The sequence below is a fragment of the Mustelus asterias genome, chromosome 14, assembly GCF_964213995.1.
Source record: "Mustelus asterias chromosome 14, sMusAst1.hap1.1, whole genome shotgun sequence".
Lineage (NCBI taxonomy): Eukaryota > Metazoa > Chordata > Chondrichthyes > Carcharhiniformes > Triakidae > Mustelus > Mustelus asterias.
In genome coordinates, this window is record NC_135814.1 from 19,766,934 (window position 1) to 19,839,022 (window position 72,089).

Here is a 72,089-nt window from a genome sequence, read left to right on the forward strand (position 1 = left end):
AATCCTCAGGTTTGTTGTTTTCTCTGGCCAACTTGCATGCCTCTTCAATGGATCTAATAATATTCTTAAATTCCCTTGTAAGTCACAATTTGACCATCTTTCCCATTTAACTTTTGCGCCAAACAGGAATAAACCATTGTTGCAGATCACACATGCGCTCTCTGAATGTTTGCCATTGCCTATCCACTGTCATCCCTTTAAGTAACATTCTCCAATCCATCGTAGCCAACTTGCACCTCACACCATTGTAGTTTCCTTTATTTAGATTCAGGACCCAAGTCTCAGAATCAGCTATGTCCCTCTTCACCCTGATGAAGAATTCTCTCATACTATGGTCGTTCATTCCCCGGTGGTCTTGCACAACTAGATTGCCAATTATTCCTTTCTCATTACATAATACCCAATCTAGATGGCCTGTTTTTTAGCTGGTTCCTCAATGTAATTGGTCCAGAAATCCATTCTGTAAACCATCCAGGAATTCTTCCTCCATGGTATTGTCACTAATTTAACTTGCCCAATCTGGAGTATTTTGTAGAGAATTGGTCTCCTTATTTCAGGAAAGATGTATATACATTAGATACAGTTCAGGGAAGGTTTGCTGTAGATGGGTTATTTAGACCCAAAATGTTAACTCTGTTTCTCTCCACAGATGCTGCTAGATCTGTTGAGTTTATTCAGCATTTTCCTGTTTTTATTTTCAATTTCTAGCATCCTCGGTATTTTGCTTTCATTATTCTAGGTATAATACCAGGAATGGATGGCTTGCCTTAGGAAAGGTTGGACAGATTAGACTATAAATCTACTGGAGTTTAGAAGAGTAAGGGACAACTTGATCAAAACCTTTAAGATCCTGAGAGGTCTTGACAGAATGGAGAGAATGTTTCCTCTTGTGGGAGAATCTAGAACTAAGTGGTCACTGTTTAAAAATAAGAGGTCGCTAACTTAAGAACAAAATGAAGAGAATTTATTATCTCACCGGGAGTCATGAGTCTTTGGAACTCTCTTGCTCAACAGACAGAGGAAGCAGAGTCTTTAATTATTTTGAACAGGGCTAGATAGATTCTTGATTAACAAAGGGGTGAAAGATTATCAGGAATAGGCAGGAATGTTGAGTTGAGATTACAATCAGATCAACCACGATCTTAGTGAATGGCAGAACAGGCTTGAGGGGCTGAGTGGCCTGTTCCTGCTCTTAATCAGCTGTTCTCCCTTTGACAGTTCACCTTGACACTTTTTACAATTGTTTTTGACTATTCCAACGAGCTTCAAACATCTGATATATTTATTCACCCATTTATGCACATTTGTGCCTACGTTCAGTAATCCCAAAGAGCACCTGACCCAAAGGGATACTTTACCACTTAAAGTGTCCAATGGCTATCCAAACAAATGCACCATGTTCAGACCTGTTCCTGATGTGGAGATGCCGGCATTGGACTGGGGTAAACACAGTAAGGAGTCTAACAACACCAGGTTAAAGTCCAACAGGTTTATTTGGCAGCAAACGCCACTAGCTTTCGGAGCGCTGCTCCTTCGTCAGGTGAGTGGAAGATCTAATCAATGTACATTCGATTTCAAACACCTGTTGAGTTTCTACAACACTATATTTAAACATTTTATCCTTATTGCTATTTTATTTTTAAGACAGAATTTTTTCTATCAAAGAAAATGAAGATGGCTGCTACAAGTCACCTGATCACAGGGTTGACCATCTGTCTTGTTTCAAGGAGAAACAAATTATTTTCTCAGTTTCTTTGATGTGGCACCTTGTCAAATGTCTTCAGAAAATCCAAGTAAACTCCAAGAAAATCCAACCGATGTACAGGTTCCCCTTCATCCGCTTTACTTGTTACTTTCTCAAAGAGCTCTAATAAACTAGTCAAACATGATTTCCCTTTCACAAAATTATGTTGACTCTGTATTAGATTTTCCAAGTGTCCTGCTATAACCTGCTTAATAATAAATTCCAACATTGTGACCAATGTTAGGCTCACTGTCCAGTAGTTTCCGGTTTTCTGTCTTCCTCCTTTCTTGTACAGAGGAATCCCATCCCAACTGAGGGGATCTTTCCAAAATCTAGAGAATTTTGGGAAATTGGAACCAATGCGTCTACTATCTCAGCAACCACTTCCTTAAAGACCCTAAGATGAAGTTCATCAGGTCCTGGGGACTTGTCAACATTGGCTCTTATCTTCTCAGTACCCGTTCCCTGGTGATTGTAATTGTTCTTGGTTCCTTCCTTCCTTTCACCTCCTGATGGGAAGTTATTTATGTCTTCTGCAGTGAAGACAGCCACAAGCTACCTGTTCAGTGCATCTGCCATTTCCTTATCTTGCATTATTAATTCGGCAGACTATCTCTCTGGACTGTCATAGGATCAGTACTCACTGTAGTTACTCTGTTCCTTTTAAAAACCAGTAGAAACTCTTGCTATCTGTTTTTATTGATGTCATTGATGAAACAGCTGAAGGTGATTGGGCCAAGGGCAGGAATTCCTGCAGCAATGTTTTACTTCAGTTTCAGAACTGAAATTAGTAAACTGAATCGATTCTCAAAATCAGACCTAAAGTCCTCAACTTTACACTCTCAGAAATAAATCAATCACAATTCATGTTTTTGCAAACAGATTTTGCTGTGGCACAGAGAATATTGTTTCCACTGTGAGACCAGAGCATTGGGATTCATCAAATATCTACGTGCATTCCAAGAGGTCTTCTGATGGTATAATTTTATACAATGCCAGGTGTCAGCCTTGCCCGAGTGAATAGTGCTATCACCTCAGAATCAATAGGTTGTGGATTTAAGCCCTACCTCCAGATATCCGGGTACCTAATCAAAGCTAACCATTTACTGCTGTACAGAGGGAGTGCTGCATTGTTGTAGACCTTGTGCTTTGGGTAAGATTTAACTTGAGTCTGCCTCTCAGATAAACACAAAAGACCCCCTTGTTAGAATTGTAAAGAGAGCAAAGCTATTTTTCCACTGTTCTCGCCAACGTTTATCTCTTACCGCGATGCAGTCCTACAGGCCTTTAACAGATTGGGAATGTCTGCAATCTGAGGAACTATTTTTAATCTCAGGCACTCAATGGCAATGAACTTAACCCTGAATGCTTAAAAACATTAACAGCATTCTGAGGCAAGGAATGATATCCTTTGTTTTTATGATAGGAAGAAGGGGATAATGAAAACATGGAGGACGTTGGAAGCAAAGACACTAAGGCACCATCAAGGTGTAAGATCTTATTCATTGGTGCTTATTACAGAGGCTATATCAAGCTAGCAGGTACTACTTGAATTATTTTCAATGAGGACAAAATTCCCCACTTCCACCTCACTATCCCGCAAGCTTTTTTTTAGTATTACACCAGTTACTTGTCTTAAGCTTACAACCCAAATGAACAAGGAACATAGTTCTGTCAATGACTTCAACAATGATCACAGCCTTGAATGTTTATATCACCAGATCCTCTCAGGCAGCCTTGGGTAATCTGTTACATATGTCGATCCACTATATATCAGATGAGCATCGCAATTTATAATCTCCTCTATGAGCTTTACCCGGCAAAGAAATTAAGTAGCGAGCCTTCAACAAATAGTCAGGTCCCTCCAGGTATAGGTCAGTCACTGAAACTTACCTGGCCTATCTGAGAATGTCTTCAATTTTCTAAACTGAAAGTAAAGTTTATTTATTAGTGTCACAAGTAGGCTCACATTAACACTGCAATGAAGTTACTGTGAAAATCCCTTAGTTGCCACACTCCAGCACCTGTTCAGGTACACTGAGGGAGAATTTAACACGGCCGCTGCACCTAACCAGTACGTTTTTCGGACTGTGGGAGGAAACCGGAGCACCCGGAGCAAACACACGCAGACACAGGGAGAACATGCAGATTCCGCACACAAAGTGATCCAAGCTGGGATTTGAACTTGTGTCCATGGCACTGTGAGGCAGCAGTGCTAACCACTGTGCCACCATGCCGCCCTAATGTAGTATAATTCTATTAGTGTGCAACCTGTGTGTGATGCTCTTCCCATCACCTTGTATATGAATGTGTACAACACAGGATGCTACCATGCCAAGCAACTGTACCTTCATTGTTCAGCCAGAACACTGCAGCAGATTGAAGGCTGGGGATACCTCCTGCAGCCTTGACTCATGACATCCTCCTGACATCCAAGCTCCGCAGTGGAGAACAGAATCAAATTGTTAAAACAGAAAACAATCCACATATTAAAGTTGCACTGAAATTGCCCAGCTAGGTCTGGAGAATCCCTGCAGCGGACAGGAGAAACAAACTGTCACTGGAGTGTGAGAAACAGTAGCAGATAACCACCTATTATTTCTAATGAATGTCATTCGTGTCCTTCATATCAGACAATGATACACTGACAATGAAATATGGTTAAGCATCCCAGTACTGAGGTGAAACTCATCTCAGTGAAGTTGATGTCCCTTGTGGACCAGTTCACAAGGGTTTATTATCATCAACTCCTTCAACAGTTTTTCCCCCGACTTTGCGATAAAATGGCAGCATTGACACAGCTATTCTGGAAAGAAATCTACCTTGAAGCCACCTGGTTCATTGGGCTACTATCCAGGTGGCATCACCTGGCTTTCGTCGCCCTGACAGGGGAGGCGTTGGGTACTGGCAGCGACTGTGTGGGTGGGGGGGCCGGGAGGAGGTGGGGGGGGATGGAATGTGTTCGATGTTCGGGGGAAAGGGGGGGGGTGGGCAATGACTGTGGCGTCCATCAACAAATCTGAAACGTTAGCAGTCAGTACACTAAGGGGGCATTCTTACCAGAATTTGGCAGAGTGTTGGTTCCGGCAAGAAAAAAACGACAGTTGGAATCTCACCACCGTTCACGCTGGTGGGATTTTCCCACCCTGTCACAGAGAACGGAGATTCAGCTGGCTGCCAAATTCTCCTAACATGGTGTGAACAGCAGATAAGATCACGTGTGGTGGTCAGTTTTTTCCCCAGGTCTTACCCCACTCTGTCAAAAAAAACTGAGCAAGTTTCATGCCATCATGTTGGGGGGTGGGGTGGGGGGGAGGTGGCGGGGGAAGGGGGCATGTAGGGCCTAGACATGCCAACAAAGCCTGGCTGCACTAAGATCGGGTGCCATGTTTAAAAGACACCTCAATCAGAAGATGAATGATCTTACCCACCAGCCCACCATGGAGGTCTCGGAGGCTCTCCCCCTACTGCCACACTGATCAGAATCAGCACTTCTCTACCTCCACTGTCGCCCCATACTAATTGGGGGTCAGCACTTCTCTTCCCTCTTCACCCAACCATCAGTGCCAGCAACCCCCCCAAAACATCAGACCCTTTCCCCCTCAACCCCACATTCACACAGTCATTGCCCACCCCCCTTCCCCCGAACATCAAACACATTCCGTTCTCCCCCCCCCCCCTCCTCCCGGCCCCTCCACCCACACAGTCACTGCCAGCATCCAACGCCTCCCCGCCGCCTCCCCTGTCAGGGGCAACGAAAGCCAGAAATTGTGATCTTGCTGGCGAGACCCGCGACTTCCGGGTTTCGCCACATCTTGAGCCCACGCCGGCAATCTCACGGATGGTGGGAGTGGGCTCAAGATCCAACCCAGCATCTTTGCTGGTTCTGCTGAGAACTCGCCAGAGCTGTCGTCTGAACTTCAACAGAATACGTTGATATAAGCGTGTCCAGCTTTATCTCCCACTTACACAAGCGACGAAATAAGATAGCCTTTCCTTCACTTTGGATTGAAGAATGCAGCTACTTTGACATAAGATGATAAGAATTCCTTTCATTTCAATTTGTAGCGATATCACAAACACATTGCGAAGATGCCCTCATTTTGGTATTTTCGCAAAATAGGAAACAGCTCATATCGAAAAGGACACATCTCTGATTTCATTATAAATACTGAGTAGGAGAGTTCTCCTGAATATGTTAGAGATGTCACTGTGCATGCCAAACACTGGAATCCTTTCCCCATAATGAAATGGAATAGCAAAACTTTCAATGGTGTGCTGAATCCAGGATAAACACTTGCATTAAGTAAATTGTTCCCACACGGTTCTGAGTGTATGTAAGATATATCAAATGTTTAAATTTTAACTATTGCTTGCAATTCTCTTGAATTTACCCCTGACCCAGTGTAATTAACAGTTCATGATTAAATGAAATTCCAAAAACACCAGGGTTTCAATTAGGATTCTTGGCAATCAGGTTCCCTGTATTCTTACCTTAACTAACCGCTGGATTAATTATCAAGTGCACATCCATCTATCTTAAATTACTATAACATGTTACCTTTTACTGCAAATGCTGCCAACCCTCTAATTGCTTCTGCCAGAAAACTGCACATGCCAACATGAGACTCTTAGGAGATGACAGAATCAAATAAAAAATGTAACACTTGTCAATGCGAATTTTTCACTTCTGTTAAGTCACAGAGTTAAAAGCTGCTCAAAACATATCAAATGAATGGACTCCACTTAATTACCATCATGTTAAGCTACCCCTGAGAGACAGATGTATGCCATCTACAGATGTTCACACTGTTTATGCCCCGTGCTAATCGATCGCTACTGGCACTGGTGAGGGACCTGGGCCAGACCTGCAGCTGTCAACCCACGTGCCTGACATGAGCTGGAGTAGAAAACCATTCCTCTGACGGCAAAGCCTATCTAGCCTGCAGACAGCATGCTTTAGTCACATTAGAAAGAAATTACTGAATCCTATGGTCCTCGTATTGGATTTCATTGCAGCCATTCTCAATGTGCAGGGGGACTTGGTGGTTGTAATGTATACACTTCTGTTCTCGCCAGCTAATTAATATAGCTTTACGGAACATTTAATGATTAATATTGCGATATGAAGCTTAAGTTTCAGTCATAAATATCTCCAGTAACTACCTGTAATAAATCCAGTGGAATTTGATATGACTGGAAAAGAACACTAAGTCAAGAACAAGAAATAGATATTCATCCCACAGAGGTTCATCCCTCCAGTACCTTATTATTCTGCCAACTAACCTCATTTGATCTCTACTGGAATAAATAAATTAGAGCAAGTTAACTTGCAAAAGTGTGAGACTGCAGGAAAATTACATTTTGAAATGGGTGGATGTGGTGATTGTCCCTTTCAGGGCAACACAGCAGAGTAAGGGTCACATGGCCCTGTGTGACCAATCGAGACTCAGAGGGCGGGATTTTCTGGCCGCGCTCGCCCCAAGTTGGAAACTCCTGCCCAAGGTCAACCTTTGCATGGTCTACCCCTGCCTGCTACAATTCTCATGGCATGGGATGGGAAAATTCCCCCAGAGCATGCAATCACCAAATGGCAAGAGAGGCTCCAAGGCAAAGACCTTTTGGGAGCTAGCTACAGCCATGAGGCAGTTGTACAGTTCTTACTGATAAATATCTTTTGTGTTATAGAGTCATAGTCATAGAGATTTACAGCATGGAAACAGGCCCTTCAGCCCAACTTGTCCATGCCGCCCTTTTTTTAAAAAACTCCTAAGCTAATCCCAATTGCCCACATTTGGCCCATATCCCTCTATACCCATCGTACCCATGTAACTATCTAAATGCTTTTTAAAAGACAAAATTGTACTCGCCTCTACTACTACCTCTGGTAGCTTGTTCCAGACACTCACCACCCTCTGTGTGAAAAAATTTCCCCTCTGGACACTTTTGTATCTCTCCCCTCTCACCTTAAACCTATGCCCTCTAGTTTTAGACTCCCCTACCTTTGGGAAAAGATATTGACTATCTACCTTGTCTATGCCCCTCATTATTTTATAGACCTCTATAAGATCACCCCTCAGCCTCCTACGCTCCAGAGAAAAAAGTCCCAGTCTATTCAGCCTCTCCTTATGACTCAATCCATCAAGTCCCGGTAGCATCCTAATAAATCCTTTCTGCACTCTTTCTAGTTTAATAATATCTTTTCTATAATAGGGTGACCAGAACTGCACATAGTATTCCAAGTGTGGCCTTACCAATGTCTTGTACAACTTCAACAAGACATCCCAACTCCTGTATTCAATGTTCTGACTGATGAAACCAAGCATGCCGAATGCCTTCTTCACCATTCTGTCCACCTGTGACTCCACTTTCAAGGAGCTATGAACATGTGCCCCTTGATCTCTTTGTTCTGTAACTCTCCCCAATGCCCTACCATTAACTGAGTAAGTCCTGCCCTGGTTCGATCTACCAAAATGCATCACCTCGCATTTGTCTAAATTAAACTCCAAATTAATGAAGTTCATTAATGAAGTTTGCGTAAGTGCACCTTTGCAGTGGATAAGTTAACATTTGACTTCTTTTCCTCAGCATTGCAGTTTTTAATGCACCTCCCATTATAGTCCTCAGGGTGAGTTGATGGATAGAGTGTGATTTTTGACAATTGTGTTAAGAAACAATGAAGTGGAATCTGGTGAAGTACATTTGGTTGATTCAAGTTTCTCACAATCCATTCAGATTTTTTTGGCTGACACACACTCTGGTCCGTATATTAAGGTGAAAATGACTTCTGAGCTGGAAGTGGGTAAGTTACATTGAACAGGCAAAATCCAGAGGTCAGGTCTCTGCATTAGATTCTCTGGTTTCAGCTTGATTGAGGCATGAGATTTTGATTGCTGAGTTTCTTGTTACCAAACTGCGAAACAGGCTTGATGTGTCGCTGCATGATGTGAAATAGATTTCTACTCTATTCGAAGGGACAATGTAGAAAAGGAATATTAAGGAGTCAGGAGATATTAGTGAATGATGCAGAAAGCAAGGACGGGCACTTTGATTTACTGACATATTCCTGGAATTACTGGTGGGTGGAGTAAAGAGCAGGAGGGACATACATTTCTGCACCCCCCCCACCCCCAACCGCCCCCGACGCCCCCCCCCCCCCCCCCCCCCGCAATGGGAGGAAGAAAGACTTGGCTCTCATCAAAATGACTAAAGAGTTACGCAGCAGGAACTTTGTGTCTACATCTTGATGCCGTGCTGGAAGTGGATTAATGACCCAACTTGGTCAGGGAAAAATGAATGGCCAAAACATACCTCAATTAAACACATAAATTTGTGCATTGCATCCTGGGGGTTACCTATGACCAGAAACTAATCCAGACCAGCCAGATAAATACTGTGGCTATAAAAGCAGGCTGAAAATCCTGTGGTGAGTAACTCACTTCCTGACTCCCCAAATCCTGCCCACCATCTACAAGACATAAGTCAGGAGAGTGATGGAATACTATTCACTTGCATGGATGAGTGCAGCTCCAACAACACTCAAAAGGCTCAACATCATCCAGGACAATTGGTATCCCATTCAACATTCACTCCCTCCACCACTGATGCACAGTGGCAGCTGTGTGAACCATCTACAAGGTACACTGCAGGAACTCACCAAGGCTTCTTCCAAATGGATGACCCCTACCACTTAGAAGGTCAAGGGCAGCAGATACCTGGGAACGCCACCACCTGGAAGTTCCCCTCCAAGCCACTCACCATCCTGACTTGGAAATATAGCACCATTACTTCACTGTCGCTGGGTCAAACGCCTGGAATTTCCTCCCTAACAGCACCATGTATGTACCTACACCTCATGGTTTGCAGTTGTTCAAGAAGGCAACTCACAACCACCTTCTCAAGGGCAATTCGAGATGGGCAATAAATGATAGCCCAGCAAGCAAAGCTCACATTCTTTGAAAATAATAAAAAAATGTTGGGTTACATTTACAGTTGCAATTTTTTTCATCAAATGTAACTACTCATCCATTCCCAGCCAATTATTCATGCTGGTAAAATTCTCCCCTTTGTATGTGTCATGAAATGCCGGGAAAGCTCATTCATCATATTTTTAAAAAATTTAACTGCTCAGTGTCATCAACAATTTAAAAAGATTATTTTCAAAGTATCCTTCTCTAATCCCTATGGACAAGTCAAATTTCAATGGATTTACAACAGGCTTAATGCCAATCCCATTGCATCCAGACTAAGCTCCGTCTACATATTGCAATCCCCTGCCTGTTATTGCCAAGTCAGATTCCACCAAACTAGCTATTTGGCATTGAAATCAATAATATTTGACAGTAATGATTTGATTCGACATAGAACCTTAAAGATAACAAAATGTCCCAAAGCACTTCAAATTGGAAAAAAATCAGATGCTGAGTGGGAATAAAAGATCGAGGAGAAAGAAAAGAAAGCATGGTTATTGAAGGCTAGAACCTCGAAGTGAACATATAAACATTCAGGTCAGTAAACACCAGCTCATCCATCAAACATATCCAATCCTCATGTACATGAAAAATATTGCGGATGCTTGAAATCTGAAATGAAAGCAGAAAATGCTGGCAAAAACATCAACAGATCTGGCAGCATCTGTTGGGGGAGAAACAGAGTTAATGGCTGGACTGTTACTGCCGGAATCAGGCCGGGGGGTGGGGGGGGGGAGAGGGGGGGGGGGGGGGGGGGGGTGAGGCTCACAGAACAGCATTCTCCGTTGGCCTTGGTCAGGATCTTATGAGCCTCGGGTGAGCGAGGCGGTAAAACTCCAGCAAATGTTTGCAGTCGAGTATAATTCTTCTTTAGAATTGGAAAAAGGTGGAAATGTGATGGGTTTTATGCTGTTGAAAAAGGTGGGGAGGGGCAGGTGGAACAAAATAGAAGGTCAGTGTTAGGGTAGAGGGCAGGAGAGATTAAAAGACAAATATGTAATAGAACACAAGAGTGGTAATGATAGTACGAAAGACTTAAACTCGATCCAGAGCAAGTGTTAATAGCAGAATAAAGGTCAGCACCATCTGAAAGCAAAATCGTAGAATGTGTTAATAGCAGAGAAAGCAGAAACATGAGAACAAGATCCACACTGATGCACCCAAAACTCATGATGGCTGAAGCATCATGACTGAACATTTAGCAACCCCTTCCTAACTAAGGGCATTACAGATGTAGGGAGAGAAATTCCATTGAAGAATTGGTTAACATGGTGAAGCATTTCAAATGCATTGCATTGTGAAGTCAGGAGCTGAGTGGAGGTTAGTGTGATAATGGTTAGTCATAATATAGGACAGGAAGTGGTGATGGAGTTGTGAAAGTTGAAGTTTCATGGCTGGCAAAAAGGCAGCATTGGAAAAATTAAGTCTTGAGGTTAACAGAAAAGCATGGATTATAATTTACATGGCAGTGAGAGTCAGATGAGGATAGGGGAGAGCTATATGGTCAAAGTGGAATTTAGCAGTCTTAGTGATGGGTAGGATTGGGTTTAAAACTCAATTCAGGGATTAAAGCAACATCACAATTAAATGCCTGAATGAGTAATGAAGGAGAGGAATTGAGTTGGAACAGGGACACATTTTAGTCAAGGCTGCTAAAGGTGTCTTTAATTTTTTCAATATTAAACTAGGCATCTGGATCACAATGTGATGCTAGGTAGACAGCCAAACAACAGAGTTTTTGTGATAGTTGAAGAGTGCAAGGAATTGAAAGTGTAAGTGAAGTGTTAGAGAGGGGGAGTTGTGTGTCACCAGTATACACAAAGAAATTAATCCCCCCGTATGAATAATGCAGACCCCATGCTTGCGGATAATGTTGAGGTTACTATGTATAAATGTTATAATGTAACCAATGATAACATTGGAATCTGTTATAATATAACCAATGGTAACATGCTGTGAGGATCAGCTGACAAGCTGACCTGGTAGACAATGTAACAAATGGCAAAATGATGTGGTGGTCAGCTGACCAGCTGACTCGGTATAAATAGAAAGCAGGTGGGGATTATGAAAAGCATTTGTGGCCCAGGGTGTGGAAGTGCTGGTGTAATATGGCTGAGTCTTTAAATACGTTTTTTGTGTCGGTCTTCACGGTGGAGGACACAAATAGTTTGCCAAATATTAACGATAGAGGGTTGGCAGCAGGAGAAATACTTAATACGATTAATGTTACCAGAGAGGCAGTGCTGGGTAGACTAATGGGACTGAAGGTGGACAAGTCCCCGGGTCCGGATGGAATGCATCCCAGGGTACTGAAAGAAATGTCAGAGGTAATAGTGGATGCGTTAGTGATTATTTATCAAAACTCGTTGCATTCTGGGGTAGTGCCGGTTGATTGGAAAACGGCTAATGTTACGCCGCTGTTTAAAAAAGGAAGGAGACAAAAGGCGGGTAACTATAGGCCGGTCAGCTTAACGTCTGTAGTAGGGAAAATGCTGGAATCCATTATTAAAGAGGAGATAGCAGGGCATCTGGATAGAAATGGTTCGATCAATCAGACGCAGCATGGATTCATGAGGGGAAAGTCGTGCTTGACGAACATGTTGGATTTTTATGAAGATGTGACGAGGGCGGTTGATGGAGGAGAACCGGTGGATGCGGTGTTTTTGGATTTCCAAAAGGCGTTTGATAAGGTGCCCCATAAAAGGCTGCTGAAGAAGATTAGGGCACACGGAGTTGGGGGTAGTGTGTTAAAGTGGATTGGGGACTGGCTATCCGACAGGAAGCAAAGAGTCGGAATAAATGGGTGTTTTTCCGGTTGGAGGAAGGTAACTAGTGGCGTGCCGCAGGGATCGGTACTCGGGCCGCAACTGTTTACCATTTATATAGATGATCTGGAGGAGGGGACGGAGTGTAGGGTAACGAAGTTTGCAGACGACACAAAGATAAGTGGAAAAGTGAATCGTGTGGAGGACGGAGAAGATCTGCAGAGAGATTTGGACAGGCTGAGTGAGTGGGCGAGGATATGGCAAATGGAGTATAACGTTGATAAATGCGAGGTTATACACTTTGGAGGAAATAATAACAAATGGGATTACTATCTCAATGGAAACAAATTAAAACATGCTACCGTGCAAAGGGACCTGGGGGTCCTTGTGCATGAGACGCAAAAGCCCAGTCTGCAGGTACAACAGGTGATCAAGAAGGCAAATGGGATGTTGGCCTATATTGCGAGGGGGATAGAATATAAAAGCAGGGATGTCTTGATGCACCTGTACAGGGCATTGGTGAGGCCGCAGCTGGAACACTGTGTGCAGTATTGGTCCCCTTATATGAGGAAGGATATATTGGCATTGGAGGGAGTGCAGAGAAGGTTCACCAGGTTGATACCGGAGATGAGGGGTTTGGATTATGAGGAGAGGCTGAGGAGATTGGGTTTGTACTCGTTGGAGTTTAGAAGGATGAGGGGGGATCTTATGGAGACTTATAAGATAATGCGGGGGCTGGATAGGGTGGAGGCGGAGAGATTCTTTCCACTTAGTAAGGAAGTTAAAACTAGAGGACACAGCCTCAAAATAAAGGGGGGTCGGTTTAAGACAGAGTTGAGGAGGAACTTCTTCTCCCAGAGGGTGGTGAATCTCTGGAATTCTCTGCCCACTGAGGTGGTGGAGGCTACCTCGCTGAATATGTTTAAAGCGCGGATGGATGGATTCCTGAGCGGTAAGGGAATTAAGGGTTATGGGGATCAGGCGGGTAAGTGGTACTGATCCACGTCAGATCAGCCATGATCTTATTGAATGGCGGGGCAGGCTCGAGGGGCTAGATGGCCTACTCCTGCTCCTATTTCTTATGTTCTTATGTTCTTATGTAATAAAGTTTCTTTATTAGACCTTTTTCTTTGATTTGCTTTGTGACGTTAGTTCTTTTATTGCTTGCAAGTATTCTTACAGCTGGATGAACATGAAAGGGAGAATTCCCCACCCATAGAAATTCATCTCCAAATATATCAAGGACAGTATGTAAATGTGGAAGAGGAAACTACTGCTGTAACTTTGATATCCCAGGGGGAAACTAATCAAGGCTGAGAGAGGAAGTCATGACTACAAATTTTCTAGATGCATTAGAACAGTTAGGACTTGAACAGTGCAAGTTTTATTAATAAAGAAACAACTTGCATTCATAGAGCATTTTATTTTTCCTTCAGGACTTTGTGAAGCACTTCACATCCAATGAAATGCATTGGAAGTACAATCACTGTAGATATATAGGAAAACGTAGGCAAATTGTACATAAGGTCCCTGAAACAGCTACACAAATTAATAACCAAGCAAGGGGCTTTTACGGGAATGGTGATTGAGGGAGGAATATTGTTCAGGATAATATCTTTATTCATCTTCAAGTAGTGTCATGGTATTTTTATATCCACCTAAAGAAGTAGACAAAGCCTTTATTTAACATCCCAGGTAATTTGCAATACAGGCTCAACTAGAACAATAAAGGTTGCAGATTTGTTACCCACTTAACAAATCAGATGTCCATCATTGGAAGAAATTGAGTAGCCAATCTGCTAGTTGTGTCCAAAATGAAAATTACTCCTCCATTTGAAAGACAGCATCTTGAAGCATTCCCTCACTGTTGTACTGTAGAGACAATCTGTATTATGAGCCAGATTTTGTGTTCAACGATGAGTGAAGGTTGTCATTCAATACACTTGCCCAAAGACCTTAGTGGCTCAATTGGCTGGATGGCTCGCTTGTAGTGCAGAATGATGCCAACAGTGTGGGTTCAATTCCTGTGCTGGCTGAGGTGCTGCCTTCCCAACCTTGTCCCTCACCTGAGGTGTGTTGATCCTCGGGTTAAATCACCAACAGTCAGCTCTCCTATTCAAAGCAAAGAGCAGCCTATGGTCTTCTCGGACTATGGACTTTAACAAAGACCTACAATTATTTTTTTGCAGCAAACTGCCTATAAATTAAAGAGAAAAAGTGTATTGCCCCCTACAAAGTATCCCAGGGTCTGTCTGAACAGAGCAAGCAACTTGTTTATTTTCAAATCAAATTACATAATAATTAGCGAGTAGCAAATGTCTGAACAAGGAAACATCCATTAGAGTATTGAATTCACTCTTAAATTAAGTAAGAAAGTAAAATAAACAGTGGGAAAGAGAGATTGGATTGAGAGAGAAAAATAAGAGATGCAAGAAGCAGTAAAAACAAATATTATTTTATTTATTTATTTTTTGAATTTTCCAACCATTATCAAAATCTGAAGGAATTAAACTTTACATTTGTAAAGAGTAATTTTCAATTCCAGAGAGAGTGATTATCAGTAGTTGAGACTTAACATACATTTACCAAGATGGGTGGCATAGTGGTTAGCGCTGCTGCTTCACAGCGCCAGGGACCAGGGTTTGAATCCCAGCTTGGGTCAGTGTCTCCCCGTGTCTGCATGGGTTTCCTTCAGGTGCTCCAGTTTCCTTCCACACTCTGAAAGATGTGCTAGTTAGATGCATTGGCCATGTTAAATTCTCCCTCAGTGTATCCAAACAGGTAGAGTGTGGTCACTCGGGGATTTTCACAGTAACTTCATTGCAGTGTTCATGTAAGCCTACTTGTGACAGCAATAAGTAAAACTTTAACTTTTACACTGTAATGGATAAGCCTTAGCTTTTTCTGCTGAGTTTGATTCCTATCTCTTGAGGCAAACATATCCATGCCAGGCTGTTTAATGTAGTTGAATGGTGAGTCTCTCAGTGAGATTCCACCATTGCACAACTTTTGGAGGAAATGGACTTTTTGGACAACAACTTCCAGATTTCTGCACTTAGCTGTGCGTGTGAGGTTGCCAGAAGTCTCTGACCTAATTTCAAGTAAATAACGGAGAGGTCAGTTAGACTCATTCTTATTTCGACTGCAAAATCTGGCTCTATTGTGACCAGGGCTAACTCTTCAACATTCAAACTTCTGGCTCAGAGGGCTATGTCAGTGAGCAAAGTTGACATTTTAAAATCATAATCGGTGGAAATTTAACAAAGGCTTTCTAAAATTCCATGTAAATTGTATGCATTGTGCAGTGTTTGCTCATTGATTTGCTAACCTTCTTAAAGAATTCCATTAGATTTGTGAGGCATGACCTATTATTTCTAGAAACATTTTAACTAATGTTCTTCTTACTGCATCTAGCCTCTGTAGATGAAAACTGATTGCATTCCATAAAATCCTTTCAAGCATATTCCTTGCTACAAGTTTTCACTTAACTGGTCTATAACTCTTTAATTCACTCTTGTGAGCCAAACAATATCTGAATGTCCAAGTGCAAAATCAAAATGTAATTTTAATCCTCTAAGAAGCAAGGGCAGCACAGTGGCACGGTGATTAGCACAGTGGCCTCACATCGCCAGGAATCTGGGTTCAATTCCGGCCTCGGATGACTGCCTATGTGGAGTTTGCCCATTCTCCCCGTGTCTGCATGGGTTTCCTCCGGGAGCTCCGGTTTCCTCCCACAGTCTGAAGATGTGCAGGTTAGGTTGATTGGCCATATTAAATTGCCCCTTGGTGTCAGGGGGATTAGCAGGGTAAATGTATTCGTTGACTAAGCTAAATTGCATTTAGAGCGACACCTGTCAAGTAAATTATTAGTCAGCTAGGTTGTACATCATTACCATAGCGTTCCTGATTTCCAACACAAGATCCTGTTAGTTAATTTGTAATTTTCCCACTCTCTTTATCTCTATGAACTGACGTATAATTTACAAATAGGTGTTGCCTCACTGGCTTATCTGTTATTATGATGCTGCCTCTACCATCAGTCAACTTTTCAAAAACCAGGTTACCCCAGTTCATAACTGCAACACATTGGCAGTGATTCAGAAAGGAAACAGAAGAGCTACCAAAATATCCTGACATGGTCTAGTGGGAGGTGGAACCTTATTAAACCCTCATTATAGTGAAATCAGTAACAAGCAAGAGCAATGAGGTCATTCCTATCTAGAAGAGATTTCTGAGAGCTTCCAGTTTATTGCTTAGGTTGCAAGATGGCTTCACAATGTGGCTGCTCCTGAAAAATAAAATGGGGGGGGGGGGGTGCTTATTTCTGCTTTTCTGTGAATTTTAAACAAACATTAATAAAGCAGACACTGCCAATGTTTCCTGGGAAACCAGGGATCTTGCAGTGTGAAAGCTGAATTAACACCAGTTGAAATGATCATTAATCCAGGTGGTGAGAACAGTTGTCACTTAAACAGCACAGGTTCATTTATCTCCCTTGCAATATTGGATTTGTTAGTTCTTCCAAGCCAATTCTCTCAATTATGTCACGAGCACACATCTTTTCAACAGAATTATTTTGAATCAGTTGAAACAGATCACGAACAATCTGTCCTGGTCCCTCCATGCCGACGCTATAGTTAAGAAAGCCCACCAATGCCTCTACTTTCTCAGAAAGCTAAGGAAATTTGGCATGTCCACTGCAACTCTCACCAACTTTTACAGATACACCATAGAAAGCATTCTTTCTGGTTGTATCACAGCTTGGTATGGCATCTATTCTGTCCAAGACTGCAAGAAACTATAGAGGGTCATGAATGAAGCCCAGTCCATCACACAAACAAACCTCTCATCCATTGGCTCTGTCTACACTTCCTGCTGCCTTGAAAAAGCAGCCAGCATAATCAAGGACCCCCCCCCCCCCCCCCCCCCCCCCCCGCACCCCGAACCCCGAACATACTCTCTTTCACCTTCTTCCATCGGGAAAAAAATACCAAAGTCTGAGGTCACGTACCAACTGACTCAAGAACAGATTCTTCCCTGCTGCCATCAAACTTTTAAACGGACTTACCATATATTAAGTTGATCTTTCTCTACACCCTAGCTATGAAAAGGGGAGAAAAAGAGTAGAATTTCAAAGGGGTGCAATTGTCCATTGTAACATCAGCGGAAAATACCCGGGGGAAATGGAATACAGTTCATCTACATAATTGGGGAAAACCCTCTAGAAATTAATGGTGATTTAAATTTGTAAAAAATATTTTGCTCTGTGATCCTTATGGTGACACAGCTAGTACTCACTAACTGTAAATGGCATGAAAACTTGTGCTTGACTGCACATAGCACTATGAACAAACAAATGGCATGACAAAAAAGTTCCCAATGTTTATGCTACATGAAGTGTGAGATAATATTTGATTTTTATTCAATAAATTGGATTAATTTCAATTAACAACATCCGGAACTTTTAAGTAAGAAACAGGAAAAATGATGCCCATCTAGATTTCTTTCTACGTTTAGTCAAGAGGTCACAAGGATATTGTACATTGAATTACTTATACACCGGACAATGTTATCAGGGGAAATTACTATCAATCTCATAGCAATTGCAGGTGTGTTTCTGTCTTGGAATGCAACACACCCTGCCTCAGAGAGACATAGGCAGGGCTTGTGGAGTGGTATTATTCCATTCTCAGCATTTACTTTTGCCACTGGTTGATATTTCAAAAAAATTGAATTTGGCAGTCGTCAGGTCACTTGCTCTGACTCTCCTGAAATGCTAATGAAATATAATTACAAGATAACGTAGGAACATGAAACAAGCACACAGGTGATTTATTTGCATTCTCTTTTCTCTGTTTCTTCTTTCTCCCCATTGTCCTCATGGAGCTTTCATGAATTTAAACGACTGAGCTGCCTGCTCACTGCTACCATATAAATAATATCCTTACAGCTGAGATAGCTCAGTTGGTAGATAATGGGGATCTTAATCCCAGGGTCATCGTAATAAATCCTACTTTTAGTAATAATTTAGACGTGAACATCCAGATGTGGCTTAGTCACCTCTGCCGTCACTATCTATAGCTCCAGACTACAACATGCATGCAAAAAGTGCATCTTGAAACAGCAACTGGGACTCCCTGAGTGAATTGTAATAGTACTGCTAACCAAAACCAATTTCTCCATCTTTGAAGGTACATTCACCAATGTTAGGGTATAGGAAAGTAGGGATGCGTAAGAGGCCAGAATTGGAGGAAAGCAGAGTTCTCAGAGAGTAGTAGGGTTGGGAGGATGTTACAAAGATAAAGAGGGCCAGGACTATATAGGGAATGCAAAAAAGGTATGATCATTTTAAATTTGAGGTGTTGCTGGACATTGTAGGTTGGCAGCCACAGCAGTGATGGGAGACAGGTGAACAAAGAACAATACAGCACAGGAACAGGCCCTTTGGCCCTCCAAGCCTGCGCCGCTCATTTGCCCACTAGACCATTCTTTTGTATCCCTCTATTCCCAGTCTGTTCATGTGGTTATCTAGATAAGTCTTAAACGATCCCAGCATGTCCGCCTCAATCACCTTGCTTGGCAGTGCATTCCAGGCCCCCACCACCCTCTGTGTAAAATACGTCCCCCTGACTGGGTGCTGCGAGTTAGGACATTAACAGCAATGTTTTGGCTGAGCCCAGGGATTATACAGGGTGAAGGATGGGAGATGGGCCAGGAGAGCATTCTCCCCGTGTCTGCATGGGTTTCCCCCGGGCGCTCCAGTTTCCTCCCACAGTCCAAAGGTGTGTGGGTTAGGTTGATTGGCCATGCTTAATTGCCCCTCAGTGTCAGGGAAATTAGCAGGGCAAACATGTTGGGTTACAGGATTAGGGCCTGGATGGGATTGTTGTCAGTGAAGGCTCGATGGACCGAATGGCCTCTTTCAGCATTGTCGGTATTCTATGACTCTATGACTTGTCTGTCACCCTAACATGCATTGTCTGGGGAGCAGATCCATATTCAGCTGGATAAGAGGGCGCTATTACGTTCAGCTATTGACAAATTGCATGTGAAAGAGCTCACTAATTTCTACCTGAAATTAATTTATTTTAATTTGTATTTGAAATGAAGGCTGATGGGTAAAGAAGGTTACCATCTAACATTCCTCTCAGCAGATGTTACTATCAGTGCCAGTGCTAAATACTATGTATTCGAATATGAATTACAAGTGAGAACCACAGATGACAAGTGTTTATCAGATTGATGCTATTTTAATTGAAGGTACAAGAGAAACATTAAACAGGGAACATATGCCAAAATAAAAAAAACATCATAAAGATTTATGACCTAAGATGATGCATTAATGTTCTCCCTTTCAAGAAAATCTTTGTTTGGTGAGGTGAATATTCCATCTAATTGTGTTCCAAGTGTTGCATATAAGATCAGATGTACTGTAAGAGTTTCAGCAGATTGCAAGTACAATAGTGAAACTCACTTACTAAAGGCCAAGCTTTCTACAATCCTAAGTGACATTACTTGGCCGTGCAGTACAAAGGGAGCACTGCACTGTCAGAGGTGCTGACCTTAATATGAGACCTTAAGCTGTAGTCTTGACTGACCTCTTAAGTTGGCATAAAAGATCCGATAGCACTATTTCAATAAGGAGCAGAGGAATTAGAAACAAGTAAATATTGATGGCACGTACCACCAGGGATCTGTAGATACACGCACCAAAGCTCTTTTCATCATCTAGATGATGGGCGGCATGGTGGCAAACACTGCTGCCTCACAGCGCCAGGGACCCGGGTTCAATTCCCACTTGGGTCACTGTCTGTGTGGAGTTTGCACATTCTCCTCGTGTCTACGTGGGTTTCCTTCGGGTGCTCCGGGTTCCTCCCACAGTCCAAAGATGTGCGAGTTAGGTGGATTGGCCATGCTAAATTGCCCCTTAGTGTCAGGGGGACTGGCTAAGGTAAATGCATGGAGTTATGGGGATAGGGCCTGGGTGGAATTGAGATCATTGCAGACTCGATGGACCGAATGGCCTCCTTCTGCACTGTATGATTCTATGATCTATTCCTTTAAGAATTCTAGACCTGGATTCTCATAATGACAGAGAGTCCCTCCTTCATTTCAGAAATGGTGGAAGTGCCTGAAAATTGGAAGTCCCAACCCTAAACATGGCACCGAACATTTTTGTGGGTCACGTTTTACGGCATGCATGTTTTGCGGAGGCAGCTGCCTCCAGTCATCATGTTTTGATGTGTGAAATACACCATGCACAGATTAGTTCTGGTTGGAGTAGGTCTGAACTTTGTGGGAGCCCTCTGGAGAGGTAGGGTACCCCTTCCCCCCTTTGGATCTGGTCCCAGGACACATTTGGGGGAGGTCAGGTGCGCTTTGCAACTGTCAATCTCTTTGGAACTGTTGAAAGTGTACAAATGAACTGTCAAAGGCAACTGTCAAGCTGCCAGGGCATGTAAAACTCCTTTCCTTTAAATTTTGAAACAAAAATGTTTGGAGCATTTACAATTCATTGCTTGCAATTTCAGGAATATTAAAATAATAAAAATGGGAAGAAAATGCTGTTTGGCTGACAGTCAATCATCATCCAATTAACTGGGTGAGGCATTTTTTATTTTGCTTTGGAGTTGTGTTGCAATTTGTATTTGTTGATGGACTAATGTCTGGATCATGCTTGCAAGTTGTGTGATGAAATGTCTAGGAATACATTTAATCACAGTTTGCAATCCCAGTGACCATGCTTTCAATATAGTCCATTGGCTGTAGAGGGTTGGGGGTTCATTTTTAAATTTTTAAAAATCCATCCTTGAAGTTACAAAGCCAATGTTCAAGATGGGCCAGACACCCTAGCTATGACTGTAACACTACATTCTGCACTCTCTTGTTTCCTTCTCTATGAATGGTATGCTTTGTCTGTATATCGCACAAGAAACAATACTTTTCACTGTATGTTAATACATGTGACAATAATAAATCAAATCAAACCCAAACCCATTCCTTGCTTGTTCCAAAAACCAAATTCAAAATCGAATTAAATCCAATTCATGGTCCCCACTAGAGGACAGTAAGAAGTTTAACAACACCAGGTTAAAGTCCAACAGGTTTATTTGGTAGCAAAAGCCACACAAGCTTTCGAGGCTCTGAGCCCCTTCTTCAGGTGAGTGGGAATTCTGTTCACAAACAGAACTTATAAGACACAGACTCAATTTACATGAATAATGGTTGGAATGCGAATACTTACAACTAATCCAGTCTTTAAGAAACAAAACAATGGGAGTGGAGAGAGCATCAAGACAGGCTAAAAAGATGTGTATTGTCTCCAGACAAGACAGCCAGTGAAACTCTGCAGGTCCACGCAACTGTGGGAGTTACAAATAGTGTGACATAAATTCTGATTCTAGGATCGCATGATAAAGACTCAGGAGGAAAAAAGCAGAAATATTTATGTGAAATAGTGTGACATAAACCCAATATCCCGGTTGAGGCCGTCCTTGTGTGTGCGGAACCTGGCTATCAGTTTCTGCTCCGCGACTCTGCGCTGTCGTGTGTCGCGAAGGCCGCCTTGGAGAACGCTTACCCGAATATCAGAGGCCGAATGCCCGTGACCGCTGAAGTGCTCCCCAACAGGAAGAGAACAGTCTTGCCTGGTGATTGTCGAGCGGTGTTCATTCATCCGTTGTCGCAGCGTCTGCATAGTTTCCCCAATGTACCATGCCTCGGGACATCCTTTCTTGCAGCGTATCAGGTAGACAACGTTGGCCGAGTTGCAAGAGTATGTACCGTGTACCTGGTGGATGGTGTTCTCACGTGAGATGATGGCATCTGTGTCGATGATCCGGCACGTCTTGCAGAGGTTGCTGTGGCAGGGTTGTGTGGTGTCTTGGTCACTGTTCTCCTGAAGGCTGGGTAGTTTGCTGCGGACAATGGTCTGTTTGAGGTTGTGCGGTTGTTTGAAGGCAAGAAGTGGGGGTGTGGGGATGGGGGACAAACAAGATCCAAGCTGGCAGGATAAACCCATTCTGGGATTAATCTGGTGCTTGATTTTAGTCAAGGGTTCCTGAGGACAAGATGTTCAAATACAAATTTGTCACTTTGTATGAGTTAATGAGCTGAACCAAATACCTGGGTGTCGGGATTTTTAAAAAGAAAATGTACATATCGGGCGCAATTCTCCGATCTCGCCCGCGGCTGGGATTTTTCGGTCCCGCTGCTGTGAATGGCGATTTGACCGAATGCCAAATTCTCCGTTCTCGCCGGCAAACGTGCGTGAGGGATCGGAGAATTCCGGCTATAAAGTTTTTCCACCAATTATAGGATTGAGGGCGGAGTGTTGGAAGAAGCGGGGTGGCTCTCTCTAATGGTGCATATAAATCTCTCCTTTGTCCCTGAGACGGCTGTTACTGTCTGGTGAGCCGTCACTGGGAATGTACCTTCCACCTAAAAATGAGTGCAAAGTCCTGGTCATTTTGCTGATCTGCCTGATGGTTGTCCAAATGTAGTCATGATGTGGAGATGCCGGCGTTGGACTGGGGTAAACACAGTAAGAAGTTTAACAACACCAGGTTAAAGTCCAACAGGTTTATTTGGTAGCAAAAGCCACACAAGCTTTCGAGGCTCTGAGCCCCTTCTTCAGGTGAGTGGGAATTCTGTTCACAAACAGAACTTATAAGACACAGACTCAATTTACATGAATAATGGTACACGGTACATACTCTTGCAACTCGGCCAACGTTGTCTACCTGATACGCTGCAAGAAAGGATGTCCCGAGGCATGGTACATTGGGGAAACTATGCAGACGCTGCGACAACGGATGAATGAACACCGCTCGACAATCACCAGGCAAGACTGTTCTCTTCCTGTTGGGGAGCACTTCAGCGGTCACGGGCATTCGGCCTCTGATATTCGGGTAAGCGTTCTCCAAGGCGGCCTTCGCGACACACGACAGCGCAGAGTCGCGGAGCAGAAACTGATAGCCAGGTTCCGCACACACAAGGACGGCCTCAACCGGGATATTGGGTTTATGTCACACTATTTCACATAAATATTTCTGCTTTTTTCCTCCTGAGTCTTTATCATGCGATCCTAGAATCAGAATTTATGTCACACTATTTGTAACTCCCACAGTTGCGTGGACCTGCAGAGTTTCACTGGCTGTCTTGTCTGGAGACAATACACATCTTTTTAGCCTGTCTTGATGCTCTCCCCACTCCCATTGTTTTGTTTCTTAAAGACTGGATTAGTTGTAAGTATTCGCATTCCAACCATTATTCATGTAAATTGAGTCTGTGTCTTATAAGTTCTGTTTGTGAACAGAATTCCCACTCACCTGAAGAAGGGGCTCAGAGCCTCGAAAGCTTGTGTGGCTTTTGCTACCAAATAAACCTGTTGGACTTTAACCTGGTGTTGTTAAACTTCTTACTGTGTCCAAATGTAGTGAGGGAGCGGCCCAGGGGGCGGAATCCCAAACATCACCTCAGCTGGTCAAACTTTGCATATGTTCGCGTCATGGAAAACAGACCGTTCATGTTCATTTCCTTGAAATAGATAATTGAGGCACTGCAGTCTTTATTGTTCCACACTGGAGTTTATCAGCGGGGAATCTCCCTGGCACTCAGTTTCTGAATTCCCAGAATTTTTTAATATTTGCATAAAATAACCAGCTCTTTTGATCTCACCCTCCCTGACCCTATTTTTAACGCTGTTTTACTGTCCTGTTTCTTTGTTGTGTCTTTCTCAGAGTCACTTCATTTTCCTTCCTCTCCCATGTTTGTGTTGGTATTTTGCTGTATTCCCCAGCCGAATACTACCAGGTCTTTTTTTTACTGGCGTTAATTTTCTTAACAAATGTGCTTACATTGCCTTGCTCTCTCTCTCTCTAGTTAACGGAGCCTCCGATTAGCTGTGTTCACCTGCCTCCCCCGGGCTTTCAGAGCAGACCTTCATCTAGACTGAAGAGGGCGACAGTTAAAGGGGATTTTTACTCATTGTCTGCCGGGAGGAGGGGAAGATTTCTGTTCCGAACATGTCCAGACAGACCCGTCACTTCTGCCAGCCGATCCTTGCCCTCTGCTTTCTAACTCGAAACTGGCACTATGTCAACTTGTCTGGAAAATCTGCCTTTTCAGGATGAAAAGGTCAGACCTGCTGAGATTTTCCAGCATTTTCTGTTTGTGTTAGGCTCTGAACCTGACCTGTTCCCCGTTTCAGACATTGAGGCGTTTAATATGTATCTGCAGCATTTTCTGATTTAAAAAATATATGTACAATTATTTCCTTCAAAATCACGGGACCGGTCGGCAAAACTAGAGGTTTTACACGGACAGACTTATGATTAAAAGCAGCATGACTAGGAGTGAACGAGTATTTCCTATTCGGAGGAAATGACTGCGCACAAGCAGTCTATAACCTGCTCACGTTGGGGCGGGGAAATTACATATAAACACCCTTTTTAAAGGTGGGGATTATGTGAAGGTAAGTACATTAACATTGCAATGCTAACTCGGTGCACAAGCTTCCATAGGTTCTTATAGCTCTGCCCCTTTCCGCATTCAGAGCGCACCTTGCCTTGTTACAAGACAGGCACATTGTTTCAATATTCTGCATGCCCCTATCAGCCCATCCGTGACATTACTAAATTAAGGGCGCAACACTGCGGATGCTGGCTCTGTATGATGCTGGCACTCTAGGAGGGTGATTTGGACTCGAAACGTTGAGTCCGTTCCTCTCCACAGATACTTCCAGCCCTGCTAAGTTTATGCAGCATTTTTATTTTCCGTTTGAACTGTTGAGGTTACTGATGCAGATTGTGAGTTTACCCAAAGCGGTAAGAATTGAATCCTTGTAAGGGGATAAAGAGATGGAAGGGAATATTTGGGATATTAAGCAAAAAAAATGACTACGAAGCTATGCCTAGCGTGAGAGTAGGTCGGAACAACGGGAAAGAAAGGGGATTTTGCAATTGCAACATTGAGCTGTGAACATTTAAGTGCTGCCAGAGCTATGCCCTTCTGCTGTTGCGAAAGGGAAGCCAGTTCCTGAGGACTGAGGAGGGACAACTTTATGCTAAAGAGGCTCCCCAAGCAGCCAATGGGAATGCTCAGCGCCTCCGTCACAATGGACCAAGAAGCCAATCAGAATTCGGGAGGGGCGTGGAGCCAATCAGATTCTCAATGGGGGTTGAGCAAGCGCACCAATCAGTGCGGGGGTAGCGGCTTTCATTGATAGACTGATCAATGGGGGTGGGAGAGCTGTTGTAGTTCTCAGCGTCACTGGCCAGACTGGGGAGACTGAGCCTCAGGACTACACACTCCGGCAGCCTCTTAGCTCAAAGAAAGAAAAGGGGGCAGGCTGCTTGCCTCGCCACCCCAGAACTGCCCCCATCCTCCCTCCCTCAGATGTTATATTAGGAGGTGCGCGAAGCCTGAACAGGAACAGTTGTGGGTAGTAGCATCCAAGTGCAGTGTTCAGGGAGAGAGGCAGATCCAAGACCCTCCCGGAGAAGCCAGCGCATCACCTTCCACTTTTAACCCGGCTGTCTGTCGCTAGCATTTACAATCCGGCGCGATTTGATCATTATCATTGTTCTGAACCCCCTTCCAAAACCACGTCAATGAAGGAAAGAAGGCCAAACCAGAAGCTCACCAAAAACGCAATGGATAATCAAACCGTCAAATGTAAAATAGTTGTGGTGGGAGATAGTCAATGTGGAAAAACCGCTTTACTGCACGTTTTTGCTAAGGATTGTTTCCCAGAGGTATGTTACTGGATTTGATTGAGTGCCTGGTGTGATAATGATTAATGCTCTTAGGATATTTCTAAGAATTACACACGTAATTTTGTCATTTTAACTATGTTTTTCGCATATACTAGCCTAGCGCTGTTAATCTACTTTCACAATGTTTGGTGATTTTTGCAATGAATTAATTTTAAAGTCACTGTCTTATCTTTTTTTGGCCGGGATTGTTACACGTGCGATTGTTTCAAACACTTTTTTTGTTTGAGATTCTTTATTTGCGATTATCCTTATTTTTCTACTGTATAATCTATTATTCCGTTCTTTGTGTCCAGAGCTATGTGCCCACCGTCTTTGAAAACTATACAGCCAGCTTTGAGATTGAGACACAAAGGATAGAATTGAGCCTCTGGGATACTTCAGGTAAGGAAGATCCAGGAATGTTCAATTTTTCTCTTCATCCGAACCAGCACATTTCTCTAGATTTAAGACGGGGAATCCAGCCTTGCTGCATTTAGGTAGCAACTTGGGTGATCCCTCTCTGTAACCCGGTAATTTATAATCCAGTGCATTACTAACTATACACCTCCGGCTGCTGGTTAAGAGGGAGGTTTGGGGGACTGATTATTACTTCAAGTACATTTTAAACACCATTTAAAAAAAAACACACCACAACAGGGGTTGATTTTTTTTTAAAGCCCCATTGTTTGGCAATTGACAGAATGGCTTATTCAGCTAAGAATCGGCGGGATTGCTTCTCTCCCAGGGCAGGTAAATCTCTCTTCCTCCTCCCCCATTGCTTTCTAATAAGGAGAACTTTAAAAGGGAAATCAAGTGCGTCCCGCGGAGAAGTGAGGGCGTTATCCCAGCCGCGGGAGTTGTCTAGGTTTCAAATCAAAGGCTAGGGAAACTGGGGAATGTGCTTTACATTCCTTTCTCGGGTTCAAACACACACTCAAAAAAATATTTAAAGGCTTCAGCAGGAGGGGTGGGCTATATTGGAGAGATACTTTTTTTGACTATTCTTTAAGAGACTTGGGAGTGTTTATATGAATACATTTTGTTCTTGCATATGAACACGAGTAGATTCACTGATGTAAAGATTTAATTGTATCTCATGTCACTGAAAACAGTGGCCCCATGATTCATACATTAAACTTCTTGTGAAGATATGATGTACATGTTAAAATGGCAGTAAATTCCATTCCATGCAATAATTATATTACCTTTTGTAGAATTCTTTTTGACGCTAACAGGACGGTCCAAAAATCTCAACGTGCAGACAACGTTTCTTAAAAAGCCGCACAGTGGCCGGTATCTAGAGGCACATCAAAGACGGGAATGGGGGCGATAACTGCCCTCATTCCTGCCACCCAAGGTGTTTGATTGGCACAAGCCTCTGCAAGCAATCAGCCGTTCTGGAAATGTGAGCTAACGGTGCTGGAATTTTCCCTTTCCAGACTGGTATGTCAGGAATTGCGTTTGACAAGCCATCAAGCATTGTCCGGAGCCCGAATCGGTCTCGCTCTCTCTTGCTACCAAGAGGCAAAGAGAAGAGAATGTCGCCCCCTAGACAAATCAGTTATCATTTCGACCTTCTTTGCTCGCACAAAGGAGATGTGAGCTACAGGAATCACATTTACACCACACTTGGTCCCCATTCCAAGGACAAAAACAGAACTGTGCACCATACAATTTGTTCATTAAGAGGGAGATTATTTTTTTCCCCTCGCCCTCAGCACTGGATGAACACATTTTGTATCTATTCAATTGGATCCGTTTTCAACAAAGTGATAATATTGTTGAAAATATGCCAGCCATTCGACACTGATATTGAAATCCAGACTGTAGTAATAAATTATATTGATTAAAATTGACTTCCTCAAAACAGTCTCTTCTGTAAGTTATGTATAACTAAATAGCTAACTACATATAATATGATGATATGTTTCCTCATGATTAAAATCTTAACAGCTAGCTGCGTGGAGAGAACTCAGAAAGGCACTTGGCTAAAAATAAATCATTTTTTGACTATAATAAGCTGCCTAGGAGACCTCTATCTTGGCACTCTGATGTTCTGAATTTTAGACCAAATAGATGTGCCACATTAAATAGAGTGCTTGGATTTTAGTGTCCTCCCTATTGGAACAGAGAGCACTTATTAAAATAGGGTGGATTTAAAGAGCTGTTCTACTTGTTTAAAGCTGATTGTATAATCACCCTCATCAAAGTGTTATTTTTCTTCAAGGAGTCATGAGCTGGGAATATCAATGCTTTGGGTATCCTTCAACTGCACTCAAAATAATAATAGTTCTTCCAGATGATATTCAGTTGTAATTGGCTGGATTCTGTTGCTTCTTCCATGCAGTTCTCTGTTGGGCCAGTGTTGCCATCATCGGCCAGTTAATTACTTCACCCTCTTAACTGTGCTGGCCTAGTAAATTAGCTATCTAACTCAAAATGCAGTAATTATTCCCCACTGGAGCAAAGCAAAAGCTTTCAAACAGGTTTGGAAACCTCGGGCGGTGGTTACTTTTAGGACACTTGCTTTCTAATACCAAAGCAATGACTTGGTCAGGAGACTGGAATTCGTCAGGATCATGAGATTTCTGCCTAAGTTCACATAAACACCGACAATGGATTGTTACTCCACAGCTGTACCAATACATTTCAGAGGTCCAGCATTGGTAATGAAATTGGTCTGGCTAATGTTTAAATGAATCATTCCTTCATGTAAATACACCTGTACTATGATTCATAGTTGAAAAATAACCCCCTCATAGAACACTACACATTTTTAAATTGCTATTAAGCTCCTAATTAATTTATATTTGTTTAAATGTTTTGAGAATCCAGTATGCAATAACATTCCTCGAGTCTTAGAAATAGTTGAGAAGTTTAATGTCTGTGGTGTGCTAATGAACCCAAAGGTTTAGAAATGAGATTTTTGCCTAACTTGGCATTATAAATGATTCCATTACAAGAATCTTGAGCTGTCATTGCCAAAAAGCTTGGGTAACCGATCTGACTATTTCTTGTCTGCAATTTGTAATCCTTGCATGACCACTTTTTATCCCCCAGAGGAAAAAAATGTTTATAGTGATAGATTTGCTAACAATATTTGTATCTTGGAACATAGAGTTATCATTTTACTCTGGAAATTGTAAGGAAATGCTCATTATGCATATCTAAGATTTCAAATGGTGTGCTCATTAGTCATACTGAATAGAGCATTGGGATTATATTGCAAAACACTCAACTTATCCAGCAACCCATTTTGCCCTGTTTGTTTATGAATATAATGTTGAAAAATGTAGTAATGGTTCCAGAAACAAAAGTTCAACAAGATGGTTGGAAATATGTAATAGGCTATGCATAACATTCTTGATAACTGGTATTAGAGAACAAGAATTGAAACTTGCTTTAAAACCTCGATTGACTTGGTGCAGTTCAGTGACAGCAGCTAATTGCTTTTAGAAAAGAAGTTCAAAGATTCTGTGCATGTCGAGATAAACTTATCTCGCATATAGAGTGCAGTTGTTTGATCACTTATCTTGTTTTAACTAGACCCAATCCAAATCGATATTCTCTTATCCAGCCCTCCGGCAGGAAGATATTTGAAAAACACATGAGCTCTATCCTATCTGATCTCCAATAGGGTGACTGCTCTGTTGATGGTGGGGTCTACTGAAAATTCTTTGATCTTCAATCCTCTCCAGTAATTAGCCAGTGTGTATCATCAGACATTTTAAATTTTGACTGCTTAAATTAATGTTTGTGTGCCTCTGTAAATGGATTGCACTAAAATTGTATGCATAATGCCTGCATGACAGCTAAAGGTAGTTTGGAGACTTTCAATACTGCATCATTTATAGCTGTGCTACCACTTTCATCAATATTGGTCCTAATTCTCCACAGTAATGTTTCTCTCAGTACTTTGCAGGGAACAGATGCTTGAGCTCATTTGCCTCAAAACTACAACTCCTGCACCGATTGAACCCAATTCAAATGAAATACAATGAATTGATTTTGGAAGGCTTGCACACTGATAACTAGCCACTCTTGGTTAATGATTGGGGCACGATTCAATAAACAGCCTAATGGAACGTTGCATTTTCCTAACCAAGGTTGAGAGGGGCAGTTACCTAAATATGCTAGCATGAATTTCATAAGTTGTAGCTGAAGCTCTGGGCAGAGGAGAAGTTGAGCAAGAAATGAATTTCTATCATGGACTATGAGACCCTAATGGCGTGGTATGGGCTGATTTCAGTGTGACTGTAATCTTGCGTAAACCTAGAGTGAAGGTGACCTATTGATAACAAAGCTTGTGTGGAATGCTAGACCATAGGCATTACCCTCCACACTCTCACTCTCTTTAATTTGTAGTTGCATAGAACTTCAAATCACAATTATAAATTTATGCTTGATTTTCTTCAACTTATTGCTTAGCCATTTTGTAGGCATAATTGCTACATTATGGTTCATGAGTTGTGAGCTAAAAATGCTCCTTGTGTCTTAAAATATATGTGGGAGGAGATGCTTTTGAACTATTTTCACTGAAGTCCCAGGTGAGCGAAACTTTAAGCTTCCATTAGCTGAACTGCTGCAGTGCATTTTAAATGCTCATGTTTACACAATAACAAGAGTTCCCTGAATCCCAATTCTTCTTTTGATCATCAGTGGATTTTTTTCGCCTCTACCCCAACTCCTGGTATAGCCTGAAGAAGTAAATAAGCATTATTTTGTTCCTCCTGACCTGTAATTTGATTAAACACAACACAGTAGGTTCCTTGCTTCTGTAAATAAATTGCCTTTTGCTAGTTTGAACCTCGCTAGAGTCCTTTCATCAGGCTGCAAGAATTCAGCTTGAAGCTTGGAAGATGACAAAAGAGGCAGTGAGAGATTATAAAGTATGAGTGCAGTCCAATGTTCCTTGGATTATTGAGTCCCTATTTTATTTTCTTGCTAAAGGCATTTGCAGCAGCCATGTGCAACCGTGTTAAATGCAATTCTCAGGTGATTAGTCTGAAAGAGCAGGCAATATTTTCATTGTATCGTTTAATTTCACACTGGAACATCTGTGAAGCTTCGGAGTAAATTAGCTTTTGCTTCACTGGGGAAATTCAAACAATGCTGTATATCCAGCTGGAAGGATTGGATTAATTAACGAAGGGGGCAAAAAAAGATCTGTGAAATATATTTAAATGATGAACTAGGTAAAATAATGGAAGTATTACACCGAAATGAAGAGCTTGAGATATCTCTCTGGAACATATTTTGCCCAGCCTTTGAAAATGGAGTGTTGCTTTTTCTAGAATGTGTCACATCGTTTTAATGCAGTTGGTTGATACCCAAGCACTTGTGCAGATTATATCAGGACTAATCAGTAGCAAGAATTGTCTGATCTGGAGGGAAACCAGTGAGAAGCCCACTGGTAGTGACGTCTCTACAGTAATGCCTAGTCCCTTAAAACTGGGCATTTGACTGGATTCACAGACCTGAGAGACTCCTCCTGATCGGTGGTACTCTTCTTTATTTGAATGAACTGAGCACTTGGCCAAATTCACTTCAGTGTAGAGGATGATTCTCATGGCTTGTGACCGTTTAATTCCCAGTGGTTGGCATTCACAAGTTTATCTTTACTGCTCATGCTCTAGTATACCAATGCAACAGAAGCTCCATTCTGTCTGTCACTGATCCAGTGAAGACTACAGGAGGACCAGACTGAATTAGAAAATAAAATATGTAATTGAAACAGTGCATTGAAATAAACTGTCAGCCAACTGGATGAGGGAGGAGATACCTTTTCATCTGCCAGTGTGCATTTCAGATGCTCAGTTCAATTGATTTGATGGATATTGCAAATGTAAACTGCAGTGCAAGGAGCCAGCAGTATTTATCAGGAAGCATATGGGGGGGTGGGGGGGGAGAATGGGGAAGAATCCTGGTAAAATGGAAAGGCAGATCAGTCAGACACACCTGTAACTAGCCTCATTTTAATGTGCTTTCTAAGCCAAATAAATTAAGCTGATCCTTTATGCGAAAGTGATACTAGTCTTTTAGAGCTTGACTTCATCGTGATTGCAGTCTTTCATCCTTCACCCATCCAGTGCTTCAGCAAATACTACACTCAATTCCTCCAGTAAATTAACCCATATCAAATTTAATAAAGCCACTTTATTGGGAGAAGGTTAAAATACCGTTCACATATTATGTAAGTACAGTTTTGACCATTCAGGCATAGAATTCCAAGAAGTCCACAAAATTCCAAGCTGAAATCATTTGGGGAGGCGATGGCCTTGTGGTATAATTAATTAACCTATTAATCCAGAAACTCAGCTAATGTCCTGGGGACCCGGGTTTGAATCCTGCCATGGCAGATGGTGGAATTTGAATTCAATAAAATAAAATCTGGAATTAAGAATCTACTGATGGAACCATTGTTGATTGTCGGAAGCATCCATCTGGTTCACTAATGTCCTTTTAGAGAAGGAAATCTGCTGTCCTTATCTGGTCTGGCCTACATGTGACTCCAGAGCCACAACAATGTGGTTGGCTCTCAGCTGCCCTCTGAACAAGGGGAACTAGGGATGGGCAATAAATGTTGGCCAGCCAGTGACGCCCATGTCCCATGGATGAATTTTTTTTAAAAAACTCAATAGGAATAATGGCAGGGCCAATTTTCACAATTCAGTCTCATGAAAAACCCAACCAATATTTATTTAACCGAAGTGGCTGAGTTGGATTGGAGAACAAATTCTTGAGCTGTTGGGTTTCATTGGGGTTGTAATTACTGAGGGCAGTGAGTTAGACCAGCTTCATTGATTTGTCAGACCACGTAGTAAACTTGTGTCAGCCGTTGTAAGGCAGTGACTCTGAACAAAGAAAATTATAGCACAGGAACAGGCCCTTCCTTCGGCCCTCCAAGCCTGCACCAACCATGCTGCCCGACTTGACTAAAACCCCCTACCTTTCCGGGGACCATATCCTTCTATTCCCATCCTATTCATGTATTTGTTAAGATGCTCCTTAAAAGTCACTACCGTATCTGCTTCCACTACCTCCCCCAGCAACAAGTTCCAGGCACCTACCACCCTCTGTGTTTTTAAAAAAAAATCTGCCTCGCACATCTCCTTTAAACGTTGCCCCTCTCACCTTAAAGCTGTGCCCCCTAGTAATTGACTTTTCCACCCTGGGAAAAAGCTTCTGAGTATCCACTCTGTCCATGCCTCACATAATCTTGTAGACTTCTATCAGATCTCCCCTCAACCTCCGTCATTCCAGTGAGAACAAACCAAGTTTCTCCAACCCCTCCTTATAGCTAATGCCCTCCATACCAGGCAACATTCTGGTAAATCTTTTCTGTGCCCTCTCTCTAAAGCCTCCACATCCTTCTGGTAGGGTGGTGCTTGGCTCAATGCAGCATTCAGAGCGTTTTTTAAAAAATATTCTTTATTGTTTGAATAGTCAATAACTGTGCAAGGACTGGATCAAGCTAGCTGCAAATCAGAGGGTTGCCAGCAAGGTTTTGGCCAATGAACCTGTTTTCCTCCAGTTCCTTAGGCTACCAACAGTATTTAGAGCAAGATAAAACCACCATGATTGCATAATGTCCATATTATGGGAGTTGGGGTGGGGGGGCATAGCTTTTAATTGTTTTTAAAAATGTACTTTGAATGTGATTTGCTTTTTTTAGTTACTACATAGCACTTTTGCTTTCAGCCATTTTAAAGGTTCAGTGATAATATTCTTGACTCTGAAACAAACTCCACCCCAGAAAATTTGACAATCTAGGCTGACATTCCAGTGCTGGATTGAGTAAGTGTTCATACTCTGAGGTGAAGGAAGAGTTGTTATACCAATAATTCAGTGATGTAACACCTTTAACAGAGTAAAAATTTCCCAGAGCTTAGTGGCTAGTGGCTAAATGCTTAGGTGTCAATGGTGAAGTGACTTTTAAAATCTGCAATGCACAGGAGGCCAGATTTGGAGGAGCGCAAGAGATCTAGGGGTTTGTGGAGGGGAGTTGTAGGGCTGGAAGAGGTTACACAAATGGCTGTGTAGAGGGATTTGAAAATAAGGATAAGAGTTTTAAAACTCAAAATGGGAATCATTGGGTGAATGAGACACGATGCATATTAAAGATATGGATAGCAGAGATTTGGAGGTTATGAAAGATGAGAGGCCAACCAGGAGAGTTGGGGTAATCAAATCTTTAGGTAACAAAGGAGTGAGTAGATGTAGCTAGTCTGTGAAGAGAAAGAGAGTCCTTCGAGTGCCCTGCTCAACATTCATCCCTCAGCTAATACCACTAATGCAGATGGCCTATTTATCTTGGCTTTGATCAGATCATGCTGTGCTCAAATTAGTTGCCGTCTCTGCCTGCATTAAAACTAGCTTGTCCACCCTGGAGGTATCCTTCAAGGTTTGATCATGTGACGTGTGCAAACATCACTCTTTTATAAAGCTTGGCCCTTACTGCTGTTTGCCTTAACTCGGCCTTGCTCAATGCAGCTGCTGTATGAGAAGCTCTTGAGAATCAGGAAGTGGGGGGAGGGTGTGGGGTGGGGCATGACGATGTCACTGAGCTAGGAGGCTTCTTGTGCAGTGTTGGCCTGCAGTGAGAAATCTAAAGGTGACCATTCTTCCGGGCTGGGAGCAGCAGTGTCCATTGATTCATGCCTTGTTTCAGAAGTACTTCATTACCTTTTAAGGGATTTTGGAAGGTTGTGATGCATGTGGTAACAAAGTAGAGTTCTCATTCTTTAAGTGGCATGAATTTGAAGGGCTGTTTTCAGCATAATTTGAAGATGGTGCAGGTTAAATATTTTGAAAGCTCACATTCTCTATTGTTTAACACAATTTTGACACATCTGTTTATGATGATAAATGTCCTGCATTGAGAATCCAACTTGCATTATTCACTTGAGCTGTCTACATGTTACTACTTTAAATTATGGTGCTTAAAATGAGTTGCCAGGGGAATTCTATAGTTACTTTCATGAGGGATGGTGAAACAAAGAATACCAAAAATGAGACTTGACTTGTTATGTCATGCTTTTGCATGAGGTTGATTGTACAACTGACAGTTTGGATTTCTTTTGTGCACAGGATCCCCCTACTACGATAACGTCCGACCACTTTCCTACCCAGATTCTGACGCCGTTTTGATTTGTTTCGATATAAGTCGCCCAGAGACCCTTGACAGTGTGCTTAAGAAGGTAGGTGCACCAAAGATCATGTTCCATTTTAACACAAAACATTTTAATTTTGATCCAAGGGGTTGCGGGAAAGATTAATTCTTGAGTTTTTTTAATTCCATAAAGTAGTTGTCCATAGAATCCCTACAGTGCAGAAGGAGGCCATTCAGCCCATCGAGTCTGCACCGACCCAGGCCCTGTAACCCCACACATTTACCCTACTAATCCCCCTGACACTAGGGTCAATTTAGCATGGCCAATCAACCTAACATCCACATCTTTGGTCATATTGTGTAGAGGCACCACATGCTCACTCCTTCATGCCTCATTTCCGAAGTGGAATTATATCCCAGACTGGAGCACCTCAACCACTTTCACCTCAAAATTCTTCGTTCACCAACTCATTTTCTCTTTATTTTTGTTCAGCAAGTCAGTTGTGTGGGAAACATACCTTTTCGGTATCCTGCTTGCTATTGTTTATTGACTATCTCAGGGGCAAGTTGGAACAGTTTCTGAAAACATATTGAGAATGTACAGTGCAGCCTTTTTGGTGAACACATTTGCTTTCAGCATCAAAGAAAGTTCTTGTTAAATAATTCCTGCCCTGATATCCTGACTTGCCAATGATGTCATAGATTGGATGGCACTCCCTGGAAATTAGTCCACCACCGAGGAACGTCGTGACATAACTATAATTTCAACACAACACTTCTGCTCTCAAGCTATAGTAGCTAATATTTGGCAGCACAAAACAATGGGATCAAAAATATTAGAGTTCTGAAGGCAGATGAACACCTATAAGATTGTGTGGGAATTCTTCACAATGAGTACTGTGCCCAAAGACATTTTTACTCATTTTTAACAACTTAAATGCTGGTGGTATGTAGGTGTTGACTTCGCTATAATTATTTTGGTGTCGTATTACAGTCAATCATAAATCATTAACTGCCCTTTTAAGATACAATCAATAGTAATAGCAGATGCAAGCGGAAATTAATGAATTTAAAGTTGGTTTTCTTCCAATAATGCGGATTAAATTTGTGCAAGGAACTGAGTGATAATTGCAGTAGAAGTCATGGTGAATACAACAACCTTCCGTTCAGGTTATTGTGCAAAGGCGGCAGCTGAACCACTTTTAATAAACCTTTGAATAATAGCTTTGTGTACATTGCTTCGCATTCCTGCTGCCAGAGGGGCTCCCGTTTGTTTGCAGTCTTGAGTACAGCTGTGGACTTTGACTCGTTGCAGCACGAGATCAGTGGCTGAGTCACTCGGACAGTGCGTGCTCTGCCAAGTCTGCCTGTCAATCTCCAGTATTGCTGCAAAGGGAAATTAGTGTCAGGGAGGTAGTCAAAATCTGAAGGACATCCAGCATTAAACTGAATGGTAGCTGGCACATATTTCCAGAGTTGTTAAAACCCCTTGGCTGTTTACTCGGCCTTTCAATTTTAATTTGCTGTGTCATACTTCTGCGCATTTTGAATAATAGAGATATGGAAAGTGAAGTTCTAAAATTACAACCATTTAGGGAAAAATATCCAATGATGAGGAAATTAAAGGCCATATAAGATGTTGCAACACTTGTCCTTTTTTCCTTTGTAAAAGGGTGGCGAGTGACCTGTCTTTCCATGGATCTGTCTGTTCTGAACATGTTTTCAGAAGCTGTACTTTGTCATTATTGTTCTCTTTTTGAATAATCATCAATGGAATTCAAAAGGATATGTTCTCACAAGCTGATGTGCAGCCTCCACTCCTTCTTCTCGCATGTGTCATTTTGTTCTTTTATCAATCCAAATGGCACAGAAACTAATGAAACAAACATTTATTTTCCCCTCAGTTTGTCTTTCACCTGCCCTTCACGTGAATTTCTGAGAGAGTTTGGCAACTGTTTCTTTTTTACCAACCAAATCCAATTTCACGCAGCTTGTCTGAGATAAAGGCCCTGTTTTGTGTTTTTAGATTGATATGTGGGGACAGGCAGTAACACAGACTAGAATTATTAGCACACTGTGAAAGCCTGAACTAGATGAGGGTTTGAGCCAAGTTTCTGAGTGCATTGCTTTAACTTGTTAACCCATTACTTTGTCAGCAGAGTACCTTCAGGAACACAGCACATGCATATCCACCACTGAGCTGAAAATAGCACACACAGATGTTAACTGCTCAGTGATTTGTTTTAAACCCTTTTCTCTTGATAAACAGTCCAATTCCAATGTGGAAAGTACTAACACAGTTGAATGTAGTGAGTGGGATTTTACATTCCCCCTCCCTGCAAAGTTTGTTTATTTATTTGTCTCAAGTAAGGCTTACATTAACGCTGCAATGAAGTTGCTGTGAAATTCCCCTAGTCGCCACTCTCCGGCGCCTGTTCGGATCAACACACCTAACCAGCACGTCTTTCAGATTGAGAGGAAACCGGAGCACCCGGAGGAAAACCACACAGACACAGGGGCGAATGTGTACATTCCACACAGACAGTGACCCAAACCAGGAATCGAACCTAGGTCCCTGGCGCTGTGAGGCAGCAGTGCTAACCACTGTGCCACCGTGCTGCAGTGTGTTTTGCGGAAGTGGTCCATCATTGGTTGGCAGTGGGATCTTCTGGTCCCATTGCTGTCAACAGGGTTCCCATTGTTGGAGCCCGCAGTGGGGAGATCACCATCACCAGGGCCAGAAGATCCCACTGGCAGCAATGGGAAGAAAATGCTGCCCAATTTAACTGTGCTACTGGATTTAATTAATTACTCTGGTCGTTAGCACATATCATTTGTGGTAGAAAATCACATTTTGACCTTTCTAATGGGGACTATAATACTGATTGTATAAAGATTGTGGTTTTTTTGTACTCCGAAATTTCTTCTTCCACCCCATTCCACAGTCTACATCTCTGGCTGAACCAGACATTGCAACCAGTGTCCAATTTGATCCTTGGCTGTGGTTCTGACTGCCACCCCCCCCCCCCCCCCCAATATGCTCCCTATCTCACAAACTGCCTGCTTCCACCTCTTTAATATCTACTCCTGCTTCAGCTCATCTTCTGTTGAAACCCACGTCTGTGCTTTAATTATGACCAAATTCGACTATTTCAATGCTCTTCTCCCAAATTCCATTCCCAAATACAATTCACCAGTGCCTCGTATTTTTAAATTCCCATTCTCAAAGCCATTCATGGTCACATCCCTCAGATTCTGTAACTTTCTCCAATACTAAACCCTCTGAACTCTCTCAAACAATTCCATTCCTCTCCACAATTCGCCACCAACACCTACACTACATTTTTACATCTCCTTGTACAACCCTTAATGCCTTCACCTTAGAATCACAGGGGTGAATCTTTCCATTCCGTCCATCACAGGAATCGTAGCGTGCGAGGGACGGATAATGGAAAGGTTCATTGACCTCGAGTAGGATTTTCCAGTTTCAGGGTGAGCGTGGCCAGAAAATCCAGTCCATAGAATCCCTACAGTATTGAAAGAGGCCATTTGGCTCATCGAGCCTGCACTGACAACAGTCCCACCCACATCCTATCCCCATAACCCCATGGATTTATCTCGCTAATCCCTATGACACTAAGGGGCAATTTAGCATGGCCAGCCAAGCTAGTTTGCACATTTTAGTGTGTGGGGGGGAAACCAGAGGAGACTCACGTAGACACGGGGAGAACATGCAAACTCCACACAGACCTTAACATTGAAAAACTTGTCTTCAGTGATCTTGGCTTTGGATTTTCAAATTACCTCCATTACTTTTTCTCTTTCTCTTTCCTGTTAAGATGTTCCTTTTTAAAAACTTCAACCAAGCTTTTAGTCACCTAATTTCTCCTTGGTTTTGTGTCCATTTTGTTTCATTCCATTGGTCCATTTACGTTAAGCTGTAAGGGAAATTTGCCCAGTTGAATGGTGCTGTTTAAATACAAATTACTCTTGTCATAGAATCCCTGCAGTGCAGCAGGAGGCCGTTCGACCCATTGAGTTTGCTTCGACTCTCCAACAGAGCATCTCACCCAAGTCCTATCCCTCACCCTATCCCTGTAACTCCACACACTTACCATGGCTAATCGATCTAATCTACATATCTCATCAAATACATGGTTTTGAACGGTCTGCTTGATGGAATTCCATTTCATTAACAACAGAAAAGCGCAATTGGTCGTGACTCATCTGTAACAATTATCTTTCCATAATTTGCAAATAGCAATTTAAATATATATGTCACTAAAGTTCATTCAACCAGCTGTGCATTGTTCACATTGAGGGTAAATGATTCAATGAAAATTGACTTAAACTGACTTGCTCGTGAGGCATATTTGGCACTTGGGCCTGCGTTGTCGTCTTGTCTGCCCTCGGGTGATTTACAGCACAACAGCTCATTGTTGTATTCTGGTAATGAATACCAAGCCGGACTCTTAATATCACGCATAATTAACTACTTTTTTAAACAGTCTTCTACTCGGAGAGTATGCCCTTAAGTGTTAATGTGCAGGCTGTTGCCTTCTCTTGTTAAATTATGCTTTAATAGCTTTGTTTACCATGTCCCTTAAATAGATGCTGTGACCATGAGCCGAAGCTTTGAAAAGAACTGGACTTTAGTTTCGCACAAAGCCTCATTATCTTTTGTTTCCTGTTTTTTTTTCCTTAGTGGAAAGGTGAGATCCAGGAGTTCTGCCCAAACACAAAAACCTTGTTAGTCGGCTGCAAATCTGATCTGCGCACAGACCTGACAACCTTAGTGGAACTGTCCAATCACCGCCAGAATCCTGTGTCTTACGATCAGGTAGCTATTGATTTCCATTACTCAATGACAGCCATTGTGCTGGTACAAAGGAATGAGAGTCGCTGGTCTGCTTCTCAATTAAAGCGTGCATTCGACGCAATGGAAGAATGAACCCAGAATCCTTGTTGCACTCAACTGAAGGTCAATCAACAATGAGATTTGATTTATTATTGTCACATGTATTGGGATACAGTGAAAAGTATTGTTTCTTATGCACTATACAGATAAAACATACTGTTCATAGAGTACATAATGGGAGAAGGAAAGGAGAGGGTGCAGAATATAGTGTTGCAGTCATATCTATGGTGTAGAGAAAGATCAACTTAATATATGGTGGGTCCATTCAAAAGTCTGGCAGCAGGGAAGAAGCTGCTCTTGAGTTTGGTACGTGTTGTCAGACTTCTGTATCTTTTTCCTGATGGAAGAGATAATGTCCAGGGTGCGTGAAGTAACGGAGTTGCATCTACTCTTAATTGTTCAGGACAGAGCGACACAGTGATTAGCGCTGCTGCCTCACAGTGCCAGGGACCTGGGTTCAATTCTGGCCTTGGGTGACTGTTTGTGTGCAGTTTGCACATTCTCCCCATGTCTGCCTGGGTTTCCTCTTGGTTCTTCGGTTTCCTCCCACAGTTAAGTGGCTGTGCAAGTTGGGTGGATTGGCCATGCTAAATTGTCCCTTAGTATCTCAAGATGTGTAAGCTAGGGGAATTATTGGAGTAAATAAGTTACGGGGATAGGGTCTGGGTAAGATGCTCTTTCGGAGAGTTGGTGCAGACTCAATGGACTGAATGGCATTGTAAGGAAAATGGAGTAACTGCTGAGGAATCCAACAATCCACCTCCCACCCTCATGCTGCCCACCAAATGTACATGTAGCTCAAAGACAATAGCTGTGCGAATGCTACCTTTGGTTGTGTAGCTACCACTTTTTCTGCCCCTTTTGTGGGGGTTTTGCGGTAATAGTAAAATGCATGGGCACGATCTTATCGGCCATTCACGCCCTGCTGCCGCTACTAGTGAGGACGGAGAATTTGGCGCTCAGCCAAATCTCCATTCACTGCAACGGGACCAGAAAATCCCGCCAGTGTGGACGACTGTAAGATTCCTCCCCATGTGTTTCAAGATAGAGACATCAAGGTCCACATCCCCACAAAGAATAAAACCCAGCCTGAAGAGTAAATTATTATTTTCCTGACCAAGTTCCAGCTCAGGAATTCTGTGGCAGTAATTTCTTTGCATGACAGTCAGCTTAAAATCTTGGCGAAAATCCTCATGACAGACCATCCATAATGTGATGAATCTTGGAAGTTGCAAATCACACTCAGTACTGAACAGGGTTCATTAATGCCCTTGTCTTAGGGAGGGCTCCGGTGTGAATGAAGTATATCAAAGAGCAACACCAGTTCTATCTCTCAAAGCTATTTCAAACAGGGGATCCCATTGTGGATGTGAAGGCTCATGTGGCCAATGCATGGTGCCACATGCCTAATGATGCTTCTGAGAAACTTGCCCAAGTACAGGTTTAACCAAATAATCTGAAACTATTGAATCGTAGCAAAGTCATGACTATGACAACTTCCCTTTCCTGGCTCCCATGTTTGTTGATATTGTTAATGGTTCTCTCTCCTCGGATACCATCCCCCTCTCCTTCACATCTGCTGAGAACAGCCCTCTCTTCAGGAAAAAAAACCTTGATTGTTCCAAACTCATCTCATTCCAAATGAACTGTCAGTAAGTTACAGACAACATGTTTTTGACACCAGCACTTCCATTGATAAGTTTGGCAATGCAACCTATGTATGATTATTCAAGATTTTTAAATTAACATTGAGTTCCCAACCCATCCTTTCAGTGTTATGATGTCTTTGTGACAGTACCATTGATTCATTATTAATCGACTGTGTTGTCTATTCAGGGTACCAACATGGCCAAGCAGATTGGAGCAGCGACATATATAGAATGCTCATCGTTGTCATCAGAGAACAGCGTGAGGGACATTTTTCACGTGGCAACGCTGGCTTGCGTGAACAAGCCGAACAAAAACGTCAAACGCAACCAATCAAAGCGAGCCACAAAAAGGATTTCACATGTGCCCAGCAGACCAGAACTGTCTACAGTGTCCCCGGACTTGCGGAAGGACAAGGCTCGAAGTTGCACTGTGATGTGAGGATGGTGGGGTTTGGGGGAAACAGATGGAGACAGTCAGATGAAGTTACAATGATGTGGAATGAAAGGCTTTCTTGACAGAAAACGAAAGGACCACGTACAGTGCACAGCATCATTTACATACCAACGTGTCTCAAATAGCCTTTGAAAAGATATCCTCCACCATTTATGTGCGGGCGCCTTGGGGGTTCAGCAAGCGGAATGATTTGGCCTGAAAAAGCTGGATGTAGATGCGGTCATCGGAATCTGAGAGAAAGATAATCTTATGAACCCCTGGAACTCCTAAAAGGGATGCCAGGTCAAAAGACTAGAGAGGGCCTCGGACCAGTAATGGGCACCAGAGCTTGTTAGGTGGGGAAGAAAGAAATTTAAAAAAAACAAACCAGCAAGCAAAATAACAATTGTACTTCATTCTTGGGAAGTTTTTTTTCAGGGATGCTGTATTTACAAGGACTTGTGGTGGGGGCAATATTGTCCAGATAATACTGAACATATAATGAGCGCTGTAGTTGCACTTTGTCCATCATCATTGCAAAAGGTCATTCCATTGAACACCACTAAACAATTGGTTTCTTCACTAAACAATGCTTTATGATTGGTGCATCATGATGCTTTAGGGTGGTATTATATAATGGCTGGCAACGTTTCTCTGTATTAGGTATTGTAAACTTAAATTATAAAACGTTTTCAAAAACTGTAGAGCGTCTTACAATTTTTTTTTGAATGTTGAAACTTGTAAGTCCATTCTAATGTTTTGGCAGTATTTATTGAAGTATAGTATTTTTTTCTTGGAAAATGTAATCCAGTATTGATGTAAATTATTGCAATAATTCTTTGTTTTAAAAGCCACCAGTTAGAATTATTCGAGCTGTTTATAATAAGCAGACTGTTCTGTACCTGATCACTAAACTGTATTTTTAATCTGAGCTTATTAAAGCTTATGATCTATTACAAAGGATACGTATTTCTTTGCCAAATAAAAACAAAACCCCTCTCATCACAGTTATGATTGTTATTTCTGCACATGCAGGTACAAATTGTTATTGTACATTTTTCTTTTGCTGATCAGACAAGTTTAAGTAAAACAGGCCTCGTTATGGAGAGAGACTAGACAAAGCTGGGTTTGTTCTCCTGAAAGCGGAGTCAGAGAATCTGACAGTGCAGAAGAAGGCCATTTGGCCCATCGAGTCTGCACCGACCACAATCCTACCCAGGCCCTATCCACATAACCCCATGTATTTACCCTAGCTAGTCCCCTTAACGGACAATTTAGTTTTGTCAATATACCTAACCCGCACACCTTTGGACTGTAGGAGGAAACCAGAGCACCAGGAGGAAACCCGCACAGACACGGGGAGACTCTGCATGGAGACCCAAGCTGGGAATTGAACCTGGGTCCCTGGTGCTGTGAGGCAGCAGTGCTAACCACTGTGCCACAGAGAAGGTTCTGAGGAGATTGCGGAATGGTGTTCAAAATGATGAAGGGTTTTGACAAAGTAAGGAGATGTCATTTCCAGTGACAGAATGTCTCGTAACCGGAAGATGAAGATTTAAGGAATCACTGATTTGTAATGGTGCAGAAACATTGAAAATAGGAGTACGCCATTGAGCCCGTTCTGCCATTCAGTAAGATCATGGCTGATATTCTATCTGAATGCCATGTTCCCTGCAATCTCCCCATGCCCTTTGGTGCCTTTTGAATCTACATGAAGCCTTTAGAGTCCATTTGGCCCATTGTGCCTACACCGGCTCTCGGGAAGAGCAACTCGCCTGGATCCATTCCCCTGCCCTCCCCCTGTAATCAGACAACAGTCTAATTCCCTTTTAAATGCTTCATTTGTAGCTGCCTCTACCACACACTCGTGGTGCATTCCAAAACCTGAAGTGAAATTGGAATTTTTTTCACAATGGTTTAGGATCTGAAATGTGGTGCCTGCAAGATCGAACAGTGACTTTTCAAAAGGGAGCTGGATATATACTTGTTTAAGAAAAAAATCACAGGGCTAAGGGGCAGGTAGGCAGTGGGACAACTCTTTCAAAATGTCTGCACTGACATAATGGGTAGAATGGCCTTCAAATCTATTCTGAGTCTAGTCTGCTCAATCTCATCCTGTCAAAATATGAACCCCTACTATCTCTTCTGCCTCGGTGGGTGGGGACTAATGATTAGATGAGGGAGCTCAATGAACGTATTCTGACAATTCAGCATTCCCTCTGGGTCTGTTTAAACTGTCAAGTTCAACTCCTGCACTGAAGAAAAATTCTTGTCCACAACTTTCTAAATCAAGGATACGAGTGCTGCCATTGAGTGCCATTTGGTAGCACGGTGGCACAGTGGTTAGCACTGCTGCCTCACAGCACCAGGGACCCGGGTTCAATTCTGGCCTCGGGTCATTGTGTGGAGTTTGCACATTCTCCCTGTGTCGGTGTGGGTTTCCTCCCACAGTCTAAAGACATGTGGGTTAGGTTTATTGGCCATGGTAAATTGATCCTAGTGTCCGGGAATTAACAGTAAATATGTAGGGTTATGGGAACAGGGCCTGGGTGGGATTGTGGTTGGTGCAGACTTGAGCTGGATGACCACCTCTTGCACTGTAGGGATTCTGAGTCAAGCTAAATAGCAGAACAGATTTTAACCCCCACCCCACCACTCTCCCATGTCGGAATTGGTTGAGCAGTTTTTAAGTGCCCTCATGCAAGTTACCACCTCTGATCCGGATAGGATAAAAATCTTGCATTTGAATGGCACCTTTCACAACCTTAGGATATTCCAATCCACTTTATGACCAATTGAATATTTTTAAAGTGCAGTATTTGCTGTCAGAAAATTGGCAGTCGATTGCCAATCACAAACTACCACAACCAATAATGTGATCATGACCAGGTGATACTTTTTAGTGATGTTACTCAAGGGATAAATATTAGCCAGGACACTGAGGTAACTCCCCTATTCTTCTTTGAAATAATATGTCCACCCGAGAATGTAAATGAAGCCTTGCTTTAATGTCTCATATGAACGACATTATCACCAACAGCGCAGCACTCCCTCGGCACTTCACTGCACTGAAAGTCAGCCCGAGTTGTTCTACTCAAATATCTGGAGTGGGATTATGCAGGAGTCAAACAGGAGATTCTTTGGAAGGCAGTGGGATCGGACTATTCCATCAATGTCTGACGGCTATCTTATCCCCAGACCTTAAACCAGGCCAAATGTGTTGAGGACAAGGAGTTGGCTTCAGAAGAGGTTCAATAAGGAACGTCTTCCTAATTTGTTTTGTGTCCCTGTGGTTCCAAAGGCGTAGAGCTATCCTTTGAAGGAAATGTCAGGCCTCTCCTCCCCCAACTTTTCCCCCGCCCACCCTCCCCCACCGACTTTCCATGGGGTCAGGGATCATATGACCAAGCCTGATGTCCCCCAAAACCTTTCCAGCCACTGGGTTCAACGCAGGGGACCAACTCTGATCAGGCAACTGAGTCTAAAATCTTCCAGGCTTCATGCAATGTTGGCTTGGGTGCCTTCCCATTCATTCTGATCCCCTCAGTCACACTGATCTCACTCCTTTAAATCAAGAACCCCACTCCATCACATCTTTAACTTCATATCTTGAATCACTCTGCCATTTTTTTCCAACATGCTTGTGAAATATGAACACCCAAGAATATATATCTAGATCACTGCATACTCCTATCACAAAGATAGAATTAATGAATTTAATAGCCTGCGATTAACTGGGGGGTTGAGGTAAAGGGAACTGCTGGATTATAGAATCCCTACAGTACTGAAAGAGGCCATTCAGCCCATTGAGTCTGTACCGGCAACAATCCCATCCAGGCCCTATTCCCGTAAGCCCACACATTTACCCTGCTAATCCCCCTGACACTAAGGTCAATTTAGCATAGCCAGTCAACTTAACCTGCACATCTTTGGAGTGTAGGAGGAAACAGGAGCATCCGAGGAAACCCACGCAGACACAGGGAGAAAGTGCAATCTCCACACAGACTGTGACCCGAGGCCAGAATTGAACGTGGGTCCCTGGCGCTGTGAGGCAGCAGTGCTAACCACTGTGCCACCGTGCCACCCATAAACTTCTCCCCATCGGGGAATTGAACCCTGGTCTCCCGCGTGACAGGTGGGGATACTAACCTCGATACTAACGAGGAATCGTTGAAAGAAAATGCAGGAGGTACAGAAATTTACCTCAGTCAGGGTTGTGGAGAGACATTAGAGAGACAAGAACAGTGAGTTGAGTTGAGTTGAGTTGAATGTAAGAGAAAGCAAGAGGAGATGGGGCAGCTGAGATCTGCAAATCAGAATTTTGAGATCTGCAATGTGCTCTAACAGCAGTCGGAGTGTTTACCTGGATTTTGCACTGAACTAGTTTACCGCGGCATTAGAAAAGCTGGATTAAGACTTTTATATCTGAATGTATTTATCAGGGGAGCTGTTCACAGATGACAGGGAGATATGTGTGCGCGGCACGGTGGCACAGTGGTTAGCACTGCTGCCTCACAGCGTCAGGGACCCAGGTTCGATTCCCAACTTGGACCACTGTCTGTACGGAGTCCGTACGTTCTCCCCGTGTCTGTGTGAGTTTCCTCCGGATGCTCTGGTTTCTTCCCACAGTCCGAAAGACATGCTGGTTAGGTGCATTGGCCATGCTAAATTCTGCCTCAGTGTATCCGAACAGGCACCAGAGTGTGGCGACTAGGGGATTTTCATAGCAACTTCGAGAAGTAATATTTTTTGTCTTGAGATGCGTAGGTTAGAGGGGTTAGCGGGTAAATATGTAGGGATATGGGGGTAGGGCCTGGGTGGGATTGTGGTCGGTGTAGACCCGATGGGCCGAATGGCCTCTTTCTACACTGTAGGGTTTCTATGATTCTATGATTGCAGTGTTAATGTAAGATGACTTACGACAATAATAAAAATTAACTTTAAACTTTATAGATGAGAGTACAAAACATAGGAAGATCTTTCTGTAATGAGGGAAATGAATCCGTATCTGACAGCATTTATTTAACGAAGATAGATGTGGTGTAATACACATGGGTACGGAGAACAAAAATCTGCAGGGTTGTAAGTTTAAGGCTATTGAGCAGGAGAAAGACCCTGGAACTAGACTCTATGGATCTCTGAAGGTCATTGTCAAGATGCTACTGGAAAGCAATAGAAAACCTTAATGTATCGCCAAGATAAGTAAATACAAAAGAAAAATACTATTCTTTTGCTTTAGTCTCACTAGAATAATTTGTTCAAATTTAGTGCCCTCATGGTGAGGAGGTATTGGGGGCGGATGGGGGGGAGCATGGTGGTTAGAGGGCAGTGGGTGGGGAGGTGAGGTGGGGGCCACTTGTTGCAGTGTGCTATTAAAGTTTCGGAGGCGGGATGCTATATGGATACTGATACCTAGTTTGAAGGCCCTTAATTGTTAGGATTAACTTAGAGAAGTGGGGATTTTTACTCTAGGAAAATATCAACTTCAAGAATGACTGAGATCATTAAAATTAAGGGGAGGCGAAGGGCTAGTGGTATTATCGCGAGACTATTCGTCCAGAAACTCATAATGTTCTGGGGACCCGGGTTCGAATCCCGCCATGACAGATGGTGGAATTTGAATTCAATGGAGAATATCTGGAATTATGAATCTACTAATGACCATGAGACTATTGTTGATTGTTGGAAAAGCCCATCTGATTCACTTTAGGAATCAAATCTGCTTTCCTCACCTGGTCTAGCCTACGTGTGACTCCAGATCCACAGCAGCGTGGTTGACTCTCAATTGCCCTCTGAAGGGCAACTGGGAATGGGCATTAAATGCTGGCCAGCCAGCGACGCCATGTCCCATGACTGAATAAAAGAATATAATGAAAGCATTAGATTTTGTCCACTTGGATGATAGATAAAGGAGCGTAGTGAGTAAAAGTTATACAACCGGGTTAGAGAAGGTATCCCTTTCACTAAGTTAGTGACATATGTGTCATGGGCAGGTTGGGTTTTAATTTAGAATAGTCTTGATTTTTTTCACTCACTATCCATCCATAAACAAAAAGGCATTTTTGATTTTCCACTTTATCAATGGTGGCGTATAGTCCCCAACCCTTCAGATTTGGAATCATTCAATCTTCTTATTGATAATCTCACAGCAAACTCAAGATGAGGTAAAATCAGAGGGTTAGTTTATTTTACACACACTTAAAAAAAAGGGAAGTAGATTCACAACATCCCCCGCTTTTGCATTCATAAAATATAACAACAATAAGGAAAGAAAAAGGTTCAGGGCAACCCCGAAAGCTGTATAATTAAAGTAATTCAAATAGCTCAAGTCTCAGTCATGTGGCAGAGTGGTTTCAGGTCGAGTTATTGAGCTGGTGAGGTCTTCATTTGAGCAGGTAACTGTAGATCCATTAGCACAACATTGGAGATGAGGAGGTTCTAATAGCATTTCCCATAGCTGGTTGGTACAGATGTCGCACCTATTATTGACTTGGTGGCACTGTGGCACAGTGGTTAACACTGCTGCCTCACAGCGCCAGGGACCCGGGTTTGATTCCTGGCCTAGGTCACTGTCTGTGCGGAGTCTGCATGTTCTTCCTATGTCTGCATGGGCTTCCTCCGGGTGCTCCAGTTTCCTCCCACAATCCAAAAGACATGCTGGTTAGGTGTATTCAATGTACCTGAATAGATGTTGGAATGTGGCAACTAGGGGATTTTCACAGCAATTTCATTAATGTAAGTCTATTTGTGACAATAATAAATAAACTTTAAAAAAACATTATTATACAATGCAAGGAATGCAACATTCCAGGGTCCTGATGTTATAGAACATAGAATCCCCATCGTGCAGAAGGAGGCCACCCGGCCCATCAAGTCTGCATGACTCTCTGACAGAGATGTGTTAGCCTTTGTCCATCTTTAAACTGCTCAGCAACTTCCAAATCTACCATGATGTGGCCGTTGGCGGCCAGTTTAGCATCCGGTCCATTCAAAAGAAACAGAATTTAAACACGAGAATATGGAAGAAAAACTAATTTCTTTTAAATGTATTTCTTCTTCTTCGTGCCATCTTAGCAGGACACATAGAACAGGATTAAGTATGGGGATATGCTGGTTAGTGGAGTATAAAAGGGTGTGTCCCCCAGTCACGTGACCTCTTGGTATTTGCTGACCCATTTTAAAAGGATGGAGATGGTGTGGCGAAGATCAAGTGTAGTTTTTGATCCTGCACTTGGTTGAAGTCAATGTGGTTACACTGAGGCTTCATCTGAAGCAATTGTTTAAAGCCATCTCGGCCTTTTGGCTAAGAAGAAGTGTCAGATCAAGCCCGGGGGGGGGGGGGGGGTGGGGGGAGTAATGCCTCATCCTGTCAGTTTGGATCTTGTTTGATTGAGCCCAAGATGGGATGCAAAGTCTTGTCTTGTCAGCTTTGTCTCTTTTGTAGGGATTCTGATTGGGCCAAATTGGATTTTTAATTGGAAATAAAGGCTGGTATTTTACGACCTTGCTCAGGCAAAGCTCGTAAAATCCCACCTGAGGCCAATGGAGAATTCCGTTCTGTGAGCCAGTAAACATCCAGCCAAAGTACCAAAAGGTACAAAAAAAAATTGTTTCCTAAAATGGTCAAGAGTTTTTGTTTAGTTTTTCTGCTTTTCCCAGCATGTCTGGTTAATAATGGGGGAAAGGGGACATAGCAGATAGAGGTCGTGTGTGGTTACATTGCAAGGGCCTGACTGACCAGATGAGCCAGATTCTTTTTCCCTTTATGTCGACATGCTCCAGAACCCTCGGTGTCAAGGTTTTTCTCTGCTCACTGTTTTAGCGATGCTTTTAATTTGATACTCTCCCGTCTCTACCCCACTGGCCCGAGGAAAATAGCATCTCTTGATTAACAATATCAAAGTTCTTTGCAATATTCAAAATATCCATTCATTTTCTCCCACTTTCTCAGCTCCAGTGGAGGAGTGGGATTTTCAACTCCCTCCTATGGTGTGTTTTGTGGTGGTGGAGGAGCTCCGCCATTGGCCGTCAGCAGGACTGGAAGATCCCGCCAGCGAGAATGGCCAGAAATTCTCACACCTTGTGTATAATGTCTTTCTTTGTAGATATTAGGGGTGATTCTCCCAGCCTGCTGTGCTGATGGGGTAGCGCAGCGGGCTGGGAGACATCAGCAGGAGCCATTTTGCGGGCTTCCTGCTGGACACCACGACCCCCGTGCATCTCCAGAACCAAGTTTTTCAGCGTAATCAGCTCCGTGCCAGAAATCGGTGTGGAGCTGATTACAATAAGGAAACAGCATTTCAATCTGATTAACGGGCCTGGGACTGAAGTCTCCGGGCCTGCTAATGTCCCACACCCCCATCCGTGCTGGGAGTGGTTCACTCCAGCGGGACTTACTCCTGCTCCCCACTAGCGGGGAACGGGCGGCGGGACCCAACTGAAGGGAACAGAGACCATTGAGGGCCCCCCAGAAGGTCGGGGTAAGGGTGAGTGCTCCTGGCAGTGTCAGCCTGGCAGTGCCAGCCTGGCACTATGGCACTGCCCAAGGGGCAAACTGACACTGCCCAAGGGGCACTTTGGCACTGCCCACTAGACATCGGGTAGTGCCAAGGGGGTGGGGCCTATGTGAGGGCCGTTGGTAGGGAAGGGCAGACCTTCTGCCACTCTGCATTGAAATCACTGGGAGAGGAAGGGAAGAGGGCGATCAGGGCTAGCCATCTGGGTGGGGGGGGGAGGGGGTTGGGTTATCTTTGGTGGGTGGCAGGTTGAGACTGGCACCTGGAGAGAATGGCCAGCTGGGGGGGACATCGGAGCTGGCCCAGGAAGTCTGGGAGGCTAGCAATCAGGGAGGTGGCTGGGGGGGGGGGGCGGGGGGCGGGGGGGGGGGGGGGGGGGGGGTGGGTTGGAAGGTCAATGATAGGGGGTTGTGGGGTTGGCCAGCGATTGGGAAGGCCATCAATCCGGAGGCCAGCAATGCGGGGCCACTGCACACGGGCCGATCTCCGTGCTGACAGATTGGCACGTGCACCGTGGCCCACTCGGCGCCATGCTGCTAGCCTCTCGGGCGGGAATAGCTCCCTGATTTTCAGAGTGAATCCCGCTCAGGTACTCTGTGATGCACAGAGTGTCGGAGATTCATTCTGGAAATCACGCTGAAACAAACAGCAGGATTTACTCCCATTTTCCCGCACATTGGGAACTTAGAATCTTTTTGGGAGAATCCCAGCCATTGTTTCCCATCCTGTTGAATCAATGCTGCCTTTAATGACCTTCTGTAGTGAACCACCCAAAACTGTCCGTGTTACTCTTAACTGTAGCCTAACGTATTTACGTATAAATTCATCATGATTTTTGACTATTTTTAGTTGTTGTGAAGTTGCATATGTAAGGTTACAAATGTGGTGTTTGACAAATGTAAATAGTGAAAAGAAGTGCTAAAGCCAAAAGAAAAAATCATATCGTATTGTCTCTTTAAAAAGCAGCTGTCTTTCTGCGTGAATTTTAAATTACAGAGTACAGGCCTGCAGAAGCAGATTTTTTGCAACATTTGCAACAAAGCCTAGTAGTCAGTGTTCCAACATAACAAAACAGGCTTTTGAATTGGACCAATGAGTTTAAAGCAAGCACACAGAGACACAGAATCAATGGAATTCAAATATAAGGGTTGTTGACAGTCTCTAGCCATTGCAGGAATATTGTGAGGTAATTCCAGGTATACAAACCCAGACAAGGTGGGGGGGTAACTATCAGAATATGCTTGCCACCTCTTGAGTCAGAAGGAGGGAAGGCAGTTTCATGTGTGTCTTTATAAAATCACCAACTAAATAGAGAGAGATACCAACTCAGAAATTGTTCCAGATGAGAGCATCACCGGAGAAAATTTATACTTCCAAGAGACTCCTGTTTTGTATATTAGTTGAGAGTGACTGAATTCTGTAATGATTTATTTCATTATTCCTGAAGGAGTCTTGTAATATTTGAACAGCATTCTACTGGGATTTTATTCCGTTTGTTAATTGTTTTAACAAGGTTGTCACCAGTTTAAAAAAATAAAGATCTGTTAATTGTTCATGATAGAGAGTGTCAGATCCTGCTTTAATCTACCCAAAGCCAGCAACTTCCTACTACCTCACACACATACTCATATAAGCTTACGAGGCAAGGTATATTCCTTTGGGTGGTTCCAAAATCGATCAGAGGGAAAATCACCTCCATGTCGTAACATGGGCAACAGTGATTGTGAAGCATCAGCTTGGCTTGGTTGATAGCTCTCTTGCCTTTGATTCAGAAGGTTTAACCTCTGCTCCAGAGTCTTCGGATGTACTCTAGATCAATGCTGAGCATACAGACATACAACATATGAATTAGGAGCAGAGTCAGCCATTCAAGCTTGCTCTGCCATTCAATAAGTTTAATTTTTACGTTTAAGTTTACTTATTAGTGTCACAAGTAGTCATACATTAACACTGCAATGAAGTTACTGTGAAAATCCCCTAGTCGCCACACTCCGGCACCTGTTCGGGTACACTGAGGGAGAATTTGCAAATAGAATTGAACACTGAAAACATCAGTGAACATCTCACTTCTGACTTCACAATGAAAGGAAGATCATTCATGAAACAGTTGAATATGGTTGAGGTTAGGACAACTACCCTGAGGAATTCCTGCAGTGATATACCGGGAATGAGACGATTGACCTCCAACAACCACCACCATCTTCTTTGTGCTCGGTATGATTGCAGTCAGGTCTGAATTTTCCCCAGTTCTCATCGACATCAATTTTATGACGGGTTTTTGAAGCTACGCTCAGTATAACGCTGCCTTGATGTTAAAAGCAGTCACTCCAGCCTCACCTTTGGGACTGAGCTTCATTATCCATGTTTGAAGCAAGACTGTGTTAAAGCTTGGAGGCAAGCCATGCTGACAGAATCCAAACTGAGCAGGTTAAAGGTGAGTAAATGCTGCTTGATAATGCTGCTGGCAACACCTATCAGTTTGCTGATGAATGCAAGTAGACTGATGGGCTAGTAATTAGCTGATTGGATTCTTTTGTGGATGGGGCATAACTGGGCAATTTTGCACCCGGTCAGGTTGTGGCTGAAATGGGACAGTGTAGCTGGGGCCGCGAATCTTTGCCTTTTGAAAATGAATGGGTGAAGATCTGGCCCTCTTTCTTGTATTATATTGTATCTAGGATTTACCAGGCAAGATTCGACATGAGAAAAAACTGAATAACTAAACACATTTTGATTCCATTTTCATTCTGACTTTTTTTTAAGTAGATAATGATCTCACCTTGAGTTTAAAGTACAGAAAGAAATTGTTTTAAAAGGAACACAATGAAGTAGTGATTATATTGTTAAGACCTAATAATTATTGAGAAGCTTTCAGCATCACATCATCAAAATAATAAATAATAGCTTGAATGTACAGAATAAGAAAACAATGATAGATTATGTTCAGCTTACTACCTGCATCAGCATTCTATCTGTAATATATCTATTGCCCAAATTTGACTTCATACTAGTTCGCCGGTCGATGCAAGAAATGTCTGCTACTGAAGGTGCTGCAGCCTTTATTTTGTTAAGGTTTTTGTTGGGTCCATTCATTTGTTTGAAGAGACGAGGGGACAGCACTAGCATGAGTTTTAAAATGGTTTTCTTTTATTGAAAAGAACTTTAAAAAATTAATATGACAGAAGCAAAGAAAAGCGAACTTGGAGACTGGCTTCTCAGTCAGGCCCTTGAACTGTACTGAACTGAACTGAACATGAGCACACAACTGAAGAACTCACACTGTAAAACCAAAATATATCTCAATACTTATTTTGTTATTGGAAGTGTCCTTCACATACGGTCTCCGTCTAAAAAAACAACCCTCGCAGCTGCTGTTATTGAACTGTTGTTTGCCTGCATTGTGTACCCTTCAGGAATGCAGTCAATTTTTAGCTAACCCATCATGCCTTCTGATCCTACATGTAGTCAAGCCAGCTACAATCGTTAAGCTTAGCAGAATTAGTTAACCCCTACAGTCTAGCATTTAACTGTAATTGTGCATAATCAGAAATATCTTTAAATGAAGTCTTTGCATAGACTGAAGCAAACAGGGCTACACATACACGGGATCCCTTAGTTTTCATGCAATGCAGCTAGCCTGCTGAAAAATCACATATTTAAGATGTTTTTTAATATATTTTTTTATTTGTGGGACATGGGCATCGCTGGCTGGCCAGCATTTATTGCCCATCCCTAATTGCTCTTGAAACTGAGTGGCTTGCTCAGCCATTTCAGACAGCAGTTAAGAGACAACCAAATTGCTGTGGCTCTGGAGTCACATGTAGGCCAGACCAGTTAAGGACGGCAGATTTTCCTCACCCTAAAGAACATTAGTGAACCAGATGGGTTTTTCTGACAGTCAACAATGGCTTCATGATCACTGGTAGATTATTAATTCCAGATTTTTTTTAGCTGAATTCAAATTCCACGGTGGTGGGATTTGAACCTGGGTCCCAAGAACATTAGCTGAGTTTCTGGATAAATAGTCTAGCGATAATACGACTAGGCCATCACCAGCCCCCTCCCCTCCTCCCCCATTTGTTCTTAAACTTGGCATTTCTTCAGTTTATGCCTATGAAAACTGACCTCTGACCTTTATTCCTGACCCATTGAGGGTTGCAGAACAAGAGATCAGCACTGTGTATGGGCAAAACATGCATTTCCAAATCTCAGCCCTTGTGAAAAGAAATGAAACACCTTCGGACTTGTACAGTATGATTTCATCTCCCTTTAGTTAAAGCCTTTATGCAGAAAACCTTGCGAGATCTCTTGAGACTGATATTTTGAAAACACGGATAAATGTGATCGCAAGCTCTACGATGTCATGGGTAGATGTTTGTAATTCAATCCAAACCTACCTGGGATAATAATGTGCTAATTGTATACAGTTTTCCTATGTCAGCATATTTGTATAATTATTTACATAACTCCAGGTGGAGCTTAAACCTGCTGTAGGGAACCTGCTTAAAAGGGATTCAAAACATGATTGGATAAATACAGCTTAAAACATGTGATTGTTCAAAGGGAAATCACAATATTGACTGGCCGTAATACTTGCACGCAAGACCTGGGACGGAGGTCCAACCTGATGAAATCCTCCAGTGAAGCTCAAGGGGAAAAGAATTGACAGACAAAATGGAGATCACGGTAGATAGTCAGAAGAACTCACATGGAGGTAACCGATAAATGGGGCTGGATAGACTCACATCATTCGATTGAGACCAACAACATTCCACAGATTAATCAAGCTGCTTTAATGTATGTCTACCTACTGCCACCACCCCATCTCCCCGCCACCCCATCTCCCCGCCACCCCCCCCCCCCCCCACCCCCCCGCACCAAACACGACTAAACACTACTATCTTTATGCTGGAAGTTGGCATTTTACAACTGAATGAGCTTTTCATTACATTTTATATTTTAATAAAAATTTATATTAAGTCTTCCATGACAATCATAGAATCCCTACAATGCAGAAGGTGGCCATTTGGCCAATCAAGTCTGCACCGACCACAATTCCACCCAGGCCCCATCCACATAACTCCACCTATTTACCCTACTAATCCCCCTAACACTAAGGGGCAATTTACTATGGCCAATCAATCTAACCAGCACATCTTTGGACTGTGGGAGGAAACCGGAGTACCCGGAGGAAACACTTGCACAGACAGTGACCCAAGGCTGGAATTGAACCTGGGAGTCTGGCGCTGTGAGGCAGCAGTGCTAACCACTGTGCCGCCCCATTTTGCAATTGTGAGACCCTCACCCCCGGCCCCAAATTGCACTTATCTGTGTCCCCCCCTGTCCTCTCTGGTGCCCCCTGAGCAGTGAACACACTGGAGGTTAATGGCTGCCTGAGTCAAAATGGGGGAACATCCTGTCATGATCCACCGGCCAATAATTTGAAAGCCAATAATGGCAATTAATTGCATGTGAACTTCAGTACTTCTGGGAGTAAGGTTAAGCCATTGGCCAGGATTCTCTGATCTTGTTCACCCTGCCATCGCTGCCAGTGGGAATGGAGAATTTGGTGCTCAGCCAAAACTCCATTCACTGCAGTGGGGCCTGAGAAACCCAACTGCTGGTGAGATCGGAGAATCTGGCCATTGAGTAACGAAATTTTGGCAATCATTTCCTTAAGCAATTTGATAAAGTTAATATATCAGCTCGTTCTCCCCTCATGATGTCCATTGAATGCAACATGGCATAAACATAATTGAATGAACATTCACTTAAGAGGACAATGGAAATTGGATGGTCAGCACGCCAAACCAGCGGATAGAGCATGTCACACAGATAAATGGGGAAAATTGGATAAGAATCAGGTACAGGGATCAGGATAATTAGCCTGTGCATATTTTGATTTGATTTTATTTATATTATTGTCACATGTATTAGTATACAGTGAAAAGTATTGTTTCTTGTGTGCTATACAGACAAAGCGTACCGTTCATAGAGAAGGAAAGGTGAGAGAACAGAATGTAGTGTTACAGTCATAGCTCGGGTGTAGAGAAAAATCAACTTAGTGCGAGATGGTTCCATTCAAAAGTCTGATGGCAGCAGGGAAGAAGCTGTTCTTGAGTCGGTGGTAAGTGACCTCAGACTTTTGTATCTTTTTCCCGATGGAAGAAGGTGGAAGAGAGAATGTCTGGGATGCGCGGGGTCCTTAATTACGCTGGCTGCTTTTCCGAGGCAGTGGGAAGTGTAGACGGAGTCAATGGATGGGAGGCTGGTTTGCGTGAAGGACTGGGCTTCCTTCACAACCTTTTGTAGCTTCTTGCAGTCTTGGGCAGAGCAGGAGCCATACCAAGCTGTGATACAACCAAAATCAAATCAAATCAATATACCTAACCAGCACGTCTTTTGAACGGTGGGAGGAAACTGGAGCACCCAGTGGAACCCACGCAGACACAGGGAGCACATACAGTCTCCATGCAGACAGTGACCTAAGCCGGGAATCGAACCCGGATCCCGGGCGCTGTGAGACAGCAGTGCCCGCTTGAAGCTGCTTCCCAATTTAATTGGTGGTAGCTTTTTACCTTGTAAAAGGATTGTTTGTACTGAGGTGGCCAATTCTGTGTGAAGTATCACTTGGTGTGGCTCAGGAGTTCCACTCTGACATCACGGTCTCTGCCGCAACATTGACGGTCTCTGCCGCAACACTGACAGTCTCTGCCGCAACATTGACGGTCTCTGCCGCAACATTGACGGTCTCTGCCGCAACACTGACAGTCTCTGCCACAACATTGAGTGATGCCCTGGCCTCTGTTTGCTCCAGATTCTCTTCCTTTTGGTGTTTCTCATTTCTGCTCACCTCTTCCAAAGTCCTTCCAAACAGTTAGCCTGAAGCGGTCACTGCTATCATCAGTAACTGCCTCCCAGTTATCGATTGGGAAATAGGTTAAAAAGTTGGGAAATAGGTTAAAAAGTAGGGTCACTAGGGTGGCCATCTCTGGGCTGCTCCCAATGCCTCGTGCCAGTGAGGCTAAGAATAGGGAGTTGGTTCAAATGAATGCCTGGCTAAAGGACTGGTCCAGGAGGGAGGGCTTTATTTTCATAGACCAATGGGAGGTTTTCAGGAGAGGATGGCACCTGTACAAGAGGGAGGGGTCACAACTAAGTTGGAAGGGCACAAATATCCTGGCTGGGAGCTTTGCTAGTGCAGTTCGGGGGGGTTTAAACTAGTATGGCAGGGGGGTGGGGATCAAAATATTAGGTCTATAAGTGTGGTGGCTGGGGACGAGCTTGGGGCTGGGACAAGGCTGGCAAAGAAGAAGAGCACTCTGGGGGAGGACGACCTCACTGAGCCTGGGGGTTTGGAGTGCTTATACTTCAATGCAAGGAGCGTAGCAGGTAAAACAGACGAACTTGGGGCCTTAATGCGCACGAGGAATTTGGATGTGGTTGCGGTGACAGAGACTTGGTTGAAAGAGGGACAGGACTGGCAGCTGAATATTCCAGGGTACAAGTGTTTTAGGCGAGACAGAGGAGGGGCCAAAAGAGGTGGGGGAGTAGCGGTATTGGTTGGAGAGCATATTACAGCGGTGCAGAGGGAGGACAATTCGGAGGAGTCGTGTAGCGAGTCACTCTGGGTGGAGCTTAGAAACAGGAAAGGCGCAGTCACTATGTTGGGGGTGTACTACAGGCCCCCCAACAGCCCAAGGGAAGTGGAAGAATGGATATGTCAGGAGATACTGGATAGGTGCAGGAAATATAGGGTTGTTGTAGTGGGAGACTTCAATTTCCCTGGTATAGACTTGAAATCGCTGAGGGCAGGGACTCTGGATGGGGAGGAATTTGTAACATGTGTACAGGAGGGTTCGTTGGAACAATATGTGGACAGCCCAACTAGAGAGGGGGCTATACTGGACCTGGTACTGGGGAATGAGCCCGGTCAGGTCTTCAAAGTTTTGGTTGGGGAACATGTGGCAAATAGTGACCACAATTCTGTTAGCTTTAGGATAGTGATGGAAAAGGATGAGTGGTGTCCCAAGGGTAAGGTGTTGGATTGGGGGAAGGCTAACTTTATTGGGATCAGGCAGAAATTGGCAGCTCTTGATTGGGGAGAGGCTGTTTGAGGGTAAATCCACATCTGGTATGTGGCAGTCTTTTAAGGAACGGTTGTTAGGGCTACAGGACAAGCATGTGCCTGTAAAAAAGAAGAATAGGAAGGGTAGGATTAGAGAACCGTGGATAACCAGGGAAATTGAGGGACTGGTCAAAAGGAAAAGAGAGGCGTATGTTAGGTCCAAGCAGCTAAAAACGGAGGGAGCTCTGGAGGAGTACAATGAAAGTAGGAAAATACTCAAACGGGGAATTAGAAGAGCAAAAAGGGGTCACGAAATGTTCTTGGCAGACAGGATTAAGGAGAATCCCAAGGCATTTTATTCATACGTTAGGAACAAAAGGGTTGTTAGGGAAAAAATCGGACCTCTCAGGGACAAAAGTGGGGACTTATGCTTGGAGCCCAAAGAAGTAGGGGAGATCCTAAATGAATACTTTGCGTCGGTATTCACAAAGGAGAGGGATGTGTTGACTGGGAGTGTCTCGGAGGGGATTGTTGAACCGTTGGAGAAAATCTCCATTACAAAGGAGGAAGTGTTAGGTTTGTTAGAGAATATAAAGACTGACAAATCCCCAGGGCCTGATCGAATCTATCCAAGGCTGCTCAGGGAGACGAGAGGTGAAATCGTTGGGCCTCTGACGCAAATCTTTGTCTCGTCACTGGACGCAGGTGAGGTCCCAGAGGATTGGAGGATAGCCAATGTGGTCCCGTTATTTAAGAAGGGTAGGAAGGATAACCCGGGTAATTATAGGCCGGTGAGCTTGACGTCCGTGGTGGGGAAGTTGTTGGAGAAGATTCTTAGAGATAGGATGTATGCGCATTTAGAAAGGAATAAACTCATTAACGATAGTCAACATGGTTTTGTGAGAGGGAGGTCATGCCTCACTAACCTGGTGGTGTATTTTGAAGAAGTGACCAAAATGGTTGACGAAGGAAGGGCCGTGGATGTTGTCTATATGGACTTTAGTAAAGCGTTTGACAAAGTCCCTCATGGTAGGGTAGTGAAAAAGGTTGGATCCCATGGGATAAAGGGGGAGGTGGCTAGATGGGTGGAGAACTGGCTTGGTCATAGAAGACAGAGGTGGTAGTGGAAGGGTCTTTTTCCGGCTGGAGGCCTGTGACTAGTGGTGTATCGCAGGGCTCTGTATTGGGACCTCTGCTGTTTGTGATTTATATAAATGATCTGGAAGAAGGAGTAACTGGGGTGATCAGTAAGTTTGCGGACGACACAAAACTGGCAGGACTTGCAGATAGTGAGGAACATTGTCAGAGGCTACAGAAGGATATAGATAGGCTGGAAATTTGGGCAAGGAAATGGCAGATGGAGTTCAATCCTGATAAATGCGAAGTGATGCATTTTGGTGGGAATAATGTAGGGAGGAGCTACACGATAAATGGAAGAACCATAAAGGGTGTAGAGACGCAGAGGGACCTGGGTGTGCAAGTCCACAGATCTTTGAAGGTGACGTCACAGGTGGAGAAGGTGGTGAAGAAGGCATATGGCATGCTTGCCTTTATAGGACGGGGCATAGAGTATAAGAGTTGGGGTCTGATGTTGCAGATGTATAGAACGTTGGTTCGGCCGCATTTGGAATACTGCGTCCAGTTCTGGTCGCCACACTACCAGAAGGACGTGGAGGCTTTGGAGAGAGTACAGAGGAGGTTTACCAGGATGTTGCCTGGTATGGAGGGGCTTGGTTATGAGGAGAGATTGGGGAAACTGGGGTTGTTCTCCTTGGAAAGACGGAGGATGAGGGGGGCCTTAATAGAGGTGTATAAAATTATGAAAGGCATAGATAGGGTGAACGGTGGGAAGCTTTTCCCCGGGTCGGGGGTGACGTTCACGAGGGGTCATAGGTTCAAGGTGAAGGGGGGGAGGTTTAACACAGATATCAGAAGGACATATTTCACACAGAGGGTCGTGGGGGCCTGGAATCTGTTGCCGGGCAAGGTGGTGGAGGCGGACACACTGGGAACGTTTAAGACTTATCTAGACAGCTATATGAACGGAGTGGGAATGGAGGGATACAAAAGAGTGGTCTAGTCTGGACCAGGGAGCGGCGCGGGCTAATTGTTCCTTGTTTCTCGTTTCAAGGCTTCATTCTATGATCATCTTGCTGGTGCCAGTACAGAGCGAGACTGCGGATAGTTGGGAACCTGTCTCGGGGGCAGGGAATTCATATGGTGTTCGTGGAAGTGGAAATGACTAGGGTTGGGAAGCATTTTCCGATCAGGGCCATTGTGATCTCCTGGACTCGTTTCGATCGCCTCAGGGGGTCGGAGAGGAATTTCCCAGATTTTTTTTCCCCATATTGGCCCTGGGGTTTTTCACTCTGGGTTTTCGCCTCTCCCTGGAGATCACATGGTCTGGAATGGGGGGGTTGGGGGGGGGTTAATAGGTTGTAATGAACAAAGCATCGTAGCTGTGAGGGACAGCTCGGTGGATAGGATATTGGTATGTAGATAGGCTGGAAAATTGGGCGGGGATCCTGGATTCAGGATTCAATCCTGGACCGGGGAGCGGCGCAGGCTTGGAGGGCCGAAGGGCCTGTTCCTGTGCTGTATTGTTCTTTGTTCTTTGATGTCAGTGTCTGCTATGTTCATTTCTTGCTTGCAGGTCTCCTTGTCGTGGAATATTGGATACTGAGGAGGTTGGATGTTTTGACCCAGAGACCAGCACAGGAGAACAATGCCTTTAACCACAACAGAGAGACTCTTAGTTTCCCAGTCCCATCCCCAAACTGAGCATTTCCCATCTTCATGGGGTTAGGATGGAATTAAGCTGGGGGTTGTGCATGTATAAATCACAGAGGCATTTGGCCATTTAAATCGCCAACTACCTCCACTGAAGTGAGATCTTGGAATGCCAGGAATGTACAGATTAGAACAGATAAGAGCTGCTCTGAACTTGGATTCATTTGGATAACCAGTGCACCCCTTTTTGAGGGGGCGGGGGGTGGGGGGGTAAGATACCCTTTTCGACAGGGGCCCTGATCACCTTTCAGGGAACACGATTATGCACCTTTTATGCACAAACACATTGTCCAGCTGTCACGAAAGTGTCAAAGCTATCAAAGCTGTTAAGGAAGTGTCAAAGGGTGCCCTGTGTGTTGGCATGAAGGGGAAAAGGGCAAGGAGTGATGGGTTGTGTGCATGGAACGGCATGTGTTGACACTATGTCGGCTTGGAAGCTCTGAGGGGCCATGGGGGTGGAGGGCATATGTTGGCATGGATGGGGCATAGAAATTAGGTGGGGGTTGAGGAGTGTGAGGGGAAAGGCTGGAGGGTTGATTTTAGTTATGTATTTATACTGAGTTTAAGTAGCTGCAGGAAGCACTGTTATTGATGTGCGCATGTGATCAACGGATGTGACGTCACAGGTCACTAGCGCAGGAAACTGCCAGAGTGAAGAAGCAGCCTGGAGTGAAAACATCTTGTAAATAAAACTCCATGGCCAGAATTTTACTGGCCCGCCCGCCATGGGAATCAGAGTAGGCAAGGGGTGGAGCATGGGAAGGTCCGTTGACGTCGGGCAGGATTTAACGGTTTCAGGACATGGCAAGGCCATAAAATCCCACCCCATTAGTTTTTAAACCCTCTGTGCTTCCTCGCATCAATACCACCATACGCCACAATTTTCATTTTATTATTTTTAATATTTATTTAAGGACAGAGCCGAAACACAGAGGCAAGCCTTCTCCCCAGCCCTTCTCTGCACCCAGCAGTTTCCACACTCATTCCTATTTTAGCCACCTCCCCCCCCGACCACCCCCCAACAACCCTCCCTCCCCACATCCCGACTGAAAATCTGATATGTGGATAGACATTTTAAAGGTCGGTTTCACTGAGCCAGGACATCTACCGACTGTGTGCACCGATCCCGGGTACAAAGCTCTGGGTCAAAGTCTTTGGGTATACTGCCGCCATCCCGAACCACTGCAGGTATTGTTGGCTTAGCAATGAGCGTATTCTGATTTAGTTAATTTAAACAGTAGTTGCTGCTAAGCACATCATTGAGTGGCTGCATTTGACATCAGTGGCCCAAGTAGATGAGAGGCAACACCGTTTAAAGCTTTCTTGGGTTATTTACGGCCAGCCTGCACCGCTGGAGGCAACGTGCATTCAGGCTGTGTACTCCTGCCATATGCTCTGAACACCCACATTAGTGCCCTCATTAAGATGGTGTTCAGACTGGGCTATGCCAAATTTTGGACACATAGCACAGATGCCATTGTGGTAACCTAACCCATAGGCACCTATAGCGCCAAAACTATCAGTATTACAGAGTTCAATTTTGCAAGAAAAACCAGTTAAATAAACACTGTAGGATTTTCTATTTTGACAAATATATTAAAGCTATCCAGCCCAAAAAAACATGAAGATTGTTCATACATTTTTCATATTGATTGCATTGCATTTTGAATTTTGGAACAGTTTAGCTGTTTGAAGCTAAGATGGTCTTAAAAAGAAACACTCTTTCTAAGAAAAGTTATCTACAAAATTGCTGTAAACTCACCCTGAAGCCTTATTGTATGATTGTTGAAGTTGCTGGCTTTAGCTATAGGTAATATAATTACAAATGGCAGAGTTTGAGGATGTAGCAACCAATGGATTATCATTTTAACTGAGCCGCAACTTAATGCAAACACTGCTGTTGGTTAAACCCAAAATAGTTGATTGTTTGCCAGTAAAATTTTCCAGGGATGGGCAATAAATGCTGGCCCAGCCAGCGACGCCCTCATTCCATGAATAAAAGAAAATAATTTCTGAAGTTTTCTAGGCAGCAATGGCTCCAACTCTTGCGGCATCATTTTCAATATTCTTACGGTTGAATCTTTTTTTTTTGCTTTGCTTTGTGTTGGATATGTTTCAGGGACAATGTAGCGACACTGAAGTGATCGCCTCATGCCCAGCGAGGGCTCTGTTTTACATACAAGTTTTATGTGTAATTAATGCTCAGAGCCAGCTGCTTAGTGAGAAGGAACCACAGATACTGCCCTGACTTGGCAGCCTTTTAAGGGAGGGTTCTCACCCTCCCTCCATCTGGCCGACCTACAGTCTATACGACCATGGGACGGCTGGGGGGTCTTTGAGGCACTGCAGGCTGTGACTCAGGCTGTAATGATGCTGGGGCATTGAAATTCATATTTTTCACATACATATTACCGTCAGTAATGATTGAAAGGTCTCATGCTGATAAAGTTGTGCGGACTCAGGGCTTAAATATTTTGGGATTGCACGGCTATTGGTAACATAAAAGCTGGTCGTGTAGTTGAATATTCTCCCTGACAACACTGAGGGATTCAAAATTCAAAAGCATTTTAACAACAGGATGAAATATTGTGATAAATTCCCAGGCAAAGCATCAGACCCTTTTCAATATACAGTTTGACTCAAATCCATTCTGTTTGATTTAACTTTGCTCCTCATTAAATGGTGGTGAGCAGAGGACAAGAGAGTTAATGTATAGATGAAAGGATAATAAAGATCATAGTACCATAAAATGGAAGTATGCAGTGCCAGATGACTGAACTAATAATAAATCCAGCAGTATGGCAAGAACATATGTCATACATGTGTTCATTAATGAAAAGCGTCGACTCAAAAAATGTTTTTTGCCGTAGTGGTATCATTAAAACTAATATACTGTTCCTGCTCAAAGTAGTAAAAATTGATACTCTATTTGCCAAATTCCGCAGCCCTGTTACTGTCACTGACTTTGAAGTAGACCAATTGTGATTATTGGTATTATGGTGAATGTCCGGGCATGGAGTTGAAACTTGCGCAAGTGGATATATTTTTTCAGAGACAATGCTTTGTGTGCTCGCTCAGATCATAAATATGTGTTATTTCCTCCTGCACATTTTTTCCTTCGCTTAACAAGCTGCTCATTACCACGGAATTAACTTTCAATTGGAAAGCTGAATAGCTCGAGTCAGACAAGTTTGAAAGACTGCGTCAGCGGTGCTCTGGGATCAACCAGCAGGCGTGGCAGTTTTTCCTCCCATCTCCTCATTAAGGTGCACTTTTCCTGTCTATCACATGAGGCCATCGTCCAACTAGCTGGGTGAGAACTGCTCAGCTAAGCAAAACAAGTAGGTCTGTGCGTCTAGCAGACCCGCCCCCCCTTCCTTGCTATTGTGAACTTCTGAGTGATAATAAAAGGCAGGGCTACATGAGCTACTTGGCCAACCTTAACTTTCCTTTCTTAATTGTAGTGTTTCTCATTAGCGGCGAGCAGTGGTAGATTTGTCAAACACAAAACCCATAACTCACTAAATTGTTAACAGCCGAGGGAATAATTCAAATACCGCCCTGATGGCCTGCGCAATGGCACAATTTTATTAGTTTATTGCACAAGCATCAAGCCCAAGAGTTACTTTTGTTCAATAGACTTCACTGAAGGTCCTGTATATTTGTTATCTGTTATTACAACAGTGCCAAAAGTCCTTTGAATCCTTATTCCTTTGAAATATTAAAGCTGATTTCCTGATTTGTCTGCCAGAAGATAACACTCATTAAGAGCTCTGGTTGGGAAACTGCCAGCTCTGACGAAGGGTCATCCAGACTCGCATCCGCAATATTTTGCCTTTATATTTATGCCAATTTGTAGTGTTTGATTTTCTCTCTTTGCAGCCCTCAAGTTTCGGGGTGCTCTTGTAGCTATAGCACCATGGGATGCAGCGAGTATGGAAAAGCAGCCAGCATAATCAATGACCCCACGCACCTTGGACATTCTCTCTTCCACCTTCTTCCTTCAGGAAAAGGATATAAAAATCTGAAGTCACGTACCAAACAACTCAGCTTCTTCCCTGCTGCCATCAGACTTTTGAGTGGGCCTATCTCATATTAAGTTGACCTTTCTCTACACTCTAGCTATGACTGTAACACTACATTCTGCACCCTTTCGTTCTCTATGTACGGTATGCTTTGTCTGTACAGCGTGCAAGAAACAATACTTTTCACTGTATACCAATACATATGACAAAAATAAATCAAATCAAATGTTTTTCACACAGAGGGTGGTGGGCGAGTGGAATTGGCTGCCGTCAGTGGTGGTGGAGGCAAACTCAATAGGGACTTTTAAGAGACTCCTGGATGAGTACATGGGACTTAATAGGATGGAGGGTTATAGGTAGGCCTAGAAGGTAGGGATATGTTTGGCACAACTTGTGGGGCTGAAGGGCCTGTTTGTGCTGTAATTTTTCTATGTTTCTATATTTCTAAATCACTGAGATCTAGCAGGGATGAGGAATCAAAATAAATTACTGAAGTTATTGGTATCTTACTGGATTGAGGGCCAAGAAAAGAGAATTGGAAGGTAGAGAGGATGTTGATGTGGGAGGTAGAGGATAATGGGCAGTATTCTCCAACCTTGTTCACCCTGCCCCAGCTGCCAGCGAGAATGGAGAATTCTCCATTCACTGCAGCAGCACTGGAAAATCCCAGCCACGGACGAGGTCGGAGGTTTCTGGTGAATATCTTTTAGGGGCAGGCGAGTAAAAGAGCTGGAAGCAGACAGAAAGGTGTGGAGGTTGAAGGAGATGAGAAAATAGACAGTTCGTCACCCTAGATTAGGACCAGGAGGAGCCAAGGATGGGTCCGGATCAATGTGGGAGGGTGCGACCTGGATATCTTGACTTCCTTCCAACGAGCATGAGATAGGCAGGGAACAGAAGGTAAATTTTTACTAGCCCCTGTGGAGATGGTTTTGGAAGTGGTGGCAGTGGGGGAGTGGCTCTGGGAAAATCAGAAAAGAAACATTGTTGGACAGGCTCCCAGACATGTCTCCCCCTCCTCACACTTTGCCCAGAGATGGATTCTAGAGATCGCCCAGAAGCAAAGAACAAAGAACAAAGAAAATTACAGCACAGGAACAGGCCCTTCGGCCCTCCAAGCCTGCACCGACCATGCTGCCTGTCTGAACTAAAACCCCCTACCCATCCGGGGACCATATCCTTCTATTCCCATCCCATTCAAGTATTTGTCCAGATGCCTCTTATAACTCACTATCGTATCTGCTTCCACTACCTTCCCCGGCACCCACCACCCACTGTGTAAAAAACTTGCCTCGTACATCTCCTTTAAACCTTGCCCCTCGCAAGCAGCAGAGTCAATTAAGCTGATAATGGTGGCAATTTTCAGATATTACTGGGAGGCCATGGATTACTGGGAGGTCACAGCAAACAGTCTCCACCAGCCCCCTCCCCTCCCCCACACTATGTCCACACTCATCTACTCACAGGATGCGAGATCAGTTTGGGAGGTCAGAATGCAATGGGATTCATGTTGTCACTTTAAAGGACAAAGTTGACAATTCCCAGGATGTCCTCAGGCAAATTGTTGAAATTGTTAGCTTGTTACCTGCGGATGGATCCATCAGACAATGCTAGGAGAAGGAGGGACTGACTCCTGGGGTCACCAGCAGTCTATGGCCTCTACCTTGTGCCCACTCTCCTGCATTCACAGAATTCACCGCGGCTCTGCTGGCTGTCTTTCATTTCAGATTCTCTGATTGGCCCTCTCTCCATCCTCAGGCGACCCGCCACCCCTAAGTGAGTGGGACTGTCAAAGGCAGTTTCTTAATTCCCTCCTGCGCACGTCTGGATTTGCAACCTGGGAATCAGCCCGCCATCAGACTCACTACTCAAACAGGAAAGTTCATCCCATACTCTCTGCCCAGTTTGAGAATCCCTCTGATTGCACACAGGAAGAGGTGGCCAATATCTAGTAAGCACTCCCTTCCTAACAGCACGGTGGATGGATCTACACTACACGGACTGCAGCGGTTCAAGAAGGCAGCTCAGCACCACTATCTCAAGGCAATCAGCGATGGGCAATAAGTGTTGGCTGAACCAACGATGTCCACATCCTGTAAACGAATACATTTTAAAAAGCACACCCATATCTGGCTTGATGTATTGTAAGCTTAGACATAATAATAGGACAACCGCCAATGTGTTTTTGATCAGTTACACCAGAGTAACACTAAAAACCAAAGAATTCTGTTTGCCCTGGTGTCCAGTGTTGCTATGGTGACAGAGAGATGATTCACTTTTTAAAATTCCAAATGGGCAATCAGTCAATATGACATTAGACAGATTAGCTGCGGTCAACTTATTACCTCATTCCTGATACTCTGCCACATTTACTGTAGCTCCTTTTTAACTTCATTCTCAGGATGTGGGTGCCAATGGTAAGGCTGGCATGTACTGCTCATGCCGAGTTGCCCTGAGAAGTTGGGGTTGACATTTCACCTTGAGCCACTCATTTCTCTGCAGTAATTTGATAACGCTGGACTACTTCAGAGGGAAGTTCTGAATCAATCACATTGATGTGGAGACACAGAAGTCAGACCAGAGGACAAGAGGTTTTGTTCCCTCATAGGTATTAATGAATCACTTGGGTTTTTAATGACAAATTGGGAGTTTTGTGGTTTTCTCTTACTGAAGGAGCTTAACGTTTCTAGCTTCTTAGCAGGGGAATGTTATCTCACGCAGTCTGGATTACTAGTCCAGCAAATTGACCATACTGCTACAGTACCTAAATCGGGTAGTGCACACTCTGCACAGTTGTAGTGGGTGCTGTATAGGAAGAGGGCCCAAAAGGGTGATTGAAAAATTGCTTTCATAAGGCCAGCTGGAGCAAGAGTATTTCTTTGGGCCGCACAATGAGAATGTGGGTGATCTGGAATTCTCCTCCCCGCCCCCTCCCCTCCCCCAACCCCCAACTCCACCCCTCTGCGGTTGATTCCCCAGCCCAAATTCCAGCAACATGTGTCACCTTTTAGCCTTGCAGGTCTTCACTGACGGAAACCATGGGCAGGATTCTCCGACCCGGCTCGTTCCTGCCCCGCTGCCAATGAGAATGGAGAATTTGATGTTCAGCCAAACCTCCATTCACTGCATAAGCACCAGACAATCCCAACCGTAGATGAGGTCGGAGGTTTCTGGCACTGAGGTCCTGCCTGCAGTGGACCAAGCCTCCTGCCAGCAAGATTAGATACGTGCACTGCACCATCTGGCTGACCATGCCAAGAGTTAAAATCCACCACACTACATTCGGAAACTTTCACCAATATTTTTTTTTTTAATTGTCTGCTTCTTCCTTAAAATTTTAAAGGCCACAAAATTCAGTATAATTTCAATTACTCACTTCTTTAAGTAAACTGCAAGTCTCACTTATTGCAGACAAAAAGACAATCAAACTATAGCATAGCAATACCTCTGTATTAGATCTGACAAATAGACCAGGAGGAGTTCAGAACATCTTAGCTCACTGTAGTTTTCAGTGAAAAAAACAATGTATCTATGCACATTATTTAACAGCAGTGCATCAACTTTCCCTTTTCTATGTGGGGCCATATTTGAGCACCATTCACACACATTGCTTCCATCATTTATGGTACAGAAAATGGACTCCAATAAACCATGACTCAAGTTAAGGTTAAAACCAACACAATCTGAATCAACAGAGACTAAAGCAGGCCAGATTTAATTATGTGTTTATATGAAATGTAAGAACAAAGAACAAAGAACAAAGAACAGTACAGCACAGGAAACAGGCCCTTCGGCCCTCCAAGCCTGTGCCGCTCCTTGGTCCAACTAGACCAATCGTTTGTATCCCTCCATTCCCAGGCTGCTCATGTGACTATCCAGGTAAGTCTTAAACGATGTCAGCGTGCCTGCCTCCACCACCATACTTGGCAGCGCATTCCAGGCCCCCACCACCCTGTGTAAAAAACGTCCCTCTGATATCTGAGTTATACTTCGCCCCTCTCAGCTTGAGCCCGTGACCCCTCGTGATCGTCACCTCCGACCTGGGAAAAAGCTTCCCACTGTTCACCCTATCTATACCCTTCATAATCTTGTATACCTCTATTAGATCTCCCCTCATTCTCCGTCTTTCCAAGGAGAACAACCCCAGTCTACCCAATCTCTCCTCATAGCTAAGACCCTCCATACCAGGCAACATCCTGGTAAACCTTCTCTGCACTCTCTCTAAAGCCTCCACGTCCTTCTGGTAGTGCGGCGACCAGAACTGGACGCAGTACTCCAAATGTGGCCTAACCAGCGTTCTATACAGCTGCATCATCAGACTCCAGCTTTTATACTCTATACCCCGTCCTATAAAGGCAAGCATACCATATGCCTTCTTCACCACCTTCTCCACCTGTGTTGCCACCTTCAAGGATTTGTGGACTTGCACACCTAGGTCCCTCTGTGTTTCTATACTCCTGATGACTCTGCCATTTATTGTATAACTCCTCCCTACATTATTTCTTCCAAAATGCATCACTTCGCATTTATCCGGATTAAATTCCATCTGCCACCTCTCCGCCCAATTTTCCAGCCTATCTATATCCTGCTGTATTGCCCGACAATGCTCTTCGCTATCCGCAATTCCAGCCATCTTCGTGTCATCCGCAAACTTGCTGATTTCACCAGTTACACCTTCTTCCAAATCATTTATATATATCACAAAGTGGCCAAAATACCCATAATCTTTTTTATATCACAAATATATCACTAAGTGGCCAAAATACCCATAATCTTTTTTTTATTATTCATTCGTGGGACAGGGCACCACTGGTTGGCCAGCATTTATTGCCCATCCCTAGTTGACCTTGGAGAGCAGGTGAGAGACAACCACATTGCTGTGGGTCTGGAACCACATGCAGGCCAGACCAAATAAGGATGGCAGATTTCCATCCCTAAAGGGCATTTGTGAACCAAATGGGTTTTTCTGACAACCATTTCATGGTCATCAGTAGATTCCAGATTTTTTTAAAATTGAATTCAAATTCCACCATCTGTCGTGGCAGGATTCGAACTCGGGTCCTCAGAACATTAATTGAGCTTCTGGATTAATAGTCTAGCGATAATACCACTAGGCCATCTCCTCCCTGCATTGTTTCCTTTCGACCCCTTTTTTCACATTGCTGACATGGACTTTAAAGAAGAGGGCATGTATTATTTACTTTAAAGTCCTCAATGATTAATGGAAATAAATAGATAACTGAGAGCCCTTGGTTTTGTTTTTTACATATGATACAGCAATAAGATAATGAGAAGTACAATACAATTATCATCGAACCAATGCAATCCTTCTTTAGCTATGTGTTTTTTTTAATGGCAGGTGATGGAGACCAGTGTTGTCAGATTGTGTGATGAGGCAACAACTCTTGCATAGCTTTATGTTATGAAAATTTCAGTGGAGAATCAGGGAAGTGGATAATTGGCGCTTGGCTAATGGAGGATTGACTATTAGTGGTTTTTTTAGGCCTTCAATTCTGAAATTGTGTGCCTTCAACTTGTAAATTACAGTGATTTACTTAATTTGTTCATATATGCCCTTTACCAGTGTCTGCCTCTTATATACAGACATAATTAAGCATAATGTTTCTGAAACCGCTGATGTGAACATCAGCAGAATTGGTTTCTTTAGCTGTGATATGTCATCTATCATCTTTATTATTCTGATCGTCGCATCTCCTTTATGTAAAGGGGGAATTAGCCCTTTATGTTCTCATGAGCGCGCATGTACCAGAAATATTTTAAAATAAGTATTCTCTGCTGAACGGTTCTGTAGAATGATGTTCCTTCCTCTGATTATTCACTAATGAATATTAGAGAGGTACACCAGAGAATACAGAATCCCTGCTTCTATTATAGGCCGTTTTAAAAGAATATATTCCCCATCTGAACCACAGGATTCATAGAAAAAAATTGGATTCAGTTTTGAATTCAGTTCTACATTGTTTGTCCAAGGTATTCTGTGATGACTTGACAGTTATGTTGCTAGGCTAGGGGTGAAGGTCTCGTGGGGGATAATTGATCACTTTAAATCCCCTTCGTCAAACGTTCCATTTTAATCACCCCTCTCCAAGAAAAAGAATCCGAACCCAACCCAAACACGTTTATTGGATCTGCTTATTGACACAGGGATAATTGCAATTTTAGCTCATAAGAATTGTAGGGTGACACTCAGCTTTACAATATATTAGCTGCATCTACATGTAAAGTGTCTGATATTGGACTGCGTAACTATCCGCGGGGAGAACAAAACCCAATGAATGTGCCTTGAGAACAATGGAGGATGCCAAAGTGGAGCAGATGCCA

General features: G+C 43.4%; 1 protein-coding gene across 1 annotated transcript; it reads left to right on the forward strand.

The window, feature by feature from the left end:
- The first annotated feature begins 25,735 nt into the window (after nucleotides 1-25,735).
- On the forward strand, nucleotides 25,736-42,720 carry rnd3b (Rho family GTPase 3b). Its single transcript, XM_078227972.1, has 5 exons — nucleotides 25,736-26,236; nucleotides 26,551-26,638; nucleotides 35,327-35,436; nucleotides 40,054-40,188; nucleotides 42,103-42,720. Exons 1-5 carry the CDS (start codon nucleotides 26,093-26,095, stop codon nucleotides 42,352-42,354), a joined length of 729 nt encoding a protein of 242 aa, XP_078084098.1. The 5' UTR covers nucleotides 25,736-26,092; the 3' UTR covers nucleotides 42,355-42,720.
- Nucleotides 42,721-72,089: the final 29,369 nt, after the last annotated feature.

What these genes read in the sequence shown, in the direction of transcription:
- rnd3b (XM_078227972.1), top strand. Translation starts at nt 26,093, where the DNA reads ATGAAGGAAAGAAGGCCAAACCAGAAGCTCACCAAAAACGCAATGGAT. An exon ending in GAGCCTCTGGGATACTTCAG is followed by an intron (nt 26,639 to 35,326) that starts GTAAGGAAGATC and finishes TTTTGTGCACAG; the next exon opens with GATCCCCCTACTACGATAAC. An exon ending in ATCCTGTGTCTTACGATCAG is followed by an intron (nt 40,189 to 42,102) that starts GTAGCTATTGAT and finishes TTGTCTATTCAG; the next exon opens with GGTACCAACATGGCCAAGCA.